Source organism: Giraffa tippelskirchi, chromosome 3 (genome assembly GCF_054371585.1).
Source record: "Giraffa tippelskirchi isolate mGirTip1 chromosome 3, T2T-mGirTip1v1.2.pri, whole genome shotgun sequence".
Taxonomy (NCBI): Eukaryota; Metazoa; Chordata; class Mammalia; order Artiodactyla; family Giraffidae; genus Giraffa; species Giraffa tippelskirchi.
This window is the reverse complement of record NC_137277.1, coordinates 171326265-171398353: the sequence shown is the minus strand read 5'-3', so window position 1 is coordinate 171398353 and position 72089 is coordinate 171326265. Positions and strand designations below refer to the sequence as shown.

At 37.4% G+C, this 72089-nt stretch overlaps 1 non-coding gene across 1 annotated transcript; it reads left to right on the top strand.

Annotated features, from left to right (window-relative positions):
* Nucleotides 1–24058: 24058 nt before the first annotated feature.
* Nucleotides 24059–24152, top strand: LOC145544033 (small nucleolar RNA SNORD91 family). The gene has a single exon (XR_014081258.1). It is a non-coding gene; the product is annotated as a small nucleolar RNA SNORD91 family (small nucleolar RNA).
* The last annotated feature ends 47937 nt before the right edge of the window (nt 24153–72089 follow it).

The following is a 72089-nucleotide window of genomic DNA, read 5'->3' as shown; positions in this document are numbered from 1 at the left end:
ATCTCATAATCCAAGTTCTTTGCAACAGAATTCCAAGACTGACCCGGTCTCTACTGATTCCTAAAAAGAAACAATGTGTCACATTTTCACCACCATAATTTGCTTGCCCCATCTGCAACATATGCAAGCGTGTGTGCTAAGTCACTTCAATTTTGCCTAACTCTTTGCCACCCTATGGACTATAGCCCACCAGGCTCCTCTGTCCATGAGATTCTCTAGGTAAGAATATTGGACTGGGTTGCCATGCCCTCCTCCAGGGGATCTTCCCAATCCAGGGATTAAACCCATCTCTCTTACATCTCCCACATGGGCAGGTGGTTTCTTTACCACTAGAGCCATCTGCTCAGCATTAAAGTTCTATGACTCACCAGTCACATTGAGGAAAGTGGAGTCGCTCAGTCGTGTCCAACTCATTGTGACCATATGGACTGTTGTTGTCCACCAAGCTCCTCTGTCCATGGAATTCTCCAGGCAACAATACTGGAGTGGTTTGCCATTTCCTTCTCCAGGGGATATTCCTGACTCAGGGATTGAACCCGGGTCTCCCACACTGCAAGCAGACTCTTTACCCTCTGAGCCACCAGGGAAGCCCACATTGAGGAAACCCCCTTCAAAACAACTTGCAATGGTACTTCGAAGACTCATCTTACTGCTTAGACCCCCATGTCACCTTGATAGTTGAGACAAAGTTTAATTATAAATCATTAGATATTAGCCTTAAATTGATCTCAGACTAAAATGAATGTTGATGCAATAATTATACCCTTAAATTACTCTATGTCCAGATGTGTTTCTCCCATCCTTAATGTGTTTTGGGCAAGTTATCAATAGGTCAGAATATCTTCCCATTATCACCTTTTCAAACTAATCATGTCAGACTCTTACTTTCTTTTTTATGCAGAATTGGGAGGTGAGATTCTATGCAATAGCATGTACAAAACAGGACTTTATTAGCCTCTTAGTATCTAGCAAATGCCATCTGTGGTTGCTTGCAAATAATTTTTTGATTGGTTGTATGGTTTATTTTCTCTTCTTTTGTTCTCTGACTGTGCTCAGAGAATGTTCTCTATGGAAGTCTGGTAAAAAATACCAAATTCAGAAGTTATTACCTAGCATTTTTTGTCATTTGTTGAAGTAAAGAAATTTATAATACTTTAATTTTATTGTTTAGAAGTGTAAATAAAACATTTCCACCTCTCCTTCTGTATCTCTTCTTTTCATTTCATCTGTATTTTTTTTTGCTGTTGTTATTATTAAATTACTCACTCTCCCTTGCATGCAAACAGTTCAATTTGTCATGAGAAGTTTTCCTTGGAAAGTGATGTGTTTCTTTTAACAATGACCATATCATCATTTACTCCAAGGACTATTGGCTCAAATGGCAGAGTGACCTTAAGAGTAACTTAGGATTGGTCTCATTGCAAATTCTGTTTTCTGTAAAATTTACAACATACGATTGAGGGTATCTATGAAACACACTTCTATTTTAAAATCAAGTATCTTTTCTTAAAAGAATTCTTGAAACAGATTAATGGTGACTTCATAACACTCATGATTGGGGCCAAAATAAAGACAAATGTCTTACTTGAATAAAATTTGAATGGATCTTAAAAAATTACAAAAAGGACCGAGACTCAATCTGGAAAAGATTTAGAAAGACTTGATTTATGTTTAAGAAAAATGATCATTATCAGTGCCTTTCATCTCTCTCTCTCATTTTCTCACTCACTCTCTCTCTTCACTTATGCATTTGGCTTCTTCCACCCCTTCCCAAGAAGACAAAAAACCAAGAAGATATAGGGAAAAATACTAAAGTGTACCACAGATGTTAAAAAAGAAACAGTGTTTTGCATTTTAGGCAAGATTCTATTCAAGCCCTTTGAAAACATGCATTTTAAGTCTGGCTTGTCTCCAAGAAGTGAGGGAAGATTAAAGTAATATATATACTGAGTGTAAAATATGGAGCTAAGGAAAGGGTGACACTTGGATGTGATCAGATACTGGGTTTTGACATCTGACCTTAAATTTCCTGCTTAAAACCAAAAACCTCTGTGTTCTTCATAGAGGAAAAAAAAAAAAGTAAGGGAGTTCCTTCATCTAAATAAAAAATGTTTTGTTAAATGTTTCTTTGGGCTTCAACTTCTCTGGGATATACAGATTTGAGATTTGTTTATTTCCAAAATATATTATTGTGGGTGTTGCATTTTATATAAAATTTCAAAATGTGACAAAGTCATTAGATCTCAAAATTGCACACATTCTATATAATTTGTCCTGATTCCACTAAGCCTTACATTAATAAGAGGTCATTTAAATCTGCCAGTGCAAAAAGGAGGAAGTAGGCAGAAATCGGCTATTTTGAAAGGGTTAGGAAAAGGTATGAAATTGAAGAGGGAGTGGCTTTGCTTCAAGATGGCAGATTGAACATACACATTTAGTTAAACTCTCTCCCCAAACTTTCTAAAATGATACAATAATATATTAACCACAAAAGATATAAAACTACAAGCATAAGAAGAGGGGAAAGGAGATAATAGAAGAGGTTTTTAGGTGCTTGAAAGCAGACAGATGAATGATAAATGCCCAGGGAAAAGGAATACTAAGTCAACAGGAAGAAAAGATTCTAAGGAGTCTTCAAAAGATCAGGTGACTCTGGAACTAGGAAAGAAGTTGTGTTTAAAAATAAGTGGGTCAATTTATATTTAAGAAATAGGATCCCTATTCCTTTGCTGATCCCCTCTCTAACTCTAAGTGTTGACATACATGCCCTTTACTTAGTGACAGAACATTTCTGGAAAAGGGTCTCAGCTTTTAAAAATTTATGAGACTTGATTAGATTCACCTCAAAAATCGAGGATGGTGGTGGTGGTTTAGTTGCTAAGTCATGTCTAGCTAAGTCTTGTGACACCATGGCCTGTAGCCCACCAGTCTCCCCTGTTCGTGGGATTTCCCAGGCAAGAACACTGGGGTGGGTTGCCATTTCCTTCTCCAGGGGATCTTCTCCAACCAGCGATTGAACCCACATCTCCTACATTGAAGGCAGTCTCCTGAATTACAGACAGATTCTTTACTGCTGAGCCACCAGGGAAGCCCTATAATCAAGGATACACTTCCCCAACTCAGGGTCCTTAAATGCACTTACCCAGCTCAAGATCCTTAAAGGCCACATTAGGTAACAAATTCATAGGTTCCAAGAATTAAGAACCTATGATGTCTTCGGGGGGTTGTTATTCTTCCTACCACAAGGGGTAAGAAAAGGATTATTTTTAGAAGGATGTAGTAATCCAAAAAAGGAATCCTATTTGCCTAAAATAATATGTAAAGAGAGGGGCCAAAAGGATGGACTTAGTAAATATTTTAAATGTAGTGTAGACATTATGAGATGATTGACTATAGAAAATATGAGGGCAGAATGTTCAAATATAATGCACAGACTTCCTTGTTGGTTCAGTAATTGGTAGTGCTATTCCTTAATAATTAAGATCAAAGGGAAAAGAACAAGGTTGAGGAAAGATGAATATATTGATAGTTTGGGGCATAAAAATGAGTAAGGGTCCAGGAAAACCTTTTGGTAAAAGCCTTAAGAAAAATCTCAGTTTGTAGATTTTGGAATTTTTAGCCAAGGTATATGAAGTCATGTTATTAGATAAAATCATCCATGAGCAATGTGTAGAGAAAGAATGGAAGTATTTAGAGCATAACTCAAAAATATATTTATATTTAAAAGATAGGCACAGTCAAGGATAGTGTGAAAAAATTAAAGAGATGAAGAATGTTACGATGGAAATTCAGGAAACCAAGAGTGAGGAGGACGGTAAAATCCTGGTGAATGTTCATTCTTGGAGGGCTAATGTTCATGTTCTATAACATCAGGTATGTTATTTATCTTTGAAAGAGAATATGAAATGCAATCAAGTTAAACAATGTAAACATAAATCATATGTTTGCCCACAGACTGGCCCAGAGTTGGGAAATAGCATTTATTAATTGGTCTCAGAAATTGCAAATTTTTTATACCTATTTGTTTGTCTAATATAGAAAGGGCCTTTTCTAGTCTTCCTACTGATTTTCTAAATTGTTTTGTAAAAAGTTTTCTTCTATAGTCATCTCTCATATTTAAAACAGACACAGGAATAGATTTGTGCTAAGGACATAAAAAAAAATGTGCAAATTGTACCAGAAATTTGTCTGTAAGAATTCAAATCTGTAGACTGAAAGACATAGTGGAAAATTTATATCTTCTGGCGTGCATAATTGTCATTTTGTCTCTTCCAAATGAGCCAAATTTTAAATTTCTCTCCATAAATTATGTGCCAAATCACATTAGGATGCATCTACTTACTTCCTCTATTTCTGAAACCAACTGGATAATCTTCCATATAATGATCATTCTTTTGGGCCAAGACTGTGTTGAGAACCATATTGACTACTTCATGAAACTGGGTCTTTTGTGATGCCTAAGGCTGCTGATACCTGTTGGGACTAAACTTGTTGCAGTATTTCTTTTCAACTGACTTACATACATGACCAAATATAGGTAGCAAAACAGTGCTGTCAGAGCCAGCTAGTATCTGGTATCTAATCATATTTTCCCTTATAACAGTGAAAGTTAAATTGAGAAGTTGAACAGACTATGTTGAAACATCTCAAACAATTATTTTTTCCCAAATTATGAATGGCATTATTTCTAAAAATATTCTGATACAGAAGCCCAGCCTTGTAGTAAGTTAATGTATGAGTTCTCATTTTAGCAATTAAACTATTTTAAGTGGCAGACATAAAATGTGTTAGATTTTTGTCAAAAGACTGTTCCTATCTAAAATAGTACTTTACATTCTTTTTTCAATGAAAAAAGAAAATTCTGCTTAGCTGAAACTCTTCTGTAAAGTTACTTGGATTCTCTAGAGAAACTAACAACCCCGATATTTGAAAGTTGTAAACCACATGGTTAATACTGAAATACCTCAGATAAAGTAGTCAGCAATGGCACATTTGCAATTGCCTTGATATAGGTCTAAATGGTAATACACCTATATATGTTTCCATTAGATGTATTCTTGAATTTGTCACTGAATCCAAAAATCTTACTGGGATTTTAATGACTACTCATCGGCTATTATCAAGTGCTTGGTATCTTGTTATGCTACCAACAATTCACAAACATTTGTTATCTTTGACCCGAGTTCCTTATCCACATTTGACAGTTACCAAGATGAAAAGAATGCTTAGATATTACAATGTATAGTTTCTTCTACATTGGGATTACCAACTTCTGCCTGAGGTTGCTGTTGTTGTCCAGTCACTAAGCCATATCCCACCCTTTGCAACTTCATGGACTGTAACACATGAGTCTCCTTTGTCCTTTACTCTCTCTCAGAATTTTCTCAAATTCATATCCACTGAATTGGTGATGCTATCTAATTATCTCATCCTCTGTTGCCCCCTTCTGCTTTAGCCTTCAATCTTTCCCAACATCAGAGTCTTTTCCAATGAGTCAACTCTTCACATCAGGTAGCCAAAGTAGTGGAACTTCAGCTTCATAATCAGTCCTACCAGTGAATATTCAATACTAATTTAGGATTGACTGGTTTGATCTCCTTGCAGTCCAAGGGACTCTCAAGAGTCTTCTCCAGCACCACAGTTTGAAAGCATCTATTCTTCAGTGCTCAGCCTTCTTCAGATGTGGTCCAGCTATCACATAAGTACATGACTACTGGAAAAACCATAGCTTTGACTGTATGGACTTTTACTAGCAAAATAATATCTCTGTTTCTTAATACCCAGTCTAGATTTGTCATAGCATTCCTTCCAAGGAGAAAGCATCTTTTAATTTCATGGATGCAGTCACCATGCATCCAGTGATTTTGGATACCAAGAAAAAGAAAATCTGTCACCGTTTCCCCTTTTTCCACTGCTCCCCCTTCTATTTGCCATGAAGTGGTGGGACCAGATGCCACGATCTTAGTTTTCTACACATTGAATTTTAAGCCAGCTTTTCCCCTCTCCTCTTTCACCTGCATCAAGAGGCCCTTTAGTTCCTCTTCAGTTCTGCCATTAGAGTGATATCATCTGCATATCTGTGGCTGTTGGTATTTCTCCTGGCAATCTTGATTCCAGCTTGTGAGTCTTCCCCCCAGCATTTCAAATGATGTATTCTACATATTAGTTAAATGAACAGAGTGACAATATACAGCCTTGACATGCTTCTTTCCCAATTTTGAACCAGATTGTTGTCTCATGTCCCATTCTAACTGTTGCTTTTTTACTTGCTTATGAGTTTCTCAGGAGACAGGTAAGGTGGTCTGGTACTCCTATCTCTTTAAGAATTTTCCACAGTTTGTTGTGATACACTCAGTCAAAGGCTTCAGCATAGTCATTGAAGGAAAAGTAGATATTTTTTCTGGAACTCCCTTGCTTTCTCCATGATCCAATGAATGTTAGCAATTTGATTTCTCGTTCCTCTGTTTTTTTCTATATCCAGTTTGTACATCTGGAAGTTCTTGGTTCGTATACTGCTTGAACATAGCTTGAAGGATTTTGAGCATAACCTTGCCAGCATGTGAAATAGTGCAACTCTATCATAGTTTGAATATACTTTGCATTACCCTTCTGAGGGATTGGAATGAAAACTGGCTTTTTCTGGTCCTGTGGCCACTGCTGAGTTTTCTAAATTTACTGACATTTTGAATGCAGCACTTTAACAGCATTGTATTTGAGGATTTTCAACAGCTCAGCTGGAATTCTATCACCTCCACTAGCTTTGTTCATAAGGCCCTCTTGACTTCACACTCCAGGATATCTGGCCCTAGGTGAGTTACCACACCATCCTGGTTATCCAGGTCATTAAGATCCTTCTTGTATAGTTCATCTGTGTTTTCTTGCCACCTCTTCTTAATCTCTTCTGCTTCTTTTAGGTCCTTATCATATCTGTCCTTTATCATGCCCACCCTTGCACAAATTCTCTTGATATCTCCACTTTTCTTGAAGAGATCTTGTCATTCCCATTCTATTTTTTTCCTCTATTTCTTTCCATTGTTCATTTAAGAAGGCCTTCTCATCTCTCCTTGCTATTCTCTGGAACCCTACATTCCGTTGGTTATATCTTTTCTTTTCTCCCATGCCTTTCACTTTTCTTCTTTCTTCAGCTATTTGTAAAACCTCCTCAGACAACCACTTTGCCTTCTTGCATGTCTTCTTCTTTGTGATGGTTTTGGTTACTACCTGCTGTACAATGTTGTGAACCTCCATCCTAATTCTTCAGCAACTCTGTCTACTAGATTTAATCCCTTGAATCCATCCATCACCTCTACTTTATAATCGTAAGGGATTTGATTTAGTTCATACCCGAATGGTATAGTGCTCAGCAAAAAAGCAAGTAGGATATTACTATGTATGAAATAGAAACTAGTGAGAACCTAGTGTACAGCACAGGGAACTCTATTCAATGCTCTCTGGTTCCCTAAATGGGAAGGGATTCCAAAAAATCAAGAATATATGTATACATATAGCTGACTCACTGCTGTACAGCAGAAATGAAAACAACATTGTAAAACAACTATATTCCAATAAAGATTTTAAGAAAAAGAAAGTAAGAGTGATGTCGCAAAGGAGATTGAATTTCTACAATAAACTTTATGAAATAAATACCAAAGCATGAAGTCTTTTGTTTTTTTAAAACTTCATTTAGATTTAGTTCACATACCATACACTTAATCCATTGAAAGTTTACAATTCAGTGACTTTTAATGTATCTACAGATATGTGCAAACTCACCATAATTTTAGAACATTTTCATTACCTCCAGAAGAAACCCCATATGTTTTAGCTATCACTTCCCTAATCCTCCAACACTCTTCCTCTCCCTCTTCACAGGCAACCAACACTTTTCTTTCTGTTTTTATAGATTTCTCTTTTCTGAACATTTCCTATGAGTGAATTCATATTATACGTGGCCATTTGTGGCTGGCTTCTTTCACGCTGCCTAATATTTTCAAGGCTCATCCATGTACACCATGTATCAGCACTTCATCACGTTTATAGGTGAATACCATTCCATTGTTTGTATATTTTATACACTCATTCTATAGTTAACTGACTTTTGGGTTGTTTTTTTTTGACTATTGATAATAGTAATAATTCATGTATACTTTCTTATGTGGACTTGTTTTTTCAATTCTCTTGGGTAAACACCCATGAGTGAAATTGCTGGTCATATGATTAATTGTTTAAGAAACTCTCAGATTGTTTTCTAAAGCATCTGTGCCTCACACTGTGAAGTCTTAACACTGTGATTGTGAAGGTTAGGAAGAAGAGGTGGTGCTTGCAAGCGACTTCTTTAATTAAGGTGGAGACAATTTGGTTAAATTTGAAGGTTGGCTCTACTAGCTGCTGGCTATGTAACCCAAGAAAGATTACTAAACCTCTCTAGTCCTAAATTTCCTTGTTTGCTAAATGGAGATGATCATAGTAACTGTCTCAAACAATTGTGAATATTAAAAAAGGTACATGTACAAAAAACTTGCAGTGATCACTGGCACACAGTAGGCACCATATCAATGTAAACCTTGGCTAGGAATTTCTACAATGAAGGACATGTTATTTGTGTATCAGGACTCTTATGGACTGAATTGTGTTCCCCAACTTCATGTATTAAAACCCTAACCTCCAATGGGATGGTATCTGGGGACTTTAGGTGGTCATTAGGTTTAGATGAGTTTATGAGGGTGAGGCCTTCATCATGGAATTAATGCCCTTCTAAGGAGAGATACCAGAGAGCTAAAAAGCTCTTTCCTCCTTGTAAAAACACAGCGAGGTAATGGACATCTGCAAGCCAGGAAGAGAGTCTTCACTGGGGAATCAAACCACCTGGCACCTTTGTCTTGGAGCTTCCCAAACCTTTGATCTGTGAGAAATAAATCCTATTGTTTAAGCACCCAGACCATCACATTTTCTTATGGCTACCTAAGCAAGGACTCAAAGGCAGAGTAGCAGAAGCCAATGGAAAGAATGAGTTTGAAGAGACTTGAGAAAGATGACATATCTAGATGATCTTTTATGGGCTCCCAACTTCTACTTTGCAAATCACAACTTGTACTTTAATTGGTGATATCCTGATCATATATTTACTATATTGCATTAGAATTGAGTTCCTGGGGTCACACATCTCAAATATTTCATAAAGGACAGGCAACTAGTGGAGATAAATAGTCTTGTTTTGCTTTGCATTATTCTGCATTGTTTAGAATGATCCTTTTGTATGTCTAACAAAGCAGCATCTTACTTTTAAAACTGTCAAATTGAATTTCCATTACTTGTTTCTTGTTACAATTATGATTTAGATTGGAGATGATGTCCTGAAAGATGGGAGTTGGTGTCATATATCTTACATTTCTTAATGAACAATAGTTACCACTGTTTATCTAATGCCCAGCATTGTATTAATTTTTCAGGGAGTATGCAAAAAAAAAAGCAGAAAATTATTTTAAATTTGAGGACATTACAATTTACATTGTGAAATAAGCCACAAACTCAGATTAAATTAATGTCTTTACAAAGCAACATTTCAATAGTTTTCAACAGCTATATTAACATAAGAGGAATAGATACTAGAGATTAAAATAATTTAAACTTGTGGATAAATAAAAAGGAGAAAAAAATCTACATTGAAACATGTGAATGAGTTTATTTGCAAATGAGCTGTGGAGTTAATGCATCAGTGGATTGGAGAGAAATACAATTCTAGGCTTTGGCTATACAAAAAACAACATCAGAAAAAAAACAGAGGCAGCAACTCGGATATTACAGACCAACAATAGCACATTGTGCTGTGCATGCCATAGAAATATCAAGCTGGGGTAGCATTCACAAAGATCTGTCATTTGTAGTGATGTGGACAAACCTAGAGTCTGTTATACAGAGTGAAGTAAATCAGAAAAGGAAAAACAAGTATCATATATTAATGCATATATATGAAATCTAGAAAAATGGCACGATGAACATATTAGCAGGGCAGGAATAGAGACGCAGAAGTACAGAATGGACTTGTGAACAAGCAAAGGGAGGAGAGGTGGGAGGAACTGAGACAGTAGCATTGACATATATATACTATCATGTGTAAAACAGCTAGTGGGAAGCTGCTGGACCTCAGCTTGGTGTTCTGTGATTATCTAAATGGGTGGGATGGGGGAGTGGAAGGAGGCTCAAGAGGCAGAGTATTTATATATATATATATATACACACACACATATAGCTGATTCACAGTGTTGTACAGCAGACACTAACACAACACTGTACCACAATAATGTTCTAATTTAAAAATTCCTCGTGACCTGATACTTTGTAGTGTTTTCTCTCATGTCATGCAGATAGAGATGTAGATTTTGAAGAACTCGGTGGCAGGGAGTCATTAACAGAATGGAGATTTTATTCAGACTACTAGAAACACAAGATATTTCTGCATCTTTTATGTCATCATTTAATTATGTGTAAGTGAATACTTCCCTTTTTTCTCAGTGATAGCACTGACAAGACAGAGATCTCAATAGATGGACTGAGCTCTGCTTTTGAAAATATGCTTCTGTTTCATGTCACTTTGAAAATAAAGAGTAGATTTGATCTAAAAGATAGGAAGGCGGAAGGAAAGAAATCAGGAAAGAAAATTAAGGAAAAAAAAGAAGAGAAGGTAGCCAGGAGAATACATGGTTTCTTTACATGATTCCGTTTGGAGTCCTCTTTACTATCTTTATCGCTTCTGTTGTCATCTGCTTAAATAGCTCTGCCTCCCAGCACATGATGAAGTGGGAAGCTGTCAGGCTGGAAAGTCCCAGAGCACAAGTGGCTGCTCTGCATTCACAGGGTATGCTCCCTGCTCGTCATGGCTCAGCTGAAAGTGACAGCAATTCTCAATTGCTACGGCTGCTAGATAAAAGCCCAGAACACGTTCCAATTCACGGTGCTGCTCTCTTTCTCTGGCTCTATCCCCCCAAATGGTTCTGGAAGCGTAAACTTCAGTTGACTTTTAGAAGTAAAGGCTGATCTAGCCTTCATCTTGGTGAGCATCTCCTGCCACCAAGAAGACACCCATATTACAGGCTGAGATTCCGGGGCCGAATCCCATGTTACAGATGGGGAACTGGGTGAAGAGAGTCCAGGCTTCATTAAAGGACCGTGTTTCCATCCAGGAGGAAACAGCTGCAGAGAGAACTGTGACATGTCATGTTAGAGTAATGCAGCATGCTGGAATACACTAAAAGGGCTGGTTATACCAGGACTGCACTTTGGGGACAAAAGAGGTAGCAAAAATCTCCATGTGTTCTCTCTTTCTTCTCCCCCCAACTCCTCATAATTTCTCTGACAGTAAATACAGATCAAAACAAGTATCAAAACCATTCTTAAAGGATAATTATACTACGATGTAAGAATATTGCTAATAACACTATGTAACGACTATTGCTATTTAAGAGTGTTATGAAAACCGATTCAATATGTGAGTATGGACATAATGATTAGTCATTCAGCCTTGAAAACAGGTAGGTGCATAGCAAGTGGGGTAGAATTATGGAGATATATATATATACACATATATATATGTATAAAAAATAGCATTTTCTGTTTGTAAAAAACATAACCTCTTCTCATCAACTGCCTTCTCGAGTCACTGCCAGTTTTGCTTGCTTGCTTCAACCATGAATCCTAGGCCATTATTCTCATTCACCAGACTTTGTAAATGGCACTGAAGTCCAAGATTAGAGCAGGTCTATATATGTGTATGGTATATACATTTATCTGTAATATATATTATCTGTATGACATCTCTATGGGACATGGTAATTAGATTTATTTCTTTAATGTGTATTCTAAGCTGAGAGCTTTCCTTGTCTCAATCTTTTTGAATTATTTTAAAGAAATGGTTTCACTGGCTGGAAATTAAAATTTTGTGTGTTCAAACTGTGTACCCTCTTTTACCTGTTCTCCATCCTGCTGAATCAACACTTGGATGATTGTGAAAGGAAGACTAAGTGAGGATCCAGAATCCTGACAGGCATCAACTTGAGAGGGGTTGGGAAAGTGCAAAGGAGTCAAGGTATCACTTAATCACGGCTAGGAGAGGAGGATCAAGGGCAGAGGGATTCCAGTAAGATTATTTCAATTGCATGTTTTAACCGTCTGAGACTCTAGGGTGGGAAGAATCTCTCAGAGATCAATCAACCCCTCCCTCTGCTCTGGGCAGAACCACACCTAGGTAATTCCAGAGTGATGAGGAGATACTTCGTTTAGAATGACTCCACAACTGAAGGCTGACCAAAAAGTACACCAACTGGAACTACTAATGACTCATGCACTTCAGAGTCTGCCGTTGCCATTTATAGCTTGATTAGCACCTTTTAAACCACACCATATTTTACTGCATTTCTCATTGTCAGATATTACTAATAGCCTGAGCCATAAACAATTTCATTATTTAAGGCATTAAGAAGAATAAGGCAAACACATTATCCTGGCTCTAGAAATTATAGCAGTAGGATTTGTTTCAAATAGAGGCAAAATATCTATAAAAATGAGCAGATATGAAATCTAGCCCAGACTATTTAGAAACAAGAGAGAAATGAATCAATTACTTTTATTAGTAAGCATTCAAAGACCCTAATAAGTAGATTTCTTTTAAAAACAGATGTGGATTAAAAATACAACAAAAATACTGTAACTAAATTTAACCAGGAAAAGCAAGAGTTCCAGTATTATTTATGCTAGAATTTTTTAAATAGGAAAATAAGATAATCAAGCTTTTTTTTAATTGCTATATCTGTATCTATCATCTTTACATTTATGTGCATGTGCTTTTTATTCTAGGATAGCTATTGCTTTTTTTCCTCTATGACTCTGTCAGCATTCATTAGATAATTTATTTATTATATAATTTTAATAAACTATTTTTTATGACCAGAATTAGGTTTACAGGAAATTTGGCAGAAAGTATAGGGTTTTCACTTACTTACTCCTGCTGACACTAACACTGTTAGTGTTTTGGACTGTGGCCATTCTAATAGGTGTGCAATGGTGTCTCATTGTTGCCTTAATTTGCAATTCTTTGATGATATATGATGTTGAGCATGTTTTCGCATGCGTATTTCCTACCTCTTCGGTGAGATGTTTATCTTTTGCCTACTTGTGAATTGGGTTGTTGTTGTTGTTGAGTCCTGTGATATATAAGCCTTTAGTGACATGGTGATAAGGTGTGTTTTGGGGGACATTTCATGGTCCTGTAATTAGGTCCATGTCAGTGGGCTAGATTTCTCTGGGCTATTACCTCACAGTTGCTTTTCATTTCTCTTTCTCCACCCTTCTGTAGGTAAGACAGAACGGCTAGAGGGGGCTGGAGTTAGCTTCTTCTATTCCTCCAGGTCTGTTAAATACCAATAAAACCTTGGTAGGTTCAGTTCAGTTCAGTCGCTCAGTCGTGTCCAACTCTTTGCGACCCCATGAATCGCAGCACACCAGGCCTCCCTGTCCATCACCAACTCTCGGAGTTTACTCAAACCCATGTCCATAGAGTTAGTGATGCCATCCAACCATCTCATCCTCTGTCATCCCCTTCTCCTCCTGCCCCCAATCCTTCCCAGCATCAGGGTCTTTTCCAATGAGTCAACTCTTTGCATGAGGTGGCCAAAGTATTGGAGTTTCAGCTTCAACATCAGTCCTTCCAATCAACACCCAGGACTGGTCTCCTTTAGGATGGACTGGTTGGATCTCCTTGCAGTCCAAGGGACTCTCAAGAGTCTTCTCCAACACCACAGTTCAAAAGCATCAATTCTGCAGTGCTCAGCTTTCTTCACTGTCCAACTCTCGCGTTTGTATATGACCACTGGAAAAACCATAGCCTTGACTAGATGAACCTTTGTTGGCAAAGTAACGTCTCTGCTTTTAAATATGCTATCTAGGTTGGTCATAACCTTCCTTCCAAGAAGTAAGCGTCTTTTAATTTCATGGCTGCACTCACCATCAGCAGTGATTTTGGAGCCCCAAAAAATAAAGTCTGACACTGTTTCCACTGTTTCCCCATCTATTTCCCATGAAGTGATGGGACCAGATGCCATGATCTTAGTTTTCTGAATGTTGAACTTTAAGCCAAGTTTTTCACTCTCCTCTTTCACTTGCATCAAGAGGCTCTTTAGTTCTTCACTTTCTGCCACAGGCTCTAGTAATATAGTTCCTCTTGAGGAAAGGCCCTTTTTATGAGTAGAATACTCTTGACATTTTTCTGTAATGTCCTCTCTCCCTTCCCCCTGCTGAAGCAGAAGGGATTTTTCTCTGATGTTCACCGTGAGAACCTAGTAGGGCTCTTGCAGGTGAAACTCACAAAAGCACGGGGCCCCTTTAAGATGTGGCCTCCATGACCTGTTTAACTCTCAAACTTGTCCACCCTGAGCTTCCAACAGTTTGTCAATTATAGTTCAGGTTTTCCTACCCCCATACTGTTTTCCGCAAAGGCTTCTGCTCCTAGGTTTATACCCAGGTACATTATGACTCTCTGTCTCCTCCTGATTCTCCAATTTTGGGCACAGTGATGTGGTTTGCCATGTGACCTCAAATCTCTGACACATCTAAGGAGAGCTTTTGATTTTCACATTGTTCAGACCTTTTTCTTGTTGTGATGATTGAACTGACAACCTCCAAGCTCCTTACATGCTGGACCAGAAATTGGAGGTATCTGAAATATTTGTTTTTAATGCTCACTCTGAGAAGCTCAATCTGGTCTTCCACTGGCCTCATTAAAAGTTTCCTACTCATACTTGCTGTTTTGTTTTTTTCTCACAAAGCCTTTTGAATCCTATTTCTTTTTGTTTGTTTATTTTTGTTAACAATAATCATTTTGTTCTTAAATTACTTTAAAACTATGACAGAGTTTTAAAATTTTCAGATTTTTATTAAATGTATCCATGCTCTTTCCTGGTGGCTCAGTGGTAAAAGATCTGCCTACAATTCAGGAGACATGGATTTGATCCCTTGGTCAGGAAGATCCACTGGAGGAGTAAATGGTAACCCCTTTCAGTATTCTTGCCTGGGAAATCCCACATACAGATGAGCTTGGCAGGCTACAATCCATGGGGTTGCAAGAGTTGGACAAGACACAGCTACTAAAATAACAACAACAATAGCAATGAGTCCATCAGGGATATGGAAACTCTCACATCACACATAAAACTACTAACTAACCTAAATTAGTGGATTTTTAAGTTTATAGGAATATCATCATCAGTATGCAGTCAAAATAAGGGTGTAAAAATGTGTTCATTTCCTCTTGAGTTGTCATTATCTTCCCTATTGCTATGACTGATCACTTAGATTGTTGTGGCTGCTAATTGAATTGCATTTTAAAATATGTACTTTTTTGGTTTAGTGGAAACCGTGAACTATGCAGTTGATGACAAAATTATGTATCTAGTTTTCATTGTTTACAAATAATCTTTAAATTTCATCAGTCACATTTTTATAAACTGTAGTCTCACTGTCAGCACTTTCTGCTCAAGCAGCATGTTTTTCTCAATTGGAATTTCACACCTCTACACTCACTTACTTACTTCACCAGTGAGGATAATAAATATGATATAGAGCTCGAGGTTATTCCCTCACTTGGTTTGTCTTTTCATTTTTCACCAAAAAAGAAATAACAATAACTTTACCTGATATGTACTAAGTAAAAAACCCTACTAATTAGTTGACAATGAATTAATTAGGCCAAAAATATAGCAGTTCTCTGCTCCTTGCCTCCCACTTATGGCATTAGTAATCCACTTTGAAACATTTGATGAAGAGAAAGGCATCTTTTATCTATAAGACTAATTTAGAAAACATTTTTGAGAATGCTTGCAAAATGCTGTGTACATATTTAATCACTGACATTTCTGAAAGTTGCTATTTGTAAAGCTAGAGAACAAGACATTACAGAAGTTCTTCAAATGTATTTCCAAGTTAGGACAAAATATTTAAATCATGTATTTTAAAAGTTGATGATGCTATCTCCCAACTTCTTTTTTTAATTCATTTTTAATTGGAGGATAATTGCTTTATAATATTGTGCTAATTTCTGCTATATATCAACATGAATCAGCCATAGGCATACATATGTATCCTCTCTTTTGGACCTCCCTTCCACCTCCCACCACATCACACCTGTCTAGGTAGTCACAGAGCACCGGATTTGAGCTCCTTATATGGAATCTAAAAAGATGAATCTATTTGCAGGGCAGCAGTGTAGATGCAGACATATCTTCCAACTTCTCTCAATAATTGTCATGTGGGATAAATTAACCAAAAGCTGAATATATGGAACAACTAAAATTGCAGAAACATTAATACAATGCTATAAATATCCTCTCTTCTCATGCAAAAGTCCTTGAGACTCAATGGCAATAGCTTCAGTTGAAAACAAAATCATGTCCTAGCATTGATGTGGATATATGTTTTTACAATGCTATGAATAGTTAATAGCTATGATTTTATTATTGGTAAAAGTAAGACTACCTTTATGTGTGTGTGTGTGTGTGTGTGTGTGTGTGTGTGTGTGTGTGTAATATCAACACCTATGAGACAGAAAACCAATAAAGAAACTAGAGATGATGAAGATTTATAGTTTGTACCATAGAGTTTTGCCGTAGAGGGCAGTGACATAACAGAACTATTAATTGCTGAATATAACCTTCATGCCCATATCACTTTGGTCTGTGGGAATTCGAAGGGCTCACTTTAAATGAAACCTTCATTTCTGGAACAAGTAAATAGGTCTTGATATTGAGACAGACTCAGCCAAAGGCATTCAGCTCTGCTAATCTTTAAGCCATGTGGTTCAGCATTGAATAAATTGCAGGTCAAATCTCGCCAGGAGCTATGCTTTGGACTTTTAGAAAAACAAAACTAAATTATTCTGTCCACCTTGCTGATGGCACTTCATGTCTGCCTGACCCAGGCACATGCCAAACACTCAGTGGTCCATAAAGGTGAGTCCAAAGTCCCCTCTACTCCCCCATTACCATGTCAATTACCTGGTTTTCCTAGCCATATGCTTATGTCTGAACTGCTCCTGTGTCAATCTCATTTTTTATTATTTCATAATAATAGCAATCAGAATGAATGTTTACTTAATGTTTACCATAGGCCAGTCTCCTAGGTATTGTGTATGTATTAACTCCTAGTCTTCAGTGTAACCCTTTGAGGGAGGTCCTACTATTTTCAACCTTTTGAAGGTGAGCGATCTTCTGAGGTAAATTATATTATTATACCCACTCCACAGATGTCGGTACTATTAATATCTCCATTTTACAGATTAGCATACCTGTTGGGTGTCCTGCCAGCCTTGTAATAGCAGAGCTGTGAGACCAAAGAAAGAGCCCGGAGACAGCAACAGACATCAACAACTTATTGGATAGGGAATCTTACAAGTGTGAAGGAAAAGGTCTGGGAGTGACACCCTACCACATATGGCATGCGGCAGGCAGAACATGGCAACAATCTTTGCTACCTGGGGGAGGAGGAGGCTATCATCTACAGGTGGAACTGATGTCAGGTTGACTCATCACTTACCAGAGAAACCAGTGTCTCTGGCAGGGGGCAAGCACATAATCAGTTACTAATTAAGGGTTGGTTAATCATGTGAGTGAGCCAGGGGTTAACTGAGCAGAGATGTACAGAGAACAAGACAAGAGCCATCTTGAATGGCCTGACCATGCAGTACTTTAGTATAGAGAGGGTAACCTTCTCAAATGTCACACAGGTTGATAAGTGACAAAAGAAGGGTTTGAACCCAGGCATTCTCTTCCCTGAGTCCCTGCTTTTAACTCCTTCACTGTACAGCCTCAGTCTTGCTGCAGACCCTTGGATGTTGTTGATTCAGGATCTTCATGAGTTTGAATTTCAGCTATTTTAATCAATCTGAGGATATGGAAAAACAGACTGGTTCCAAATAGGAAAAGGAGTATGTCAAGGATGTATATTGTCACCCTGCTTATTTAACTTATATGCAGAGTACATCCTGAGAAACACTGGGCTGGAAGAAGCACAAGCTGGAATCAAGATTGCTGGCAGAAATATCAATAACCTCAGATATGCAGATGACACCACCCTTATGGCAGAAAGTGAAGAGGGACTAAAGGGCCTCTTGATGAAAGTGAAAGAGGAGAGTGAAAAAGTTGGCTTAAAGCTCAACATTCAGAAAACTAAGATCATAGCATCTGGTCCCATCACTTCATGGTAAATAGATGGGGAAACAGTGGAAACAGTGAGAGAATTTATTTTTTTTTGGCTCCAAAATCACTGCAGATGGTGATTTCAGCCATGAAATTAAACAATGCTTACTCTTTGGAAGGAAACTTATTACCAACCTAGATGGCATATTAAAAAGCAGAGACATTACTTTGCTGACAAAGGTCCGTCTAGTCAAGGCTATGGTTTTTCCAGTAGTCATGAATGGATGTGAGAGTTGGACTATAAACCAAGCTGAGTGCCAAAGAATTGATGCTTTTGAACTGTGTTTTTGGAGAAGACTCTCGAGAGTCCCTTGGACTGCAAGGAGATCCAACCAGTCCATCCTAAAGGATATCAGTCCTGGGTGTTGATTGGAAGGACTGATGTTGAAGCTGAGGCTCCAATACTTTGGCCACCTGATGGGAAGAGCTGACTCATTTGAAAAGACCCTGATGCTGGGAAGGATTGGGGGCAGGAGAAGAAGGGGACGACAGAGGATGAGATGGTTGGATGGCATCACCCACTCAACGGACATGAGTTTGGGTGGGCTCTGGGAATTGGTGTTGGACAAGGAGGCCTGGTGTGCTGCAGCTCATGGGGTCGCAAAGTCGAACGTGACTGTGCGACTGAACTGAACTGAACTGAATCAATCTGACTTGACTTTTAGTGTTCTGTTGCTATTTGAAATACAGTTAAAATCATTCTTTGGAAAAGCACAGGTCTGTTTTCTCTTCATACATTTTAGTAGCTTAGTCATGTCCGACTCTTTGTGACCCAATGGACTGTAGCCCGCCAGGCTCCTCTATCCATGAACTTCTCCAGGCAAAAATTCTGGAGTGGGTTGCCATTCCCTTCTCCAGGTGATCCTCCTGATGCAGGGATTGAACCTGGGTCTCTTGCACTACAGACAGATTCTTTACCATTTGAGCTACTAGGGAAGTAGAGCTTTCTCCTCACGGATACGATCAATTGTCAGAACTGTCAATGTGGATGAATGTGTGTGTTTGTATGTTCATGTGCATGTGTGCATGCATATACAGGAATGTGCATAGGAGCCAAAGGAAGGATTTTAAAACTTAGTGCAATTTTGCCGTAGTGTTCATGTTATTGAGCACACTCATTCTTCTGGATCAGGCATTCCTGGCATTAGAGTAGTAAAATAAAATATTTGTGTGTGGCTTTAGGAGTAAGGTGCAAAGCTCATTGGGCCTGTGATCTCTAGCTCAGGTAGGATTCCTGAATGATTCAGCTGAGCTCAACAGAGCTCTCCATGGGACTGCCAGCACTGATGATATTCAAGTGGTCATTTTCTAGGAGAATTCTTGCCTTTAAAGTCCTTAAAGGCTTTGTCTACTATACACCTCCTAACTCCCGGGATCCATCTCAAGCTCTCTGAATGGCTTCACTGAAGCTTATGTTTTAGGATGAGGGGCAGATGTTTGCATGGAGAGTAAACTTGTAGCACTCCACTAACTGCCCAAGATTTTTTTTAGAAAGGAAAACAAAACAATCTTTTCTGACCATCACAAAATTGGTCATCATATACATTTGATATGGGTAACATCCTGTATATTTGATAGTCTCACTGTTTCTCAACCACCTGAGAAAGTTTGAATTAAGTGTGAAAATATGTGTTCTTGTCGCTTTCCTTTTTGACCTCTTGTTGATGAAAACATTCAAGTTAATAGCCAGATTCATGAACTTGCTGATGAATTGCAAACACTTGCTTCCAGACTCCTCTCTGTAGGGGAAAAAAGCAAACCCTCATTTGTTTAAGTCAGTGCCTGTTTAAGTCAGTCAGGCTGTATTACAGCCAAATCTGATCCCTAAATTCTGTACTAGCTATGAGATTTGGGGCAGATTTAGTAATCCCTCTAAACTTGTTTCCTTATTTGTAAAATAGAGATCTTACCAGTACTATCTCAGAAATATTTTAAAGATTGAAAGTATCATGCATAGAGTATATTTAGTACAGTTCCTGGTATAATGTGGTAAGTGTTAAAAAATGCAAGTTATCATTACTTATCTTCATATAAGTATGAGCATTCCTTAAACCCGGCTTACACTTTAAATCAGGAAAATATAGACTATGGTGGAGGGAAGTGGCATGTTGTAAGAAATTCCTGCAGCTACTTCAAGGTTTTCCTTGATACTCTGATTTCTAAAATGTGGAAGAAATGAAGATGTATCCAGGTAATAAACTTTAAAGTCAGCCAAATCCATGTTAGATGGATAATTCTGTACAATAAGAGTTGGTGATTCGGATGAAAGGGGCTCATATCTTAAGTAAAAAAAAATATTGTAGGGGTCATTTGTATTCATTCTGATTCAAGGGGATTTTGTCATTTTTATATTTACTTTCGTGATTGCAGATGTGATGTTCCAAAACTTTATTTATAACCCCAAATTTCACCTTCCAACAAATGTACACCTCAACAGATGGTAACTGCCTTGGCTGTGGCCACTTAAATTATAATACATGCATGTGTATGCATGTGTGTTGATGAATATATGCCTATGGAATTTTACTTTGAAATGAGGTCACTTGTCTATTAAAACTTAACCCCTTATGAAAATGACTTAAATACCAGGTAGTACAGTGATTTTTTATTAACTCTTCACAGTCAGATTTGACAATTTCTTTCATGTTTTTTAAAAACATTCTTTGAATCTCTGATTTCAAATTCTACCTAGAGTTCTACCATGGACACTTTGGGTCCAATATTTATATGTTATATCATCTTGCAGTCAAAGCTTTGTAAGACTTGTTTCTGCAGAGCTCTCTCTTCCTAAGTACTTCTTTTATATATGACCTGGGCTCGACTTAGGAAAGTGTTGTTTTTAGTTGGAAAATTTTACATATTGCTGCCAAGAACTCATGAATATTCCCATAATGTCTTCTGTTTTACTTCTAGGCCACCTAAATATATGTGTGTAGATGCATGATTCTCCCATAACACACATACAAACAGATTATACCTCAGTTATTAAATCTTTAATTAAAATAGTTGTTTGTTGTTGTTTAGTCGCTAAGTCATGTTGGACTCTGCGACACTGTGGACTGTAGCCTGCCAGACTCTTCTGTCCATTAAATTCTACAGGCAAGAATATTGGAGTGGGTTGTCATTTCCATCTCCAGGGGATCTTCTCAACCCAGGGATTGAACCCAGATCTCTGACATCAGCAGGAGGATTCTTTACCACTGAGTCCCTTGGGAAGCCCCCATCAAAGTAGTACTTAAGTTCTTTTATAATGAAAATTTGAATTTTCCTTTGATGCCTAAAATACCATATAAAGGATCATGTTATCTGATTCTAGATAACTCTGACTAGGTTTATGAAGATGGTCCACAGCAGGACCCACTTCATAGTCATGCAGCCTACCCAGTCACAGTGCCCTGAATTAGGTTTATTAATATTCTGTTGTCTCCAACTCAAAATTCATAATAATTTTTGAACAAGGGGCTCCGTATTTTCATTTTACACTAGGCCTTGAAAATTATGTAGTTGGTTCTGGGCTCAGTTGGGCTTCCCCTGTAGCTCAGGCAGTAAAGAATCTGCCTACAATGCAGAAAACCTGGGTTCGATTCCTGGAGATCTGCTGGAGGAGGAAAGGGCAACCCATTCCAGTATTCTTGCCTGAAGAATCCCATGGACAGAGGAGACTGACAGGCTATAGTCCATGGCGTCACAAAGAGTCGGACAGGACTGAGTAAGTAACACTTCACTTCACTTCTGGGCTCAGTGTTCGACTTCTATCCCGCTGGAACTATAATTCCTGATATAAGTTGATTTTCCAGAGGCAAAGCATTTGGCAGCAATGTTTCTCAATGGACTTTCCTTTTGATTTCGGGAATCCAATATTACATTAGCAAAGAAGTCCCTAAGGTTTTGGATTTATAACACTGTTTTATAATTGATTTTGACTTATACAGTAAAAATAAAGTTTGTACATCTTCATATCTTTTAAAACTACTACATTTGTAGAAACACTATTTTATAGACAGACTCACCATACTGCTCTTGTTCTACACATTTAAGAGTTATGATTAATTGCAACTGATATTTAACAAATAGCAATTTAATCAGTGTTTCCAAAGAGATAATTGAGCAATTTTCATGAGATTTAATTAAATCTCTTTGATTCAAACTAAAAATACATTGTGAAAATTGATATTGGATTTTGATCTTATAAGCTTTATGTACTCTTGAATTATCTTAAGTGAAACATGATATTTGAAAGATAAGAATGGCTGCAATGCTGAAACTTTCTTTTTTGTGTATGGAAAACTGATATATGATTGCTAGATATTGAGATTAATTTTAAGGTTCTATTTTTCTCTCAACCAATTCCTGAGTGAGATAGATTTGTTTCTTGGGAAATATGTGGTATAAGTCAATATCGCTAATATTGTGCAAACCCACAGTGACTTTGTGTTTCCAATATTCTAAAGAATTCTAAGGGGTTCACACAACTTAGTTTGATGGAGTTATAATTCTTTTAAAGTTTCAGTAAATAGTGATCGATGTGAACAGAAGTTAAGGTCATGTCAGTTATTTTAAATGACTACATTTATTCACAGATCCTTCCTATAAAACCCATCCCAAGCTAACAGGTAAAGGAAGTAATATGAGTAATGCTTTATAAGAATGTGTTAATAGCATTATATTTCATTGGAGTATAATTGCTTTGCAAAGTTGTGTTTGTTTCTGTTGTACAACAATATGAATCAACTAAATGTGTACATATATCCCCTCCCTCTTGAAACTTCCTCCCACCCACTCCACCCCACCCCTCTAGGTCACTGCAGAGCACCAAGCTGAGCTCCTTGTGCTATACAGCTGGTTCCCACTAGCTGTATACACATGGGAGTATGTCTTTCACATGGAAGTGTATATATGTCAGTGCTACTGTCTCAATTTGTCCCACTACCCCTTCCCCAACCCTGTGTCCACATGTTCATTCTCTGTCTGCACCTCTCTTCCTACCCTACAAACAGTTTCATCTTTCTAGATCCCATACATATGTGTAAACAGTAGTTTCATCTTTCTAGATTCTATACATATGTGTAAATCTATATGATAATTTTGAGTCAGTGTTTTATTTTATCCCTATAAGGTGTTTATTTGATTTTTGTTTGTTTTCATGTCAAAGTTTTTAACATACGTTTTAAGGTCTATTTTCTATTCTCTATCAACAGCGTGTTAATTTCTCTCGTATACAACAATTTTTCATTTTTGTTCTTCCACATATTTGTTTTCCTTTTGTTCCAGTGAGCTTCAGTCTTTTAGCTAATTCATCTCCTGATGACTTTCCACACTTCCCGGTTAATAATTTTTGCTCTCCCAGAAGAGAGGTAAAAGGCAGATGTTTTTCATTCATAAGACCATGATTCCCTTTGTTTTCTGTTTAGGAGGTTCATATTAGCTATCACTCAGAGTTGATGTTAAACATTCCAAACAACACCCCTACATTAAGCAGAATTTTATTATCTTATTCTGTGTGACCTCTAATTGACCTTTCTGATATGCTCATTCTTGAGAAAGAGTTCCTCTTTAGAGCCATAAATCCTTTTGAGAATCTGATGAAAATAAAGTCTTCTTTCCCATTTACAAATACTGCACATGATTTCCGGAGGTGCATAGACTCTGCAGGCCCATGCATGAACCAAATATTATGAACACCTGCTCTAACTGATCAATTTCTCTGTTAAGGACATTTCATTGTGGATAGTTTTTCTAGAATTGTTCACTTTTTGTCACCTATCTTTACTCTCTACTCTGCAACCTTCTTTACTGCGTCTTTGCTTTTTAAGAATGTCCCTTTCAGCCAATAATGTTTCTACTAAAATTGTCTGAACCTGTCTGAAGCATCGCAGTGATGCATCATTTTCAAGTTCCATTTCTCTGATGTCATCCAAAAGGCCCTTAATTCTGAGCAAACTCTTGTCCTATTGATTTTTATAAATGAAACAAAGTAGATAAATCCATATTCAGCCAATATGACCTGAGTATATTGTATAGTACCTTATATCAGTTCAGTTCAATTGTTCAGTCGTGTCCGACTCTTTGTTACCCCATGAACCACAGCACGCCAGGCCTCCCTGTCCATCACCAACTCCCAGAGTTTACTCAAACTCATGTCCATTGAGTCAGTGATGCCATCCAACCATCTCATCCTCTGTTGTCCCCTTCTCCTCCTGCTTTCAATCTTTCCCAGCATCAGGGTCTTTTCAAATGAGTCAGCTCTTCACATCCGGTGGCCAAATATTGGAGTTTCAGCTTCGACATCAGTCCTTCCAATGAACACCCAGGACTGATTTCCTTTAGGATGGACTGGTTGAATCTCCTCAAGGGACTGCTGGGACTGCTCAAGGGACTCTGAAGAGTCTTCTCCAACACCACAGTTCAAAAGCATCAATTCTCTGGCACTCAGCTTGCTTTATAGTCCAAGTCTCACATCCATACATGACTACTGGAAAAACCATAGCCTTGACTAGACGGACCTTTGTTGACAAAGTAATGTCTCTGCTCTTTAATATTCTTTTTACTTGTAACCTTATATCAAGGGGAGTGTAAAACTCAATCTGAAATGCTTCATTTCTAATAGTCACATTTATACTAATTAATAATGCTGATATTGTTCATGACTGATATTAACTTAAGGGTTTCCCAGGTGGCACAGATTATACACCTGCCAATGCAGGAGATGCAGATTTGATCCCTGAGTGGGGAAGATCTCCTGGAGAAAGAAATGGCAACCTGCTCCAGTATTCTTGCCTGGGAAATCCCATGGATAGAGGAGCTTGGTGGACTATAGTCCATGGTGTTCCAGAAGAGTCGGACACAACTGAGAACATCCTCAGAATATTAATTTATTATTTTCCCAATAACAATGCTAAATATGTTATTACTATCTTTTTTCTTTACTGCCTCCTCCTCCTTCTATAACAGGTGACATAAATTCAAAGAGCCTTACTCAGTCACTACTAGAAAACTAATAAACTTGCTTCAAACACAGATTTCTGTGACTTCAGAGGCACTTCACATCGTCTTTACCTCTTATTTACAATAGTAGGAGGGGAATGTTAGGATCTATGAATTTACCCATCCACCCACATACACATACAATTAGTAAGGGCAGAAGAGAGAAAATGTATGAGATACATATGAGATTATGTGGGAATTAGGGGGAGCCAGGAAACACTTGGACTTTTCTTCATGGAAAAAAAGGGCATTAGAAACATGCCATGAATGATACCTAAAACTGAACAGGAAATAGTAGAGAAGAGTGGTGAAGGCTGAGGAACATGTAGAAATGTATACATAGGGCATGATTGGCAGTTAGGCTTGGCTAGAGTAGAAAATGTGGAAAGTAGAATTAGGAGAGAAAATAAATGTTGGAAGGAGTTGTAGGCCAGATACCAGAGAACTTTGAATTCCAGGAATAGGGGTATGAACTTGTTTTAGCAGGAGTGAACAATGGAAGATTTTAAACATAAAAAGGTCATCAACAGGACAATGTTTGTACATGGCTCTCATTGATAGGGAGTGGGGAGATTTGCCTTGTGTAGAGATGGAGATATGTGGTCATTCTTTTGGCCATATTTATCAAATTAAGACATAAATGATGGCCTTCTCTCTGGAAAGAAGTCCTGTTATTGGAAAAATTATATAACTAATACAAAGAGAAATCTGACACTTCTCAGACTGCTCCCTGAGTTCTAGTCTTTTGTATAATGGCAGCTTCCACATTCATTTCTGTTCCCTGTTTCTCTCATCTTTGTTTTTGATTCATTTTTGTAGGAATTGCATTCAGAAGACTTTTTTTTTTTTAATATATAGGACCCTCTTCTGCTGTTGTGCTTTTGACACTGTTTTTCTTCCACTCGCTTTACCACCCGCTGCTCTGCTTCTCTTCTCATGGCCCTGGATTTAAGAGTGTTGATCCACCTGTTAACTTCCCTTGGAAACAATAATATGCTTCATCATTGATTATTCTTACTTCTCTGTACTCCTCTCTTCCTTCCTGATATCAGCCCACTTTCTACCATATATTTTCACCATCATATTCCATTTCTTCTCTGTGTGTTTCAGATTTCTTTATGAACTATGGCACAACATGGGTGCCCTGATCTCTGTTGAGCCTTTCTGTTTAAGGGATAGAATCCTGTGTAAGGGATAGAATCCCTGATCTCTGTTGAGCCTCAAGGGACAGAGACTATGTGGGTAGGTGCAAGGGTTTAGGTCTACTGATGATTGTGTTGGTGTAAAGAAAGTACCTGACCTGGCCAGAGATGGAAAGAGTTGATGGGTCCAAAAGTAGGATGCTCAAATTCTGTCAAAAATCAGGCAGATCTCGACTACAGAATGAGCAAGATCTTTAGGATCTTTATTGAGCATGGGTGCACAGAGAAGGCAATGGCACCCCACTCTAGTACTCTTGCCTGGAAAATCCCATGGATGGAGGAGCCTGGTAGGCTACAGTCCATGGGGTCGCTAAGAGTCAGACATGACTAAGCGACTTCACTTTTACTTTTCCCTTTCATGCACTGGAGAAGGAAATGGCAACCCACTCCAGTATTCTTGCCTGGAGAATCCTAGGGATGGCGGAGCCTGGTGGGCTGCCGTCTACAGGGTCGCAAAGAGTCGGACACGACTGAAGCGACTTAGCAGCAGCAGCAGCAGCACAGGTAGTGATACAGAAGAAAATTTTAAAAAAATTTAAAAAGGGTAACAATAACCAACAAGCATAACTAGATGCTGAATTGTTTCCCAAGAGAGCTATAATTTATGTAGGGCTTCTTACTTGTTGATGGGTCAGAGCTGCTTAAAGTTAAGTTTTGGGGTTATCAGTCTTATTTATCTTGCTAAATTTCCCCATCTTTTTCTTCTCTAGCTAGACTCAGGCATATAGTTCATCATTTGGATAAAACACCACACTGGCATTATTTGCAGATCTTGAAACATTTTCAGGTGCTTCCTAGGAAATACATCTCCTTGGCAGATCCAGAAGAAAAAATTGTGTTTTCTCTCATCTAGATTTTCTGTAGCCAGTTGTAACATGGTAACGTAGATATCGCCATGATTCCTAGAAGAGTAGGCTATTACTTTCCTGATCAAACTTGATTTTAATAAAGAGGCTTATTTTATCAATGTGATTCACTATACCTTCTCACATGTTCTTTCCCTTTCAAATTGTTTTTTTGGACTATAGGGTTTAACACCTGGACAATCATCTGAAAACTCTCATTCATGTAGTGAGAATTCATTGAATGGTTTAAAAGAGTGAACGTCATGAAATGGTATTGTATTATAAGGGGACAAAGAATCCAATAAGATGTTTCATCCCTTACTTGTTCACTCTGTCCCAGTATCTTAAGTCTCATTTCAGGCAGGAAGGGAAAATGCAGATATGCCAGGAAGAACTTGAAGTCTCTGTGGTGGGAAACAGGTGTTAATAAAAACCGTGATACCTTCTTAGACTTTATCGGATCCTTTATCAGAAATTATAAGAAACACTCAGAAACTGGATGATTTACCTATTTTACTTGTAAATGAGTCAATAAACTAGGTGCATGCATCAAATAAGCAATAAATTACATGAACGGCATTAGCTAGTAGCTTTGGGACCAAATGTACCTAACTTCTCCCTCCACATGTGTTCTTTTCTTCTTTGGCTTCCTTTAAGATGGCATCCTTCCTAATTCAGCAGCCTGACTGTGACACTAATGAAAATATTTGGGGCCTCACTGGATGAGGCAATGAGGTCTACTTTTCCAAACAGATAAGATGGTGGAACCATTGTCTGTTATCTTTATGTGTGAACAAAAGTCACATTTCCTGTGTTAACAGGCCTGATTAGGCCTAAAGGTATAAAACAGGAAGTTAAGGATTATGGTATATTTAGTTCAGTTCAGTTCAGTCACTCGGTCATGTCCGACACTTTGCGACCCCATCGACTGCAACGCACCAGGCCTCCCTGTCCATCACCAAATCCCAGAGTTTACTCAAACTCACGTCCATTGTGTCAGTGATGCCATCCAACCATCTCATCCTCTGCTGTCACCTTCTCCTCCTGCCTGCAATCTTTCTCAGCATCACTGTCTTTTCCAATGGGTCAGTTCTTCGCATCAGGTGGCTAAATTATAGGAGTTTCAGCTTCAGCATCAGTCCTTCCAATGAATATTCAGGATTGATTTCCTTTAGAATGGATTGGTTGGAACTCCTTGCAGTCCAAGGGACTCTCAAGAGTCTTCTCCAACAGCACAGTTCAAAGGCATCAATTCTTCAGCACTCAGCTTTCTTTATAGTCCAACTCTCACATCCATACATGACTACTGGAAAAACAATAGCCTTGACTAGATGGATCTTTGATGGCAAAGTAAAGTCTCTACTTTTTAATATGCTGTCTAGGTTGGTCATAACTTTTCTTCCAAGGAGTAAGTGTCTTTTTTTTTCATGGCTGCAGTCACCATCTGCAGTGGTTTTGAAGCTCCAAAGATAAAGTCTCTCACTGTTTCCATTCTTTCCCCATCTATTTGCCATGAAGTGATGCGACCAGATGCCATGATCTTAGTTTTCTGAACGTTGAGCTTTAAGCCAACATTTTCACTCTCCTCTTTCACTTTCATCAAGAGGCTCTTTAGTTCTTCTTCACTTTCTGCCATCAGGGTGGTATCATCTGCATATCTGAGGTTATTGATATTTCTCCCAGAAATCTTGATTCCAGCTTGTGGTTCATCCCGTCCAGCATTTCTCATGATGTACTCTGCATATAAGTTAAATAAGCAGGGTGACAATATACAGTCTTCATGTACTCCTTTTCCTATTTGGAACCAGTCTGTTGTTCCATGTCCAGTTCTAACTGTTGCTTCCTGACCTGCATACAGATTTCTCAAGAGGCAGGTAAGGTGGTCTGGTATTCCCATCTCACAAAATTTTCTACAGTTTGTTGTGATCCACACATTCGAAGGCTTTGGCGTAGTCAATAAAGCAGAAGTAGATGCTTTTCTGGAACTCTCTTGCTTTTCAATGATCCATCGAATGTTGGCAACTTGATCTCTGGTTCCTCTGCCTTTTCTAAAACCAGCTTGAACATCTGGAAGCTCACAGTTCATGTATTGTTGAAGCCTGGCTTGGAGAAATTTGAGCATTACTTTACTAGCATGTGAGGTTTGTGCAATTGTGTGGTAGTTTGAGCATTCTTTGGTATATATAGAGTGTCTATATCTTTCAATTTTTATGTGTTCATAGTTAAAATAGTACAATATTTGTATGTTCTGATAATATAGATCATATAGTCTATCAATATCTTTTAATAATCTGAAAACTGTTTCATTAAAAATGTAAGTTTCTTTTTGAGTAGTTTAGAGATATAGAAAAATTTGCTGATATTAAGAATTGTTAGTTATTATTATTAATAATACCATTAGCAGTCTAATCTCATGGGAACCACAAGTGTTATGATTTTGTAACTCCTTCCAAATAATTACTTATAAATTATATATTTTAAACTCAAATAATTTGAACTCAGTTACTTCTAAAATTCTTTAAATCAAAATTATATTTGATATAATTTTTTGATTCTTCTGATTATAAAATATCAGCTATTCAATATAGAGAAGGATTTTAAAATTAAATTTATGATATTTAATTATATAGATTATATAATGATGAATAAAGATATTAGTCTTAGATGAAAGAATTAACAATTATATTTTTGAGTAGTATGCTTCTTAATTTACTTCAGCTCCACAGTATTCCTTAATAGTAATAATCTAATAAAAATCTAATTCATGTTTCTAGATCCAATCGCATTTTTAATGAAGGATCCAAATAAGAAAAAGTCTCACTAATGATATTTCATTGGTAAGTTTGAATACCTTATATTAGGAGGAAACATATTTCTTCTATTTCTTCCTTGTTTTCTTATTGTTATTATGCTTATAGTTGTTACTGTCATTATTAGTTATCATAATATAATCATTTTATTTAGTACATACCAAATAATTAAACTTTTTAGTAATCTTGTTCCTTATAGAACACTTCAAAAGTTTTAATGACTACAATATGCTTGTATATTTTTTCCCATCCCAACCTTTGCTAAGTGCATAATTTTCTCAGCTAATTGAATGAGATGATTGCTCTGAATTATCTCCTTTGGGTTATAAGTTAGATAAAATTGGCCCAATAAAAATTTCATAAACACTTCTTTCATTGTGAATTCACCTGATTCAAGGCCTTTTAGCTATTTTCTGTCACTTTAGGTAATGTGATTGTATACAACTCTTTGGTTTAGGATTTTCCCCATTACTAAATACATTTTATGGGCATTTCCACAGGTAATTTAGTTTTTTGTTTGTTGTATTTATTACTTTTCCACACAAGTCACCTCTAAACAGTCCCAATGCATGCAATTTTTTTCTGAAGTAAATTCTCAGGAAAGTCAAGTTGGAATGCGTACATTCCTTTCTCTTCTTGCTTCACTGCCCTCCTACACTGGCCCCCACACCTTAGGCTATGGGAAGAGGTCAGAGGGACACACATTATTGAGAGTAATTTATTCCAGTCCACCTAGTCAGTTGAAATATTTCCTGAAGGAAGTTTTCCTTCAGTTGATGCCCTGAAGGGTTAAGAAAACAGAAACCCATGGTATTACAGAGTTGCTGTTATGGATGTTTCCAAGGAAACCATACCAAGAATGTTTAAGTGTCTTGTTTCTCCCCAAACCCACCAGAGTGTAGCTTGTTTGAGGTTTTGATGTCCTCTTAATTCTTGCCATAGCTGCTCTGTGGTAGGGTTTCCAGCAGAGCAGGGATCTTGTGGCTGCCAGAAGCCCTGGCTCACAAGCCAACCACACTCTAGCTAAACTCAGTTCTGTGTCTTCCTCCTGAAGAAGTTAAGGACAATTCAAAATCAAATGGAGGTTGATTTTATTTTTTTTAAGTTTCTTTAATTAAAAAGAAGCCCCAATTATACATTATTTTTCTCCAACATGCACAGAAGCAGATCATTTAAATATTTCATCAAAAATTAATAATAAATGAATTTGAGTTGCCAAGACCATTAGGAGACTGAATGTGTGTGATAGATCAGATCATGCTGTTTTACAAGGTAGTTTAAGGAGCATGGGAGATGGGAGGGACTTATTGTTCTGAGATTTCCTCTGCTTTAAGTGGCTATAAACAATTTCTGAGGTCATTGCATTTTTTTGGAAATTGTATACATCTAAGTGCTCCAAAGTAGCAATTTGATCGAACTTGACTTAAAATATTTTCATAATTAAATTCTACAAAATATTTAAGACATTCTTTCAAAATATTTTCTCAAATAACATGAAGCCAAAAGAAACTTGAGTCATTTTCATTCAAAATGTATAGGGACAGAAAAATCTCTCTCACTCTCTCATAATGCATGCTAGCATGCGTATGTATATGTGTATGATAGTTCTTTTTTATACATATTCAAAATACTTAAAATTATGCAAATATACGCAGTGAGGTGAGTACTTGTATTTTTATTTGGATATCAAAATCCGTTAACCAAGTGATATCGCATACATACTTCTATCATTCTTAAATATTTGCAAAGATAGAAAGGCAAATTAAAAATAATGTTTAACCCTCTATTCTTAGAAGTATGATAATATATAGTTCTATATTTGCAACTGCAATTATATATTTTATCCTATTTCATTTTAGCATCATTTATTCTATATTATGTATAATGTAAAGGTATATATTCTATGTACATATATATTTTTGCATGTTTTATTCTATATTATGTTTTATTCTATATACATGTTTTATTCTATATTATGTATTACATGAATATATATGTTCTATGTACAGAGGGCTTCCCTGGTGGCTCAGACGATAAAAGAATCTGCCTGCAATGCAGGAGACTCAGGTTCAATCCCTGGGTTGGGAAGATCCCCTGGAGAAAGGAATGGCAACCCACTCCAGTGTTCTTGTCTGTAGAATTCCATAGACAGAGGAGCCTGGTGGGCTACAGTTCATGGGGTCACAAAGAGTCCCACATGACTGAGCGACTAACACTTTCACTTTCTTGCCTATATTCTATATAGGATACATTTTAAATATATAACTGCACAATTGCTTTGTCTTCCATTTAATTTCTGTCTAATAAGGTTGGTTTATCATTTGTCACATTTTCCTTCATTCCAGGTCTGATAAAAATTGCTGAAGAAACACAAAAGTGTTAAATTTTGCTAGGTGTTTGTTGTATGTTTATCTAAATCACTGTGGCTGAAACATTGTCACTAGTGTGTTTGGGGTAAACATTGATAGTGTCCAGTAATAAGAGGTAGTGAGCATTATAGGAATCTTTTTTATTCATATCTGATCTATTCTTAAAATGTGTTGGATAGAAAAAATTCAGAGCACTACAGCTTGTATTCCATTCTTTTTAATTGGAAAAATAACTTGCCCTTAGCCCACCTAGAATCTCTGGTAAATATCACTAAACATTCAAACAAATATACAAACTACCCACTGAAGATATTATTTAAATGTCAATTTTCCTATTATTTAACTCAGTGAACTCAGCACATAAGTTTGTATGCAGTACACTGTGATTGTTGTCACTACTTGATACTAATTATATTTCCTCTGCTTTTTAATGGAGCTTCTCTCTTGGCTCAGACAGGAAAGAATCTGCCTGCAGTGTGGGAGACCTGGGCTCAATCGCTGGGTCGGGAAGATCGCCTGGAGGAGGGCATGGCTACCTACTCCAGTATTCTTGCCTAGAGAATCCCATGGACAGAGAAGCCTGGAAGCCTACAGTCTTGTAGGGTCACAAAGAGTCAGGCACGACTGAGTGACTGACACTGTTCTTCAACGTTTGAAGCACATGTAAACCAGCAATGAAGCAAGATGCAAAAGTTGTACATTGAATGCAAATAATGTGAAGACGCTGAAATAATCAGTGTTAAGGAAATAAACAAGAAGCTTTGGAGGTTTTTTGAAATACCTTTTGCCTTTTCCTAGAACAATTTTCATGCAGATTGAAATGAGGCAAATTGGCCGCCAGCCAAAAGCCAACAACCATTACATCTGTCTTTTCCTTATTTTTATGGAATCACTGAAATGAGGTGCAGTAAAGAGCTATGTCTCTTGGTTTGGGTTCCCCAGAAAGCAAACCCTGAGATGAGGACTTGGGTGAAGGTAGTTTATCTGAGAGCTGATCCCAGGAAGAGGAAGTAAGGAAGCAGAGAAAATCAAAGAGGGAAGCCAATAGAAGACTGTGCTCTAGACATTACTGCTGTGGGCAAAATGATTCAGTTCTCTAGAGAAGTTTGCAAGAATTGAATGCAGAATAATGGGAAGCAAGAGACTCCTCTCCACCACCTGTCAGGCTCCCTTGGTTGAGAGTGGGCTGTCCTGAGGTTATTTATTCCTCTGCATTTCCAACTGAAGGCCTGCAGTGGGCCAATGGGCTTTTGCAGCTGCTAAGAAACTCTTGGACGGAAAACCAGAATGATAATGCAGTCAAGGCTGTGAGCATAAGTGTCTGAATCGATGGTCAATGTCTGGGCCAGCTACAGCTGAGATCAAAAGTGGCTATGGGTACAGAGGTAGGGTATCTCAAGTGGTGATTACAACTGCATTCTACCAAGGTTTGCACTCAAATCATGCTGCTCTGCAGACATTCACACTGTCTCACCTAATGCATGAGTTTGATTTCAGTTGACTTAATTTGCAATCACAAGCATTCTCACAGCACCAAGATCTAAAGTTTCTGGAAAACTTTCAATTGTTGGTAACAAAAAAGAGGAGAGTGACAGTGCTTCTCAAGTTTGATTTTATGGAAAATCTTGGAAGGCTCACTTTCAAAATTATCTAAAATAGTTTCATTTCACCAATATTTCCTTTAACTACAATGAATTAAGAAATAATTGGGTTTTTTTAATGTCATATGATTTTTTTAATGTCAAATAACTTTGGCTTAACTAAACCATTAAAGAGAAACTTATGTACTTAAAGTTAGCAATAATTTTTATAGTTTTATATTTTTAATCACTTTTTGAAATCTAAGAAGAATTTATCACAAAATTCCCAAGCGTATTACTTACGGTTAGATTGAAAAATGAATCTTTTACTGAAGAAGATATCATTTTCTCCTTAGACCTTTGCCTAAGCTGTATTTTAGGAACTTTCCTTTCCTTGGTTCTACATTTCTTAAAGACTCCTTAGCCTGTATCTTTTTATTACAACAGGTATACTCTGCTGTTTGAAAATTTGCTTTATGCCACTGCATTTTTATGAAAGAACTATATTAGTACCTGTTTTGGCTAATTGAAAGAAATCTAAAGAGTTGTTTCATTTTTACAAAAAAAAAAAAAAGGAAAAAGCAAAAATAGCATTCAGGATCTGTAACTGCTTGATTTAAGCCATTCTGGTTTATGAAATGTTTCATAGAACACTCTACTTTCAGATAGCAAGGGAATCCTGTATCCCAAAGCTAAACTTTTCTTGAGACTACAAAGTGCTATTAAAAAAATTAAAATGTACAGGCAAACCTTGGAGATATCACAAGTTCAATCCCAGGCTACCACAGTAAAATGTTGCAATAAAGTGAATCACATGAAGTTCTTAGTTTCCCAGTACACGTAAAAGTCATGTTTGTATTATACTGTAGTCTACTAAGTGTGCAATACTATTATGTCTAAAAATGTACATTCTTTATTTTAAAAATATTTTTTTGTTAAAATATGCTAGCCACCATCTGAGCCTTCAGCAAGTTGCAGTAGTAACATCAAAGAGTACTGGTCACAGACCACCATAACAAATGTAAAAGCAATGAATAAGTCTGAAATACTGGGAGAGTTACCAGAACCTGACAGAGACACAAAGTGGGCAAATAGTGTTGAAAAATGGCATCAATAGATCTGCTTGATGCAGAGTTGCCACAGACCTTCAATTTGTAAAAAATACAGTACCTGTGAAGCACAACAAGCAAATCACAATAACACAAAGATGCCAGTACTGGTTTTAAGTTTAGTTTATATAATTTTTAGTTTCAAACACAGACATGAATAGTGTCATTCTCTTTTAACCAAATCATATTTAATCAAAATTTTAAGCACTAAATCATGAAATTTACCAAGCTCTTATGTCTAACTATCAGTCTGTACATATATACAGGGCTTCCCAAGTGGCTCAGTGGTAAAGAATCCACGTGCTAATACAGGACACGTGGATTTAATCCCTGGGTCAGAAATATCCCCTGGAGTAGGAAATGGTAACCCCCTTTAGTATTCTTGCTGGGAGAACCCCATGGACAGAGGAGTCTGGCGGGCTACAGTCCATGGGGGTCACAAAAAAGTCAGATATGACTTAATGACTAAACAGTAACAATACATATATACAAGATATATATAATATTGCATATAAAATAAGATATTAATATATATGTATATATTATATTTAAATTATCTAAAATACAATATATACATCTATAACATACATGTATTTTAAATAATTTTAACACATTAAAATTATAGGGACTTCCCTATAATTCCCTAGCTCAGATGGTAAAGAATCTGCCTGCAATGCAGGAAACCTGGGTTCAAACCCTTGGTCAGAAAGATCCCCTAGAGAAGGAAATGGCAATCCACGCCAGTATTCTTGACTGAAGAATCCCATGGAAGAGGATCCTGGTGGGCTACAGTCCATGGGGTCACAAAGAGTCAGACACAACCAAGTGACTAACACACAACACATTAATAATACTACAAGTGTTTTTCACTTTGACAAATTCTCTTATTGGTGAAATCGAAATTTCCTTACCATTTAAGAACATGAGTTTGTATGGTAATAACAATTATACTTAATATATTACAGCTTTTAAAAATCTAAATTCATGATACAGTAGCTTTAATTCTTCTTCCGTCTACCCCTTCATGATCAGATTTAATATAGGGAGATTTATTATCACCTCTGTTAGTTACAGCACATAAAGTCAAATGTTGGAAAGTGAAGTACTTTCATTTAAGAAGATTTTTGCTGACGAGAAAGCACTGGAGCATTTAATTCACCACAGTCATATGTCTAGGGAGTCTCCACCTCAGGACTCAGACACTGGAGTGGCAATGCCCTGGGGCTAGACATTGCACTGAAGAATTCTGGTGGCTTCTCACTACCCTCAAGGGCAGGGGTAAAACAGACAAGTGAGTTCTTGTTACACGGAGGGTTTAAAACTTATATAAGGAATAATTGGGTTTATTTCTTCTCAACTTCCCAAATGCCAAGCTTTGTGCTTTTATTTGTTTGTTTTTAATGATAGCTATAATTTTCCCAAAGTACTGATGGAGAGATTGAAGTCGACATCAACTCTGAGGAGTAAGTGTTTGGTCTTAAGCTTTTGGGAGTTTTTTACAGAAACCAGAGAATTCCCCCATTCTCCACCCCAAAGGTTCTTATTGAGTCATAGGTGTCTGATATTGGCAATAAAGGATTTTGTTTTACTTGTATAAATCTCATCAACACAGTGACATCAAATCCCCCTTTGTCGAAGATGGGATTTTCATAGATAACTTAAGATATCTCCCAGAGCCATAAAGAAAAACTATAATTAACATTCCAGCACAAAGGCTATGATTGATTAACCCTAGCTCAATGAATAGATCTGTAAAGGCTGTGAGAAGAATTGATTATGTCATAGAACAGAGTGTATGTAATAAAAATATTTTACAGTTGATTTCACATAGAAAAGCAGTTCTTGGTATCACACATTGAGGAAAATACTTGTCCATCCATCAGAGAAGATGTTGTTATATATGTCAGGGTCACAGTCATACTTTGACCTATGCTATAATCATATCCATTGTTTTGTGTGTCATGTAAAATGCCCAATCTATTTACAAAACAATACAGCGTTTGTCATTCTGCTGAAATTTTAGCTGTTTTGTCCAAATAAATAAACTTTAGACCCTTGAGACTTAACAATTTTAATATGAATTTGTACAATTGTTTCCTGATTTAATGTCATATAAAAGCAGTTCAGTCTTCTGTGCGTTCGTGTGTGTGTGTGTGTGTGTGTGTGTGTGTGTGTGTGTGTGTATGTGTACTAAGTCACTTCAGTTGTGTCTGACTCTGTGCGACCCTATGGACTGTAGCCTGTGAGGCTCCTCTCCGTCCATGGGATTCTCCAGGCAAGAATGTTGCAGTAGGTCTACCTGCCCTCCTACATCCCCAGGGGATCTTCCTGACCGAAGGATCGAACCCATGTATATTATGTCTCCTGCACTGGCAGGTAGGTTCTTTACCACTAACACCACCTGGGAAGCCCTCAGTCTTCTGGCGAATTGTAAAACTTTATAATATCTAGTAGAAGAGAGCGGGGAATTCCCTGCTCATTCAGTGGTTAGGACTGTGCTTCCCCTACACAGAGCCCAAGATTCATCTCTGGTCAGGGAATGGAACTAAGATCCAGCATGCAGCCCAGCACAGCCAAAAACAAAATAGATGTTTCTGATGGATGGATAAGCACTTTCCTCAAAGTGTGATTCCAAAATAGAAAACAAAGTAAAACAAACAAATAAAACCAACAAAACAACACAAAGCAAAAACAGATTAAAGCAGAGCCCTTTTGGACACAGATCCAATACTATGCTTGGTAGTCTAAAATGTGTTGGTGGTTTATTCCCTAAATTGTGTCTGACTCTTTATGAAGACTTAAATCTGAGGAGTTCAGTTCAGTTCAGTCGCTCAGTCGTGTCCGACTCTTTGCGACTCCATGAATTGCAGCACGCCAGGCCTCTCTGTCCATCACCAACTCCCGGAGTCTACCCAAACCCATGTCCATCGAGTCGGTGATGCCATCCAACCATCTCCTCCTCTGTCGTCCCCTTCTCCTCCTGCCCCCAATCCTACCCAGCATTAGAGTCTTTTCCAATGAGTCAACTCTTTGCATGAGGTGGCCAAAGCATTGGAGTTTCAGCTTCAGCATCAGTCCCTCCAATGCACACCCAGGATTGAGTTAATGGTGGTCTATATTTTGAATCATTGCATTCAGTGCCTTTAAAAGCAACCCTTTCTTAATCAAACATTTTTACACCACAAGTTATGGTGCTGCCAACCAGAAGCTTGGTCTGCATATCTTATAAGGAACTCTGTAGCGTCAGATACCCAAAGGAAACATTCTTAGAAATACTTTCAAGTTGGAGTCTTTCCACAGAACAAATGATTGACTCTCTGTGTCTTGTTCTTGTAGCTAGCTGCTTTCTTCTCAACCCAACCAACTCAAATTAACTGGAAACTTAGTTCCTATCTATGCTTCCCTGGTGGCTCAGAGGTAAAGAATCCACCTTCAATGCAGGAGACATGGGTTTGATCCCTGCATCTCAAAGATCCCCTAGGGAAGGAAACGGCAACTAACTCCAGTATCCTTGCCTGGAAATCCCATTGACAGAGGAGCCTGGTGGACTACAGTCCATGGGGGTGGCAAAAGAGTCGGACATGACACAGTGACTAAACAACAACAATAAGCTTCCACTGGCGTTACTCAGAATCAATCTGAATTCTCCTTCTGCTTCCACCCTCCAGCAGAAAAAGTTTTGTTTGAGCTTTCTTTTTCTTTTTTGTTCTTTTTTTTCCACTCTCTGCTAACCCCGAATCTGCAATGTGTTTTTTGTTTTTGGAAGCACAAATGGCTTCATCCATCCAAGCCCAGCAATGTAAAATACAGCAGCTGTTTATTTACTCCATACTATTGTACAAGCTTCTAGGAGTCAGTCTGGAGAAGTTTTGAGCTACAGAGGGGACCCTGTCTATTCTAAACAGGAATTGAAGGCAACTAGATCTTGCTAAACATCAGGGCCTCCTTTTATCAACCCTGCTGCCCAATGGGGTCAACCATTATTCAGCAGGCCCCCAAATAGGTATGGGGCACCTCTCAAACTCCCAGATAGCTCAGTCTCCCAGAGATCAAAATATGGAAAGAAGAAAAACTATAATGATTTTGGAATCCTCCCATAAACCTGCTCCCAACTTGTCTGGGTTTTACTAAAGTCACTGTCTTCTTTAGATTTGTCCCTATCAAGCAATTAGAGGGTTGTTGAGGGTAGGAGTAGAACCGTATGCTTCTTTCTTCCAATCCCCAGGTGCTGGAAAGGATGAGCTTCCCCCTGCTATTCTTCCTATCTGGAACTCCCTTAAGTAAACTCCATGGTCTAGCTAAGTCTGACATCATCTTTCATCCAGACCTTCCCTGTACAGAACCCATTTTCCTGTTAAGTCTCTTAACAACCCTTTCAGACTCTCAGGTTATAATCCACAAGGGTGTCTCTGGGAAGCAGAAGGATATAGATGTTCAATGATTTAAAGGAGAAATAAAACTTCATTAACATAGTATAAGATTGCAGCAATATCTTCACTATCGCCTACTACAAGTGACATGGATTCTGGTGTACAATATCATCTACTATCAATGTTGTAACTTTCATTCCAGGTGGAGAAAAGATCAGCCTCCCCTTAGAGTCATATCAGAACATGGGCACCCACACAAGTGGCAGTATTTAATGGAAAAGATGAGGACAATCTTCTGACAAAGTGTATTTTCAGATGGGGCAAGGGAATGGTAAATGAGTTCAAATTTAGACTTTTGACGTTGACTTCAAATAAAGCTTTACACATTTCTAGACTTTCTCCCAGTTTGAAATATGTTCATCATCACCTTAAAGCTTTTGTCTCTAAAGCTAAGTAAAATACACTAAATGTTCAGTTCAGTTCAGTCCCTCAGTCATGTCTGACTCTTTGCAACCCCATGGACTGCAGCATGCCAGGCTTCACTGTCCACCACCAACTCCCCGAGCTTGCTCAAACTCATGTCCATCAAGTCAGTAATACCATCTAACCATCTCATCCTCTGTCATCCCCTTCTCCTCCCACCTTCAATCTTTCCCAGCATCAGGGTCTTTTTCAGTGAGTCAGTTCTTCGCATCAGGTGGCCAAAGTATTGGAGTTTCAGCTTCAGCATCAGTCCTTTCAATGAATATTCAGAACTGATTTGCTTTAGGATGGACTGGTTGGATCTCCTTGCAGTCCAAGGGACTCTCAAGAGTCTTCTCCAACACCACAGTTCAAAGGTATCAATTCTTCAGCGCTCAGCTTTCTTTATAGTCCAACTCTCACATCCATACATGACTACTGGAAAAAACTTTAACATAACTTTGACTAGACGGACCTTTGTTGGTAAAGAAAAGTCTCTGCTTTTTTAATATGCTACCTAGGTTGATCATAGCTTTTCTTACAAAGAGCAAGAGTCTTTAAGTTTCATAGCTGCAGTCACGATCTGCAGTGATTTTGGGGCCCCCCCTCAAAATAAAGTCTGTCACTATTTCCATCGTTTCCCCATCTATTTCCCATGAAGTGATGGTACCTAATGCCATGATCTTAGATTTCTGAATGCTGAGTTTTAAGCCTACTTTTACACTCTCCTCTTTCACTTTCATCAAGAGGCTCTTTAGTTCTTCTTCACTTTCTGCCATAAGGGTGGCATCATCTGCATATCTGAGGTTATTGATATTTCTCCTGGCAATCTTTATTCCAGCTTGTGCTTCATCCAGCCCAGCATTTCGCATGATGTACTCTGCATATAAGTTAAATTTGCAGGGTGACAATATACAGCCTTGATGAACTCCTTGTGACACCCCATAAATGCAGCACACCATAAGGTAATAATTTTTATAATACTGAAATTTATCCTATGACTGAATATGCATATTACATTATATGTGTTAAAAAGTGTTAATGTATATTTTATATATACTACAATTTCACAGCTCTGTCACTTTTAAAATATACTTGGAACTTCAAAAACTGTTAAGTGACTCAGGCGTTCTGGAACTCAAAGAGGACCCATTATCAGAAATCTTCAGATTGTAAAGGTGGGTCAGTGACTTTGCCCTCAAATCCAAGTCACTTATATTTGAATTTGCAAAATGTTTTAAAGGATAAATCATCAGGACCAATGTAGCTGAGTTATCTATTTTGGTAGAGTGATAGGCACATAGGAGGTTATTAAAAAATGCATATTGCGTAGATAACGTTAGGTTCATTTGCTTCTGCAGACAATTTGTCTGGAACAACACTGAAGAGTGGATTTTATTTTATATAATTTGCTTGTTTTTAAAGGCTTAATTGAACTTGTTACAATATTGCTTCTGTTTTAAGTTTGGGAGAAGTTTTTTTGGCCTCAAGGCATGTGGAATCTTAGCTCCATGATCAGGGATTGAACACACACCCCTGCATTGGAAGGGGAGGACTGTCAGAGAAGTCCCAAGAATGAATATTAAAACATAAAGAGACACTTTTTCATTCTAATAATGCAAATGTGACTTGAAATTGAGAAAAACATTAAATTTAAAATAAACTGCATTAGTTTAGTAAATTAAAAATTTCCATTTTTATCTTTAAAAAAGGATTAAAGAGTGCCTTATAATTTTACTTCTCTGTTTCTATTAAATCCAAGAAATCCACTTTCAAATACAGAGAAGTAAATGAAAGAATAAAAGTGGGTGCATTGCTGAAATTTTTTAAAATTTTTAAAATTTTAGATATTTGCCTCTTTGTCTTGGACACTAAATAATTCAGCTGTGACCTTACTTAATGTTGACTAAAGAAATGCATATAAGGCTTATCAAGGTCAAGCAATCAGGTAGTCTTAAAATCTTGCAACATCAAGTTCATTTTATATGTTCAGTTGAATCTAAAATATTGAAAGATCTCAGGTCTTTCTTCCCTAAAAAGATAGGAATAGTAAAATAGTAAGAACATTAGGTATGACAACAAAAGCACAAGTGGTAAAACAAAAACAATTGGAAAATTGAATTTAATCAGAATAAAAATGTTTGTGCTTCAAAAGACACCATTAAGAAAGTGACAAAACAACCTACAGACTGGGAAAAGTACTCTCAACTCATAATTCTAATAAGAGGCTCATTGCAGAATATAAGAAAAACTGCTACAAGTCAATAATAAAAAGAAAATAATCCAATTAAAAAATGAACAAATGATTTAAACCACATTTCTTCCAAAAAGATGCACAAGAGTCTAAAAACAGATGTAAAGACATACATCACTGGTCATTAGGAAATACTAACCAAAACCATGATACAATTCTATTTTTCACCCATCAGAATGGCTCCAATAAAAAGGATAGACAATGAAAAGTGTTGGTTAAGATTTGGAGCAATTGAAACTCTCATACGTTATTGGTAAGAAAGTAAAATTATACAGCCATTTAAAAAAAAAAAAAACAACTGTTTGGCTACTCTTTCAAAGTTAAGCATAGATTTACTAGATGATCCAATAATATCACACTTAGGTATCTACCAAAAAGAAAAAAAAGCATATGTACACACAGAGACTTGTATATAAAGATGCACGGTAGCACTATTCACGGTAGCCCAGAAGTGTAATCAACTCTTATGTCCATTACTGATGGATAAACAAAGTGTGGTATATTTGTACAATGAAATACTAGGTCACTAAAAAGGAACTACATGATGGACCTCAAAAATATTATGCTCAGTGAGAGCACACACACACTGTACAATCCATCCCATTTATATAATATGTCCCTAAATGGTAAACGTACAAAGGCAGAAACTAGACCGCATTCATTTACGGCAGAAGTGGGAATGAACAATGATTGTAAATGATTGCAATATTTCTTTTTAGAGTGATGGAAGTGTTTTTAAAATAAAATTGTAAACAACAGTTGTACAACTCTAAATATATTAAGAACCATTGAATGAATAGTTAAAAAGTGAATTTTATGGCCTATGCATTATATCTCAATAGAGCTCTTTGAACTTTCTTAAAGACAAATTGGACTGTTTGAAAGGACAAGAACACCTACATTTAATTGTATTAACTAACATATCATTTTTGTCCATCAATTATCAGCATTACTTTAGCAATCAGATATAGCTTAATAACTGCCCCTGAATTAAATGGTACTTGCCATTTACATACCCAAGTAAACTTGAAATGCAAGGAGATACAGTACTTGAATTATACAAGAAATACTGATTTATTCTTTAGGTTTGTCAGCAGGTAAAATTTGACCATATACATTTAGTAATCTGTGATTTTTAATTAAAATAACTTAAGGACTTCTTTGGTGGTACAGTGGATAAGAATCTGCCTGCCAATGCAGGGGACATGGGTTCTATCTCTGCTCAAGAAGATTCCACATGCTATGGGTAATAATTAAAATAAATAAGTAAATTAGCTTAAAAATCACAGAGTTGTCATCAATATTTTTCAATATAATTCAAAAGTCAGTTAATTCTCAGATTATTATGGTCGGGGATTGTATTAAAAGTATCACCCAACACCCCCCTCCCACAACATATCCCACAGCCATAAAAGCAAAACAAGTTTTTTCAGGCTGTCAGTATGTTGTAAGTCTGATAGAGCAAGGATCAGCATAGCAAATGAAGATCATTTGGACTGCTTTGTGTGTGTGCACATAGAACTTTCCATGCATTTCTTTCCCCTTTCATTCTAACAGAAGCTGTGCAAAACAATCGAAATGATGACTTCTGACTTGCCTCCGTTTTCCTCTACCAGGATAGGTTTAGATGAGACAAAATATAATTCTAGTGACAGGTATAGGAAGATGCCTTCACATCACTTCTTAAATGTGTTCCCTCTTGCCTCTGCTCCCTTAACTACCAGCGCTTCCTGATCCAATCCAAGTTATCCTTTGAAGAAACCCCATTAACTTCTTACAGAGACCAGCCCTGACTAGTAAAATTCAATGGACTCCCCTTGGGTGCTGAGATTCTCTCTGTTGGAAAAAAGAAATGGAACCTAAACTGAAATCCTCAAGATGCCACCATCATTTTAGTATTCAGCCTGCAAAGTGAGCATGTGCCTGAGCACACATGTCCTCACATACAGGCTCCTCAGTCCTGCACCTCTACCCTCACCAGTACCCAAAATATCATCTCTTTCCTCTCAGGAGGCCTGGGGGACCAGGCAGGGAGAGTTGGGATTCAGCCTCTAAGTGAACGTGTAACTCAGCCTTGTTATTCAAGGACAGGCACTATAAGAACGTGGTATGTTGGCTGAAACAATCTGTTTGCTTAATTTCTCAGAGTTCAGTGAGGTCATTTTGTCATCTTCCCTGTGTTTTCTGTATTTTCCAAAGAATTGCCAGCTTCCAACAACACCCTCTTTCTTCCCATTGGAAATGGAAACACGTCCTCCGCAGGAATTTTCCACTTAGCAGATCCAACTTCCCTCACTGGGGCCTCAGCACACCAGTCTGCAATGCTGTATTTCTTTCCACTGCAGTTTGACGTTTTTTGAGCCAGCACAATGAGTTGTATTCAGTCACTCCGAGTCCTCCCTCCCCTTTCTACATCATCTTTTTTTTTTTTAAATAATGCATACTTTCGAGCAATTTCAGAAACAGAGCAAAAGCTTTTAAGCAACATTAAGTTTAATTAGTTATGTCACTGTCGCAAAATCTGAATCCCTCGGAGTCCCCCTCCCCTCATAATTTCCCCCACGTTCCAGCCGCCTTTCTTCCCCTGGTAAACACAGTAGGACAAACCTCACGGTCCATATACTCTGTGCTTGTAATTCTTTGCCTTCGCAAATTATTTCCTTTGAATAATATTTACAAACGACATATCACTGCCTGACACGATGATAAGAGGGGGCCCAGATTGCTTATAATCGCAGCTGTAAACAAGAGATGGGAACACGCGCAGGAAAGTGTTCACTGCGCCGTCTGGAAGCTGCCGGCTTAGCAAATGCTCGCAGCTGAGCGCAAGCTGGGGCACAGCCTCCCCAACACGCCGCCGGGGACCCGAAAGCCGGCCGGGGGCGTCCGCGGGGCCATCCCAAGTCCCGGGCGGGGGAAGGAAAAGGGAGGAATTTCGGAGGTCAGAGAAAGGCCGCCTCCATCGAAAACAATGCGTGCCTTCCAGAAAGCAAAAAAAAAGGCAGTGCACGCGAACGCAGCTGCCTGCGGGAGCCTGTTCCGCACGGGCGGGGCAGGGCGGGGCGGAGCCTCCCCCGTCTGGCCGGGTGGTAGCGTCTCAGACAACCGGGGTCCCCGGGGGTCACCCCTGGCGCAGGGGAGGGTGTCTCCAAAGGAACCGGGCTTCTGCTGAGAGGGGAAGGAGGGAGGAAGAGGGGGATTTGTTCGAGCTGGGAGGGTGGGCCTCAGGAAGAAAGAAGCAAAAGCAGAAATAGATTGATGCTTTGCAGGACACCTAGGGTATTTCTTTCAGGGGGTATTACTTCCACTTTTAGGCAGGAACAAGAGCTGGGAGGAAAACAGCGGCACGGGCTGACAGCTCCGAGGTGATCAAAGGAGAGAGCGTGAATGGCTTGCTCTGCCAGCCTTTTATTAAAGAAAAGAGGGTGCTCTCGTGGGCCACTTGAGGCGGGGGAGAGGGGATTAGGATCAAATGGAGAGAGATCGGCTTCACTTCCTTTATTCAGAAGGGAAAAATGCATATATATATATATATTTTCTTTTTTTTAAGAATGCCATCCATTACAGGAACCATTCCTTCCCAGAGACAAAATACACATCTCTCTCTTTCCCCTCCCAACCCGCCCCCGCCACCCCCACCCCCCCAAACACCCACACACATAAAGAAAGAAAATTCCACTCTTTCTCTTTCCAAATGTCTCTACCTCTGACTTGTATTATCAACGCTGGATGGTCCATTGGAGGGTATTTTTATGCGGAGACGCCCCCCTTTGGGGAAGGTAGCAAACTTTGTGTGAGTTTAATTAACCTCGGAAATAAAGTTTACAGCTCTCCTGGGATTTGGGTAGACCTTCCCTTTCCAGGGATAACAGGGCAAACGGTTAAAATCAGCTTCACTGATGCAAGCGATCTCCTGTAGTAAAAGTCATGACCCCCAGCAGCTTAGGAGAGGATTGCAGGGGGTTTCTAACGTGGAAAGGACCACAGATGCTTAATTAGCATTAATGTGGCTGTTGATCTCACAGCAAAGATGAGGATGGTAGGCTTCAACCCAGTATAGAAAGTGCACTCTCTTCAGTTAGAGAGATGCAGTGAAGCTGGGGGGCACCCATGAAATGGGAAATACCTTCTTATAGGATAATGATTTTATTTTGCCTGAGAATCAGTTACACATATACTCAAACTTACAACAGCTTTTATCAGCTAATGCTTTGGGAGATGGGGGAATTGAGCATGCAAACTAGTTTTTACCAAAATTCCCTTTTTGACATATCCACACCTTAAACCCTTTATTTGATCATAGATTAGTTATATTTTAATATTTTTTAAGAGAAAGAGGCTTTCGAATTGTGATACCGGATAAGACTCTTGCGAGTCCCTTGGACATTAAGATCAAACCAGTCAATCCTGAAGGAAATCAACCCTGAATACTCATTGGAAGGACTGATGCTGAAGCTGAAGCTCCAGTACTTTGACCCCCTGATTGCTATTCACTGGAAAAGACCCTGTTGCTGGGAAAGATTGAAGGTAAAGGAGAAGAGGGTGGCAGAGGATGAGATGGTTGGACAGCATCAGGGATTCAATGGACATGAACTTGGGCAAACTTTGGGAGATAGTGAGGGAAGGGAGGGCTGGCGTGCTGCAGTCCATGGGGTGGCAGAGTCAGACACGACTTAGCAAATGAACAACAGCAACATCATGTGCTTTTTATTTTAATTTATTTTTAATTGGGGAAAAATTTCTTGACAAGGCTGTGTTGGTTTCTGCCCTACAGTGTTAATCAGTCATAATTAGACATGTATCACCTCTCTCTTGAGCCTCCCTCCACTCCCCGCAACCTACCCCTCTAGGTCATCACAGAGCAGACTGCACTCCCTGCATTATATTCCAACTTTTCACTAGCTATCTTTCTCACCAGTGTCTTTGTCCATTAGACCCATTCTCTCCTTCCCCTTCTATGTCCACAAGTCCATTCTCTATATCTGAGTCTCCATTCCATCCCTGCAAATAGGTTCAACATACCATTTCTCTAGATTCTATATTTATGCACTAATATGTGATATTTGTTTTTCTCTTCTGACTTCACTCTGTATAACAGGCTTTAGGTTCATCCACCTCACTAGAACTGGCTCATTCTTTTTTAATGGCTGAGTAATATTCCATTGCATATTTGTACCACATCTTCTTTATCCATTCATCTGCCTATGGACATCGAGGTTGCTTCCATGTCCTAGCTATTGTAAATACTGCTGCTACGAACATTAAGATAACATGTGTCTTCTTCAGTTATGGTTTTCTCAGGGTATATGCCCCGGAGTGGGATTTCTGGGTCATATGGTGGTTCCTTTCCTTGTTTTTTTTTAAGGAATCCTCATATTGTTCTCCACAGTGGCTGTATCAGTTTACATTCCCACCACCAGTGCAACGGGGTTCCCTTCTCTCCACATCCTCTCCAGCATTTATTGTTCGCAGATTTTTTGATGATGGCCATTCTGATGGGTGTGAACTAATGTCTCATTGTAGTTTTAATTTGCATTTCTCTACTAAGTAGTGATGTTGAATATCTTTTCACGTGCTTATTGGCCATTTGTAAATAGTTACATTTTAATACGCTTTTTTAAACATAATACTAGGATTCAATCAAAGATAAGCACAGCAGGGCAGTTCAGGGGTTTTTTTTTAGTACTAGAATAGTGATAGTCAAGATGAGCTTTTTGTTTAAGAGTTCTTTAACTTAATAGCTTTGCTCCAATATTAGGAAGATTAATAAATTTTTTTTTTATTTTTCAGTTATATAAGGATATGTTTATATTATAAAAAAATTTATACAGTGAAGTGCTATACGGATTAAATTATGAAAACTTTCCATGAACTCCCACTTATTCCCTTCCTCTGAAGTAGCCACTGTTATATTTTATGTAAATATTTAGAATATGTAAAATATTTTTCCATGCATATATACATATATGCAACCATATAAATTTAAAAATAAAGTCAATCATACTATATGTATTATTGTGTGAATTTATTTATTTTTCACTTAATATACCAAAGAGATCTTTCTTAATTAGGACCTATACATCTATCTCATTCTTTGAACTACTGGAAAGCATTTCATGGTTTATTATTACTCTGTTGATACATAATTAGGCTATTTCCAATTTTTTTAGTATTATAAATAAACCTGAAACTGACAATCTCAGAAATCTTTGATCATATACACTAGCATTTTTGTAGGCTGGATTGTATTGGAATTGTGAGGCCAAAGGATATGGCAATTTGAAATTTAGAGGTACTAACATATTATATTCAAAAAGGAGACAAAACAATTTATATTCCCACAAGGTGACTACCATTTTCACACATTCTCAGTCACTGTTTATCATGATTTTTAAAAAAAGTTGTACCAAGAACTTAAACAAAAATAATGTCAAATTGATTCTTCATTTGCCTTCTGTGATTACTTATGAGTCAGGACAAGTCTTACTTTCCTTGGTTATTTGTATTATTTCTTGTTACTTGTCTGTTTAGATCCTTTGCCATCTCTCTTTGGATCTTTTTCTTTATGATTCCTAGAAATTCTTTTTAATGAGAGGCTTTGTTTCTTTTATGCAATGTAGTAAGTGCTTCTCCCAGACTTCTGTTTATCTTTTAACTTTAATTATGGAGACTTAATCCTAAAGATGTCTGAAGTCTTCTGTAGCCAAATCTGTCAGCCAATCCTTTTATGAACTCCAGGTGGTATCCCGATTAAAACTGAATAAAGAATATCTACCTGTGTGTTGTATATTAGATGGCAGACTAACTTTCTAAAATAGCTTATATTTCTTTAGGACCATGCTAGATTGAAATAAGTGTACACTGTATCAACAAATCAAAAGGGCTCTGCATTCATTTTTTCCCTCTACCAAAGCACTGTGTGTATTTTCTAGTGTATTTAAATGAAGACCTTTCCAGTAGATGGGTCCACAGAGCTCTCTGGCATAAATGGAGGGTAAGGAAAAAACATCAGAATAATTAGTTATTAAATAAAATTCATCAAGCCTCATTGGGGTTTTTGGAAAAGTTAATGTATACAAGATTGGTTTTCTCATAGGATTCTATGAGATAAGCTATTTGTTTTGGTGAATAAATTATAGTGTTCTTTTTCTTTCTCCCAATGTAGCACACATCTTCTCTATCAAATGAAGAAAAGAGGTGCCCTTTGGTGGATTGGGGCTTCCCTGGTGGCTCAGATAGTAAAGAATATGCCTGCAATGCAGGAGAGGAGGGCTCAGTCCCTGGATTGGGAAGATCCCCTGGAGAAGGGAATGGAAAACCCACTCCAGTATTCTTGCCTGGAAAATTCCTTGGACAGAGGAACCTGGTGGGCTACAGTCATGGGGTCACAAAGAATTGGACATGACTGCGTGACTAACAAACTTTGATGGAATACGTTAGTGTCAACAACATCACTTGACATTTACTAGACCTACTGCAGGGGTTGAAACAGGGAGGAATTACCCAAAATAAATAATACATATATAAATAAACATTCTGTTATCACCCCAGATATCCTGAATAACAATTGTGGAAACTGAGGCTCTGGAATTTCTGTTTTGGGGATCTTGCCAGAGTGATTCTAATGCCCACAGAAAAACACTGGAAACTAGATTCTCCAATTAATCTGGAGAATGTAGACTTTTTTGGTTTCTCTCTGCCATAATGGTCTTCTAAATTATTTTCTAAATCTTTATTGCTCCCTATATTATTCTATTTTCTCAGATTTAATAATTCCACCACTACCTGAAAATCATCATCTGAATATCCACACTCTCATGAATTGTGTGACCATGTTTTGATCTCAGCCTAAAGGCTTTCCTTGTGGCTCAGACAGTAAAGAATCTGCCTGCAATGTGTATGACCCTAATTCGATCCCTGGGTCAGGAAGATCCCCTGGAGAAGGAAATGGCAACCCACTCCAGTATTCTTGCCTGGGGAATTCCATGGACAGAGGATCCTGGTGGGCAACAGTCCATGGGGTCACAAAGAGTTGGACACAACTGGTTGGCTAACAGTTTCACACTTTCACTTTTTCTTTACCGAAACATCATCCACTCTAACCTCCTTTTCCTCTGATTTGTTAGCCCCAGCTTATAGTTCAAGATCTCCATTCTAGTTTCCTATTACAGAAACTGTTATAGTTTTCCCATTGACTAAAATTTGCCTTTTTCATATGTCTTCTTGCCCTTCACAATCGTTTCTGTGGGGCTCTGAGTTTCCGAATTTCTACAAAACTCTCAGGTCGTGCCAGTGTTGCTGGCCAATGGACCATACTTTCTGAGTATGATGATGCTAGGATGTTTCACAAGTTTTTCAGGTGAATAGGAAGTCACCAGAGAGAGTGCCAAGATGCAGGGTATAGAATTATACCATAAAGCAGGGTCAGCATCTTTGAAAAATATGAGAGAGTGACCAAGACATCGTTAGTTGTTAGAAAGGAGGAAGAGTTTCAAAAGGAGTCCAGAAGGAAAATTTGGGCAGTGGGGATGGAGGAGCATGTAAATCCATCTGCACTAACACATTCTGGCTGAGTGAAGGAAGATAAGTGGTTGTCACTAGAGAAGAAAGCCGCAACTTAGAGTTGGATCAGGTTTCAACGAAACCAAGAAAAAGACAAAATGTTTATGGGAAGTTTCAAGGATATTGGTAAGCTTGTGGAGGGAAGGTAGGGGCAGTGGTAGCTGAGTCTTGGAAACAGAAGCATACAGCAGAATGTTGATGAAAGTATGGAAGAGATGGAGAATTTAGAGGTTTACATATACAAGAAGTCACCTAACAAGGTCAGTGTAGTGGATACTGTGGTGTGTCTCCCAGATGTACTCTACCTCTTAGGACCTAGGCCCCGTATCTTCTCTGCCTATCATCTATATTTTTGCTCATTGCAGGGAGAGGATGAAGCCTCCAATACAGTGAATATAAAGAGATTTCAAGGTACGCATAGGTCTTCTTTGCAAGGGAAAAAAAGGGAAGAACTGTACACTTCTTAAAGATTCAGATGAGAAAGCGATGTAACAATAGAGACTGGGGACTAATAGCAATACTTAATATTTATTAACCCTTTATCAAATGTGAGATATTATTGACAAGTGCTTTAGGTTCTTTAGTCTGTGTGATAACCATTTGTAGTATGCTCTGTTTTCCTAATACTTACTTCCAGATGAAGCTACATAAAGAGATTAAGTAAATTAAAACCTAGTAAATAGGATAGCCAGGATTAAGCCTAGATTATCTTGCTTCCTGAGTTTGCATTCTTGATCTGGAGAGTACAGTCTCTGAAGGCCTTTGCCTAAAAGTCAACATCAGAGAGGTGATTCTGGCACCAATTTTGCCCCAATCAAGATGCTTGTGATATTGCCAAAGTTCTTAATATTTCCCAGTCCCCCATTTCTCTGTTCAGAAAGAAAATGAAGTTTGTTTGCTTGCTTTTTTGTATATGCCTTTTGTTTTAGAATAGTGAGCCCAGAGTTGTATGTATTGCTATAGAAAGTGCTAGAGAAATTGAGAGGCTGCATAAACTGGGATTAGACAATGTTTTTAACCAGTATATTTTTATAATTTTTGTAATTTTTAATATAGTCTGTTTCTCACTTATAGTTTAACAATACTAGCTCAATCAGAGAAGTGAACTTGGTATTATTCATTTATAAACTTAGTTTAAAGTAGGCAAGTGAAGTTAATCAGATTATTGTTCAGATGTACATTTTCTGAAAGTAAACATAGTTATGAATCAAATGATAATGTAACTAATTCAGTAGGGAAAAAAAAGAGTTTGTACTGGTTTTAATTTAACTGGGGATCCATATCTGAAAGTAAAGCATATAGACAGGATGAAAAAAGTTCATGTATATTACTCTTACAGTTGCAAACCTGAAAAATCTGATGGCAGTATTAAATAATGCTCACTTACTAATGTTATACTTGATAAATTTGGAGGAATTATGTAGTTCCTCTTCCTTAGATTATATATCCAAATCTATATCTATCTATGTATTTTTTTACTATGAGGTGTGTATTGTATCTGAGTGTATCAAAAATGAAAAAATAAACATATGTTCATATCTAGATTTTAATAATTTTGAAAGAATATAAGCAGATATTTAAAAATGTGAATTATTAAAAATTCTGAGTCATTAGAAAAGATGTTCAAAACTAATTGTTCTTTAATCAACTGTGCATGAAAAATTATAAAATCTATTTTATAAAGATTTTAAGAGCTTCCACTTTACAGTTTCAATTATTTCAGGGAGTCCAGACAACAGATTGTATAAAAGTCAAAACCAAGTCACGAAGACATTTACTGAACAATGTAGTTTACATTTGGGATATATTAAAAGTATCCGGATCCAGAAAAAGTAAAAAAGAATAGGCAGATATTTTACAATAAGAAAGATGATAAAAAGACATAAAGAAGAACTGACAAAACAGAGACAGATAATCACAAGCCAAGTGGCTTCAGTTGAATAAATTCCTACCTTAACCAATTGTAAAAATAATAAATGTCATTTAAAGAGTTAAGTTATAGTGAGAACAAAGAATCATAAGAGAAATAGACATAAAGAAAAACAAACAAATGTTGGGGAGAGGGGTTGCAACATATAATCAAATGAAAGAATAATGTATAAATAAACACCAAGAACAGCAATGAAGTTGACATAAGGGATATTCATGATGGATGAGGCACTATTTGGGGGTATCAGGTATGTTCTATGTGACACCAGGAGATATTGATAGGACTTGTCATTTTATTCTCATGAACTGGAAAACAACTGGAGGGCTTTCAGGAGTGAAAAGACATTATCTGAAGTAGGTTTTAAAAGAATATTCTAGTTCTAATGTGGAAAATGAAACTTAGGGGATGAGGTCAAAGGCAGGGTGGGTAGGGATCAACAAGTTAATGGAATTATCCAGACAAGAGATGATAGTGATGTGGCTGGGGTAGTAGTTGCAGAGGTGGTGGGAAGTAGTTAGATTAGGATGTACATTTGCAAGTAGAATGGTCAAGTTTGGCTACTGGTTGTTTGAGTTGGACACGACTGAATGACTAACATTTTCACTTTCACCGTATGTCTCTTGGACCAGATTGTTCACTTCATGAGGGTATGGATTTCTTTATTGCTCACTGCTGAATCAAAGCACCTAGACCAGTGTCTGGTATACAGTAGATTTTCAATAAATACCTTAAATATAAGAATTGAATCCACGATGGATCCACCTGAATTGCATGCAGGTTATTTACAGTCTGAGCCAACAGGGAAGCTCATGTATATATACATACACGTTTTTTTCTCCCTCACTCACAACTGATATACAGGTATAATTTTCTGGTAAATCCATATTAATGGCTATAGTTTCTTCTAATAGCTATCAGCACAGTTTTCTAATCTTATTCATTCTGAATTAAGATCTTGCCCTTTGATTTTCCTATTACTAATTCTGTTGTTTTTGCACACCTGTTTGCAGGTCTCAGACTGATTTGTATCATAATGATGAAAAGGATATTTGTCTATATAGCTACAATTACTTAAATGTCAATTGTTAGATTAGAGATTTTTCTTCTGTTCCAATTGCAAGTTTCCATTAATGGTTATGTTTTGTTTTTAACATTGCTTGACATTTTAAAGAACATCTATTACTTTTACAACATGTCTAGGTAAGAATTTATTTAACTGAAGGCACTTGGCTTATGAATATCTGTATCTAAGGATATAGGGACACAACTTAGTTCATCTCTTGATTCATAAATAAGAGGGGTTTTAAAGCACTGTTATATTTTAGGTGAAGAAAAAGCATGTAGGATTTTCTGGAAGTTTTGTTTCCTGTTTCTCTGACACCTTTGATTTACAGTGTGCCTTAGTTTCCAGTATCTACAGCTTCCTCATCACTAATAGCTATTTTGCTTACGTCTGTGCTAGGCCTTTGTTTGGTACTTTGTTTCATACTTGTCTGATGTATATCCTTGAAAGATTCTTTTTTTTTTTCTGTAACTAGAGTCATAACAATTCAGGAAAAATTAATGAAAGAATCCTATTTTTCTTTAAATGAAGATTATAAAGAACTGGATAATAAGGTTTGGGGCTTTGAGGATCATACAGCTGCTATCAAAACTACTAAACTCTGCCGTTCCATCAGGAAAGCAGACAAACAAAATAGAAATGAATGGCGTGATGGTGTTCCAGTAGGAGGACCAGATTTGGTTCACGAGCCATAGATTGTTGACCAGTTATGGTTATAGGTTAATAACTTTGGCATAGGTATTTGCACTTATTTAAATCATGTTCTATACTGTGAAATATGTTTTTGTAATCTATACTTCACTCCTTTAATAAAAACTTTTTCAATGCATAACTTGATAAGAAAATTGTGATTTTTCTCTTTGAATCAACGAATCTCATGTGACATGTAGAACACCTTTTGGATCTGAAAGTTGTAAGTTACAACTGCACCCCTGGTGGCAGACAATATCCTTATAGAGACAGAATACTCAAGAGGAAGTCATTAATCCCTGCGCTACTGACCCTCACAAGTCCCAGCAGTGAAAGCCGTGAGGTATTTTGAAAGACATCTGCAAGGTGAGCTTCTGTTCCAGTTAGGGATTCTTTTGTGTCAGTTATCCTAGTAATTGGTTTGGAACATCTCAGGAAGGTCATGCTGACAGTGAAAAAGGTCCCTACTGTTCTGCATTTTTGTTTGTTATATTTCTTCCTGTTTCCTAGGAGATCAATTGCCCCATGGATATCTTCATTCAAATTTAGCCTTCCTTCATATTTGGATATATTTTATTAAAAATATCAGTGGTGAAAAATGGTTGAATATTGGCGACTTCATATAGTTAATTTACAAAAAATAATGATCAGTGTTAGATTTAAGTTGCATGTGTTATAATTTCTCTAATGCTGAGAACATCCTCAGTTGTATTATTGAAATAAAGTAGAAATTCTCTCTTCACTTTGCCCAAAGCAGAGTCAAGGAAAATAAAATAAGAGGGGAAAAAAAAGGAAGTTTTAGAGGATGTGGTATAGATGTGATGAGATACTTACCCTGAGCTCTCAATACCTTAAGAGACTTAAGAACAAGGCTGGTTAGCCATGCAGAAGCTGTAGCAACATCCCCTTAGCCAACTCCTGCCTCCAGCTCAAGTCTCTTTTGACCCCTTTACACTCATATTTTCTGGTACAATGATGGCTACTCATTTTGTAAGTGCTACTGCTAATTGAAACCACGTCATGGTCAGATCAAAAATAAGCCAGTTGGGCATCCCTGCTGAAAATGTACCCAGCAGGACAATTTCTTTGTTCGCCTTAAAAATTCAAGAAAGGCACTGCCTCCAGATTCCTATTCATTAATGTATGCACCATTCCCTCTGGCTCACTCCTTCTTTCTCCCTTCACCCTTCACTATAATTTTCTTGTGGAAAAATAAAAGAAAGCCAATTCTCTCGTAAACTGCATAATTGGCTTTAATATACAGACTTGCCATTTCTAGGCATGTACATTTTCTCCATTAATGGGAGTTACAAGGCGGTGTTTAGAGATCACCTGTGGATAGGCTTGTTAATTAACAGAGTTAGAGCCCTATTTTATTCCATTTAAACCAGAGTAATTGAAATCAGGGTAATCACCACTGCAGTATTCAGTGCTTTCATCCCTTTTCAAGGTTATTTTAGCAATTATATTCTTGGCTGAGCGTATTAGTAAATGCTGAGATTATGCGCTGTACAAACTGACTTTTCTCAATCCTGTGATCTATAGCGTATCTTTTTCATGATTACACTAGTTGAAAAAGCTTGAAATAACCTATGTCATCCTTTAGTCTTTCAAAGAAATGATTAAATCTAGTCGAATCTACTAGTTTTCCAGGAAAAAGAAATCAGAAAATTAGGCTACACTTAATCCCAAGATAGATCATATGTCACCTTGTTACGGACTAAAAGAAAACATATATGCTATCCAATTCAATATTAGTTGGATGTTAGTACATCTTCTGAGGCTCCTGAATAACCACGATTCTATGATATATAATCAGGGTACAAACTTTTTGCTTTTTTTATATCTGAAAATTAGCAGAAATATCATCAGTTTTATCAGAAGCAAGAAACTAAACCACTTCAACCTACAGCAAAATAACAAAAAAGAAAATCACCTGAAATTATTTTTTAGAACAGAGTTAGGTTCTTATATTATATATTTTTCACTACTGCTGGGGAAAAAAAAAAGATCATTCCTATTGCTGTTTTGCATCATCCTAGGAAATTCAAGCTATTATTATGAGGATTCTGTACCACTGACTTAGTAATAAATAAGTTGTTTTATCCAAAGTGACAATGCTTAGTAGCCCAAAGACTTTCCCCCCTCTTATCCATTTTCCTGGGTAAAATTAAGGCCGCCATAACATTTCCCTGTAATAGCAGATTAATATTAGAAGCTTGTAATGTGTGTATAGTAATTTATCTTCACAAATTTAGTCCCTTCCCATTTATGCTTGGCACAATGCAAAACACTAATATTCACTGATGTTTTCTATTTGCATATCTGTATAGACCTCTTCTCTGAAGACTGGTGACACTAGTAGTATATTTATTTAGTGAATAATTTTGCCACTTGAACATGTTCACACTCTCACAGTTTCATCATAAAACTGGTATATGTGTTATGCTGCCAAGTGTGTTTAAGGGATAAAAGAATGTTGTGTACTTAGCTCTTTAAGATGGCAATGCGAATGTGTGCATGTTCTATTCAGTGTTGTTGTTTGAATTGTCTTTTTATGACAAGCATATAAAAGCTACTAGAAATACAATTATCTTCAGATGTTCATATATTCTGGCCAAAGGTATTTGAAGAAAATGCTGACATTTACATACACATTGAAACATTTTCCAATAGGTTAGCAAAACTTATAATTTCTATGTGCATTTTCTATCTATATTTAAGTAAATTTTCCTTTGGGGAATTCCTCAATGAGCTACTTTCTAATTAAAATTGTCTTTATCAACAGTTAAGAACATTTTGAATCAGCTCAAGTCTATGAATTGCTGAAATTAATACATTAATGAGAGACAGACAGAGAGAGTAGAGAGAGAAATCTTCAGTATTAAAGATAATTTAAATCCACTGCGTTTCTCAGTATAAATAAATTAAAATCAACCATCAGAAATGAGACACCCTTGGTATCTTCTGTGCAATTCTACACAGAAATGCTCAGCAATAAGCTACTTCAGCAATTCTAGCTCATCCTGCCTTGCAAATTTACCCAAACACATTTCTGTTTCATAGTCTATCCTGATTTGGTAATATGCAATTAGAGAAAATGACCATTTTAATATAGAACAATTTTCTTGTAAATTATACAGTAAAAATATTTGAAACATATTAAAATCAAATGGATTTAGAATGATTATAGTTATGAATTACTGTAATTTGGTCTTACACAGCTAATTCCAAAGACTGCACAGCCGTCTAGCAATTTCCATTCTGTAAATTTCTCATAATGAGATTTAAGGAAAAAAAGGGGAATCATCATCTTTTCCTCACGTCTCCTCTTTCTTCTTTTATATCCTATTTCAATAAATGAGCCACCGCCCTTCCAGTCACCCCAGTCAAGGAGACCCAGGAATCACCCCAGCCTTTTTACTCGTTACTTCAACAGTATGGCCATGGCATCCTATCCCTTGTAGATGTCTAGGTGACTCAGTGCAGGGCCACCCATTTCCTCTGCCATCTGATCTTAATTAAGAGCCTTACTACTCAAACATCTCTAAGCTTTCTTGGCTAGGCAGGCAGCCCACTAAGCACTCATCCTTAAATTCTTGCTCAGCAAAGCTGCCACCATGATCTTTCTAGAATGAAAATCCATCAGTGTCACAGTTATACTCAAAATCCTTTACTTCATAAAATAAAAATGTCATTTAGGGTAAATACAAGTTCCTTGGCTGGATAGACAAGCTCCTTCATGCAAACACAGTCCTTGGCCAACTCCAGCCTCAACTCACAGCACAAGGTCAGTTACACCCTCTTCTCCAGCCACACCCAAATCCATGTCACTCTAAATCTATCAGATTCTCAAAGTAGTCTGCTCTTACACATGCCTTTCTTCTGCTTGTGAAGAAGAAAGAGTAAGGAATGTTCTTCAACGCTTCTTTCCCCTGGTCTGCTCTTTCTTGTCCTTCACGGTTTAGGTCTACTGTAACCTCTTCCGCAAAGCCTTCTGTTAAAGAAAAAGTATTCTATCACATGTTAGAATGGTAAGGTTTTATTCAAAACTACTGCAAGAGATGTATTGCAATAGGAGAGAGAGATTAGGCTCAACTCTGACTACAACAAGGGCAAATGGAGATTTATAGTTAATGAGCAGGATGAGGAGGTCAGTGGATAGATAATTACTAATAATAGGGGACATCAAGGATCGGGGGACTTTTGCTAAGATTCTTGCTAAAGAGTAGTCAAGGACTTAGGCATCAAAGATGGGAGATGAGGAACTTGATCAGGTATCAAATGTAAGCTTTTAGCAAGATTCTTTGCCAAGACTGGGCTGCGCAGACAAACAACCACATGGAACCAAGGTCAGGGTTAATGGAGAAGAGAGCTCAGAGGAACCTAAATAAAGGGAGAGTCTTTGTCCTTCCCTAAGTCCAAAAGAGGTTTAGATCTCCATTCCCTGCCTCCCCTCACCACCCGCAATTTTCAAGGCTCCTAGAGCACCCTGAGTATCTAGGTAAGCCACTTGTCACTTTGTATTGATTTAGGAATGTTTGCCTTTCCCTGGATCGAATGTGAGGATTCTCTGAAAGGAAGAACTCTTACTCTCATCTCTAGTTTCTCTGGTGCATTACCTGTCACCTAGATGTTCAATAGTGCTTGCTAAGAGCTTTGAAATAAAGCGAAAATTTTTTGTTATCACCTAACTACGTATATTCTCTTTTCTTTCTCCCTTTTCCTCCAGAGATCAGTTTGCTCTTGATAAAGTATTTTGATACTCAGCACAGGTTCATTGGACATGAGACTCACTAAACTGGATTCAATATTATTCATTCTCAATATTCTGTTTATATTCCTAGATGTATTGTCTCATAGAGAGCTCTAGACAGGTCAAATCTTATTACCGCAAATCCCATTAAGATGAAGTCTCTGGGGACATTCCTGGTTGTAGAGTGGTTAAGACTCTGCCCTTCCAATGGATGAGGTGCAGATTCAATGCTTGGTTGGGAAATAAGATCCCACATGTTGTTTGATATGGCCAAAAAATAAATAACTGTTCTTTAAAAAATGAAATCTCTGAATCCCATATATATATTTAAAACTCTTTAAATGATCTGTTTACTGTAATAGTTTATATAATTGTGACAATAGAGTCTCAGTTTCTTAGAGATCTGCAGGAGTGAATAATGAATTACATCCTGAATAATACATCTAGAACAGTTTCTTTGTTCTTTACTTTTCTTATGATTTGATAGCACTATTAAAAATTAAGCACATCTTAAGGCAAAGTCTGTGATAGAACACTATTCTGCAGAAACTAAGCAATTATTCTATAACAATAATCATATCTCCCTGTGTGTGAAAATGAGTAAAGCACCCACATTTTATTAAGCCTTCAAGTATGTGTGTTAAATCATTTATACTTTTCCTTGAAAAATATATCTCAGATTTGAAGGAGTGGTGAATTTAATTTACATATTCTAAACTGATAGTTAGTTTATTTCTTTGGAAAAATGATAACAGTTATTGTGGTTGGCAGAGTTATCATAATCACACAGGTAATATGTCCTCATTATACAAATAATTTTAAATGAACGTAAAGAAAGCCATTCATAATCTTATCAATCAGAAATACTTCCTATAGATGGATAAGAAATTGTTATAAAATCACAATTGTTAATTTCAGTATTTTATGAGAAAATAATTATTTTACATTTCATGTATAAGCACTGTAAATAATTTTTGAGGAAAAGAATTGTCTTTACTTGGTAAAATACTCTTGTAGACCACTTTGAATGAAAAAAGGGAGGCTCAGAAGACATGATATCAAGAAAGCAGACAAAGAAACTAAGTATCTCTGTTTAAATAATAGCAGGAAGATAAATAAGGTCAAGTCTAGTGATAAGAGAAACTGGAAGCGAGAAGCCACAGAGCTATTAGATTCTAGAAATCAGCAGAAAATTCAGGGAGCACACTCCTCTTCCCAGGGTGTAAACAAAGTTACTTAAGCCAAATTTATTTAAATATTCCAGGCCAGGGTAAATTCACTTGATGGAGAAATTTAGCATGAGATTCGAGAGAGTGGGTTCTAGAATAAGTCTACCTAGAAGCCAGCAGAGGTATCAGCACTTTCTCTGTGTGTCTGTATGTGTGAAGGTGTATTTCCACTAAGCAGCTCCCATCACACTATAGGCATGCTTAGGAAATAAAACCAGAGTAGCTGAATGTTGTTTCCACTGGTGATGGAAGAATCCCAAAGCCAAATAGGAAATAATATGACAACCAGATGAAGCTATTACCAAACTTAGGCTAAAAGAACAAAGGAAGGAGAAAGAATTTGCAGGGCCCAAGGATGAGAGTCTGTGTCAGAAGCTAGAATCAAGCCAAGGAAAAATGGGATTATGTTGGGCCTCTCTGATGGAAACTGGGGCTATCGAAAAGCAGAACAGCTGTCAGAAACCCTGTCCCATGAGAACATCAGAAACTCTGCCTGGAAAAGAGAGTTTGTCCATACACATTTGTAAACTAGATGAAAGAGGAAGAAAATAATTCAGGAAATATGAGTCAAGAATCTGAGAACAAAGAGACTCAAATCTGCTTATATATATATGTATGAATGTATATTGTCAAATATACATGTATATGCATAGGTATATACATAAATACATATCACACAAGCAAATGAAACCATCATGCACACATGTTTTATAATCTGATTTAATACTAAATATGACATGGATATTTTCTCGTGGCACTAAGCATAAATATTAATCCCTATATGTAGCTTCATGGCTACCTCGTAGTCTGCTACTTAGCTACAAAATTTATTTATTTGGTGCCATCTTGCCCTTTCACATTTGTTTTAAGTTGTCTATTTTACATTTCTATTGAGAAAAGTAGAAATGCTTTTAAAAACCTCAGTGCTTGGGTGTTGGAAATTGTGTGTAATATGCTTGCGAATGTGGCTTTTTTATTGAAACCTTATTGCTGTATTGCTTTCTTTCATCAAAACCTCTTAAAAAACAGATTGTGTAATGTGTGTCAATAGCTTCAAAATAAATAATTAGCATCAGAGTTGGGATTTCATCACTTAGCATCTTTCATAGGCATCCAGAACCCTATTTTCTTTGAAGTTTCTTTTTTTTTTTTTTTGCTGAAAATGATATATGCCATCTTGCTAAATCAAGAGTAGTTAGTAATCAGAGCATGGCTGAGGTCACTTGAAGGTTTCTTTGATGTAGGCATTCCTCAATTCAGAGGTAAAATAATCCTGACCTTCCTAAGTGTGCTTTACCTTACTGACAAGTAGAGGAAGCTGCATAATTGACTTATTTAGGTTTGCAGAATTGTTAGCACAAATAGGAAATTTAGACACTAAATAATGTGAACTGCAAACCAAATGCAAGTGGAGCATATTGAAGTGTGATAGATGTCATTGCACAATAGTTTAAACTGTTTCTCTTTTTTAATTTGTATTTTTTACTCTGTCACTATTTATTTTTTTAGTTGGTAGATAATTGCTTAACAATAGTGAGGTAGTTTCTGCCTTACAACAATGCGAACCCGCCATAATGTGAAACAGTTCAGTTCAGTTCAGTCGCTCAGTCGTGTCCGACTCTGTGACCCCATGAATCACAGCACACCAGGCCTCCCTGTCCATCACCAACTCCCGGAGTGTACCCAAACCCATGTCCATCGAGTTGGTGATGCCATCCAACCATCATCTCATCCTCTGTTGTCCCCTTTTCCTCCTGCCCCCAATCCTTCCCAGCATTAGGGTCTTTTCCAATGAGTCAACTCTTCGCATAAGGTGGCCAAAGTATTGGAGTTTCAGCCTCAACATCAGTCCTTCCAATGAACAACCAGGACTGATCTTCTTTAGGATGGACTGGTTGTGAACCAACCACATATATATTTGTGTATATGTATATGTATATGTATATATATATATATATATATATATATCCCCTCCGTTTTGAGCCACCTTCTTACCTCCTATGCTACCTCTCTAACTCTTCACAAAGCCCCAGGCTGGGGTCCCGTGTTATATAGCAGCTTCTTGGTGGCTATCTGTTTTTCACATGACTGTCTACATATGTCAATGCTACTTCCTCAATTCATCCTATCCTTTCCTCTCTTGCTTATGGTGATCCAAGACAAAGCTCTGATAATATACACACCAGAAATTTAACATTTATTAACTTAGGAGCTGGGAATAATGTAAAGGAACTAATATGATTAGGTTTTCTTTTTTGGGTAATACTTCATTTGCTTAAAAAATACTCAAATGTCTGGAAAATTTTTAAAAAATCAAATATAGAAAGTTTGAAATAAGTGAAACAGCTCAGTTAAAAATATTAAGTACACAGTTATGAGGAAAAACTCACTTTCCTGGTGGCTGAGACAGTATAGAATCTGCTTGCAACATGGGAGACCCAGATTCGATCCCTGGGTCAGAAAAATCCCTTGGAGAAGGAACTGGCAACTCACTCCAGTATTCTTGCCTGGATAATGCCATGGAGAGAGGAGCCTGGCGGGCTACAGTCCATGGGGTCACAAAGAGTTGAACACAACTGAGCGACTAACACACACACCCCCAAGAGGAAAATTTATGTGAAGAAATATCACATGAGTCTTCATAAATTATGTATACTTATTGATATTTTAGTTTAGTTGACTTTAGTGAAAACTTTTTGAAGATCTTTTGGAAAATGGGTACCAATAAAAAACACAGGTATGCAGAAACCTCTCTCAGAATATGCTTTTAGAAACAAGAACTATATTTTTATAGAAATATATATCTTTGTCTCAGATATTCGTTATTTAGAAATATATATTTTTTCAAATATCCATGAGTATTACCAAAATTGGCCTAAGTCTTGGGCTACAAAGATGATCTCAAGCAATTCTCTAAATTACACATTCAACAGGGCACATTATCCAGAAAGCTAAAAATACACTCTTATATAACCTTTGGTTTAAAGCAAAAGTCAAAACCAAAATTAGAGATTATTTATAAATAAATGACCATTAAAATGTAATACTATGAAACCAGTGGAAAGTAAAAAAGATGGTACAAAGTGGAACATTTATAGCTCTAATATATTTGTTTAAAAACAAAAAATAAAAGGAAGTGGTGAAGGCAAAAAATAAACAACAAAGTAAACTTCAGGTTGGTAGAAGAAAGGAATTAGTGAAGATAAAAGCAGAAATTAATCAATACAAACATGAGCATGTGACAGTCACTCAGTCATGTATGAATCTTTCCGACCGCATGGACTATACAGTCCATGGAATTCTCAAGGCAAGAATACTGGAGTGGGTAGCCTTTCCCTTCTCCAGGGGATCTTTCCACTCTAGGGATCGAACCCAAGACTCCCACATTGCAGCTGGATTCTTTACCAGCTGAGCTATGAGGGAAGCCCTAAAATATGAGCATAAGAACTTATTAATAAATCTTTATGGGACTAACAGGTAAACTACGTATATAAAATAGATAAGCAACAAGGACTTACTGCATAGCACGGGGAACTATATTCAATATCTTACAACCACAGTAGAAAATAATCTGAAATATATATAACAATCACTTTACGCCTGAAACTAACACAATAGTGTAAATGAAGTACACTTAGATAAAAAATTTTTTTAATTTATTAATGAACTCAAAAGTAGTTCTTTAAAAACTTCAGTGAATAGGAAAATCTTTGAAAAGTCTGATCAAACAATAAAGGAAAGAAGAAAGAAACAATATTATTGATGAGAAAGAAGTCTTAGCTAAAGCTATTACTACAATACACAAAAGTTATAAGAAATCAATTCTACACATTTATATAGATCTGTTTAGACATCTAAGGTTAAGCTGATACTTCTAAGAAAATACAAATTATCAAACGTGACTCAAGAAGACATTTGAAAGAAAAGAAGAATTAAAAAGCTAGTTTAAATCAAGCCTTATCAAAGAAGCACCAGACACCAGCAAGGAGAATTAAAGAAAAAACACACTGAAAACAGAGAAATTTTTAGAAAAGTTTGGAAGAGGAGAGGAGATAGAAAGAATGGTGGCTGTGGAACAAGCAGAGACTTCCAGAATGAATGTCGTGTGTGTTTTATTTAAGAAATGTGAGCATGTTTTAGGCTAATGGGAAGGCTACTGTGAAAAGGTAAATGTGCACGTGAAGTGCAGTGATAATTAGTAGTATGCACGTGTGCATGCTCAGTCACTCAGCCATGTGCAGACCACCAGCCTCCTCTGTCCATGAAATTTTCCAAGCAAGAATACTGGAGTGGGTTGACATTTCCTTCTCCAGAGGATCTTTTTGGTCCAGGGATCCAACCCGCATCTCCTGTGTCTCCTGCAATGGCAGGCAGATTCTTTACCACTGAGTCACCTGGGAAGCCCAATTAGTAGTATGCTGCTGCTGCTGCTAAGTCACTTCAGTCATGTCTGGCTATGTGTGACCCCATGGATGGCAGCCCACCAGGCTCCCCCTTCCCTGGGATTCTCCAGGCAAGAACACTGGAGTGGGTTGCCATTTCCTTCTCCCATGCATGAAAGCGAAAAGTGAAAGTGAAGTTGCTCAGTCGTGTCTGACTTAGCGACCCCATGGACTGCAGTCTACCAGGCTCTTCCATCCATGGGATTTTCCAGGCAAGAGTACTGGAGTGGGTTGCCATTACCTTCTCCAAATTAGTAGTATAAGGTGTCTAAAAAGGTGAGGGTAGAGACCCAAAGAATGGCTATTGGATTGGCTTCAAGTGGGAGGCAGTTCTATTCTTCATCGCAATAAAAGGGAAGAAAGAAAAGATTCATACAAATTGTAGGTAGATTTGTATGCATTTTCATGGGAAGATGAGAACATTTCCTCTGAATGCTTCCATTTTCTCTATGGAGAGAAATCAAGAGGAGATGGGGACATTGGAGATCTGACAGCAACAGAAAAGATTCAGAAAAGTCACTGTGGAGTATTGGTGTCTGAGTGCAAGGAAAAATTATGTTATCTAGGGAGTATGGAGGTCCTACTTGAGTTTGTAATCATAAACTAAGCAATTATTTTGAGACATTCTCCACCAGAATTCAGCAGTTCCAGTTGGGAAGAAGGGAATGGCAACTCACTGCAATATCTTTGCCTGGAGAATCTCCATGGACAGAGGAGTCTGCGGGCTACAGTCCATGGGGTCGCAAAGAGTCCAACATGACTGAGCAACTAAACACACACAAGTAGAAATGTAGTTAAAATTCATCCGGAGTGGTGACTTAATCCTGTGAATAACAAGAAGTGTACCAAGGGAGTTTAGAATGCTGACAAGTGGCAAACCAAAATTCTGGAATCATTCATGAACTCTAAGTTGGATGAGGAGCAAAGCAAAGAAAGAAAAAGATTGAGAGATTGGAAGAACGGATGTTTCTGTGAAGTCAAAGCACAGGGTGGTAGTGGCTTTGTTGACTGAATCAGCATATTCCCTCCTTGCAGGCAAATCTGCGCTGGAAGTCAAACTATAATAGAAGAAGATTGCTGTGTAAGCAGAGAGTCAAGATCGTAGGAGATAATTGAATGACTCAGAAAGAATAATCTTCCCAAAACTGCCGTGATCAGAGTTTGAGCAGCAGGTTACTGTTTCCTTAGGCAGTATTTGAATGAGCTTTGCTAATCTGCCTTGGGTGGTTTCTTTTTCTTACGTACTAGGTTGCTGCTGCTGCTGCTAAGTCGCTTCAGTCGTGTCCGACTCTGTGCGACCCCATAGCCGGCAGCCCACCAGGGTCCGCCGTCCCTGGGATTCTCCAGGCAAGAACACTGGAGTGGGGTGCCATTGCCTTCTCCACGTACTAGGTTACCTTCTCCCTATGTCTGTTCTTCATAATTTTCTTAGATGCTCTGCAGAAAAGGATTTTTGTGAAATAAGTGTGGGGAAAAATATACACACTGTATCCTTTTCTGAGATTACATTTCGGGGTTTCTCTTCAAGCATAATGTAGCAGTGATTGTGTGGTGGATCAAAGGCAAGAGTGTGCCCTCTGAGGGGCTTGCTATTGATTGGCTTTAACAAGATGGTGCTAAAACACCAACAAAATTTGCCAATTTATTTTTTATGAATTACTCATTTGACAAAATTATTTTTGAACTGATTTTTCATCATATTGGTCTGCTTCTGATAGAAGTGTGAGACAGATCTGATTCTGATAAAATAAATCTGCTAAATCTGATGAATAAATCTGTTTTCAGACATAACTGTTCCTACAGTTTTAGCCAAAATTTTAGAAGTCTACTCTAAGCCATATTCTCACATCAAGCTTTGTAAGTGTGTCCTGCACTTTAGACTTATATGGGTAGTTGTCTGATCTACTCAGTAAGCTGGTCCTCAGTTCTCAGGGACTCCTTCCATAGCTCAGTACTCTGATATGGAGAAAGGGCAAATGGTCAACATCACAAATCTCAGTAGAACTATTTTATCATATAATCTTACCCATAACTGATTTTTCAATCACACATTTGCAGGCAACTCCTTCAATTACTTCCACAGATGGCTAATGGTCTATTATATCAAATGGCAAAAGATATGTTCATCAATTTGAAAGTCTCTGAGAAGGAGTACTTCACTTATGAACTAAAAAGGAAGAAAATATAGAATTTTAATCGACTTGGATCTCATTTTATTTTGTTTCCAAGAAAGCAATTTTCTTTAAAGAAAAGGTTACCAGTATTACTACATGTATTCTTTTCAGGAATCTCTCTGGTGGCTCATAGACTGTGCCACATTTGCTAAAATTTCTATTCTAAAATTGCATGCTATCCAAATTTTGCAGGCATTTGAACTTTCACTTGTCCCTGCTTTAGATAAGGGGAAAGATATTTAAAATGTATCCATAATTTTTACTAATATGTGTATTTGTGAAAATTAAAATTAAAGAAAGAAAACAACAGTTAGCACTTTTAGTAATTTCATCCTAAGTTAAATTAAGTGACAAATAAAATGCAATGTAACAAATAACGTAAAAACCAATATTATATATATGTGTGTACATATACAATATAAAAGCCAATATAGCCAATATAATATATATGTGTGTGCATTTATATCCTAGGTTTCAAATGCAGTTCTTCTGGTTAGAACTGAAGCTTTAATGAAGTGAAAAAATTTCACATTTTTTACAAAAAATTCATGTTTTAATGTACACAGACATATCTCTCTTTATATATGTATGTGTATGTGTGTATGTATATCTTGTACATGTGTGTATATAGTATATATATATATGTATATATGAGTGTATATATATAGTATATGTATATATGTTTGTATTAATATATATTTATGTGTATATATATATATATATATATATATATATATATATATATGGAGAGAGAGATGTCTGTGTACAGAATTTATCTTTAATTTTGTTAAAGCTGTAGTTCTAACCAGAAGAGTTGCATTTGAAACTCAGAAACAAGTTTTTTCCAAATGATTACTTGCAGGGACCATTTCAGCTCCTACTCTTCCTAAAATTCACTCACTTAGTAACACATGTGGTAAATGTAAAAATGACCCCACAAAAGCAGTTTGTTGAGGCAATGCACAATAGACTTGCAAGCTATGCACTTAACCAATGAGGCTTTTTTCTCAGAGACCTCAACCGTCTGCTTTCTGGAAGCCAGACTGCTTAGAGTAACTTCAGACGTAGTGAAGGAAACCAGCAAATGGAAATCTAGACAGAACAGATTTGTCTAAACAGAACAGATTTCTAAAACAGGTCATTAGGTATCCACAGAACCTCTACAAACAAGGAATTAAGTCCAAGGAATTGTGATGATAGTGTAGCCAAGAAGATCAGTGATGCCCTTTGAAGTATTTCATAAGGGCTTCTAGATATCCAAGGGATTCTCCAGCAGCTTAACCCCCAGTGGGTAAAGAATCTGCCTGCAATGCAGGAGACGTGGGTTCCTTCTCAGGGTGGAGAAGATGCCCTGGTAGAGGGAATGGCAACCCAGTCCAGTATTCTTACCTGGAGAATCCCACGGACAGAGGAGCCTGGTGGGCTACTGTCCACGGGGTTGCAAAGAGTCGGACGCGTCTGAGAGACTGAACATTCATGCCTAGGTATCCAAAACATATTTTACTGAATCTGTGCATTGAGAGCTCTTATTTTCCATTTAGGGAGAATAAATAATAGATAAAATCTTAACTGTTTTGTTCTGTTTTGAATCAGCAAATCTAAATGTAGCACTGCATAATCATTGTATTCCCAAATAGTCTTTTCCTGATTATTAATGAAAAAGAGTACTACATGAGTTGTAAAATCCATAATAATGTTTAGCCCATTTTGTCTATCTTCCTTTCACACTCTTACCAGATGTGCATGCTTTTCTGTGGGCCTATGTCCATGAAAACTCACCTCTGTTGATCTTCCATGGAAACACCAAGTCTGATAATATGACAACCTATGATGGGTGATAAAAAATCATCCTAAATAAGCTGACAAATCCCAAATGCTAATTCAGTATAACAGTATCACTGTACAATATTTGTATTTTTATATAATGTCTTAAGTCAAAGGAGGGACAAGTTCAAGGTTTTCAAGCACCATCTCAGAGAAAATGATGAAAACATTTGTAGTCTTCCCTCTCCTTTTTTGAAAGAGCTCAACTAGAATTCCATCACCTCCACTAGCTTTGTTCGTAATGATGCTTCCTAAGGCCCACTTGACTTCACATTCCAGGATGTCTGGCTCTAGGTGAGTGATCACACCATCGTGATTGCCTGGGTCATGAAGAAATTTTTGTATAGTTCTTCTGTGTATTCTTGCCACCTCTTCTTAATATCTTCCACTTCTGTTAGGTCCATACCATTTCTGTCCTTTATTGAGCCCATCTTTGCATGAAATGTTCCATTGGTATCTCTAATATTCTTGAAGAGATCTCTAGTCTTTCCCATTCTATTGTTTTCCTCTATTTCTTTGCACTGATCACTGAGGAAGGCTTTCTTATCTCTCCTTGCTATTCTTTCGAACTCTGCATTCAAATGGGAATATCTTTCCTTTTCTCCTTTGCTTTTTGCTTCTCTTCTTTTCACAGAAATTTGAAAGGCATCCTCATACAGCCATTTTGCTTTTTTGCATTTATTTTTCTTGGGGATGGTCTTGATTCCTGCCTCTTGTACAATGTCACAAACTTCTGTCCATAGTTCATCAGGCACTCTGTTCATCTGATAGAGAGTGCCTAGTCCCTTAAATCTATTTCTCACTTTCACTGTATAATCTTAAAGGATTTGATTTATGTCATACCTGAATGGTCTAGTGGTTTTCTCCACTTGCTTCAATTTAAGTCTGAATTTGGCAAAAAGATTTCATGATCTGAGCCACAGTCAGTTTCCGGTATTGTTTTTGCTGACTGTATAGAGCTTCTCCATCTTTGGCTGCAAAGAATATAATCAATCTGATTTCGGTGTTGACCATCTGGTGATGTCCATGTGTAGAGTCTTCTCTTGTGTTGTTGGAAGAGGGTGTTTGCTATGACCAGTGCATTCTCTTGGCAGAACTCTATTAGCCTTTGCCCAACTTCATTCTGTACTCCAAGGCCAAATTTGCCTGTTACTCCAGGATTCTCTTGACTTCCTACTTTTGCATTCCAGTCCCTTATAATGAAAATGACATCTTTTTTTGGGTGTTAATTCTAGAAGGTATTGTAGGTCTTCATAGAACCCTTCAACCTCAGCTTCTTCAGCATTACTGGTAGGGGCATAGACTTGGATTACCATGATATTCAATGGTTTGCTTTAGAGACTAACAAAGATGATTCTGTCGTTTTTGAGACTGTATCCAAGTATTGCATTTTGGAATCTTTTGTTGACTATGATGGCTACTCCATTTCTTCTAAGGGATTCTTGCCCACAGTAGTAGATATAATGGTCATCTGAGTTAAATTCACCCATTCCAGTTCATTTTAGTTCACTGATTCCTAAAATGTCGACGTTTACTCTTGCCATTTCCTGTTTGGTCACTTCCAATTTGCCTTGATTCATGGACCTAACATTCCAAGTTCCTATGCAATATTGCTGTTTACAACGTCAGACTTTACTTCCATCACCAGTCACATCCACAACTGGGAGTTGTTTTTGCTTTGGCTCCATCTCTTCATTCTTTCTGGAGTTATTTCTCCACTGATCTCCAGTAGCATATTGGGCACCTACCGACCGGGGGAGTTCATCTTTCAGTGTCGTATTTTTTGCCTTTTCATACTGTTCATGGGGTTCTCAAGGCAGGAAAACTGAAGTGGTTTGCCATTCCCTTCTCCAGTGGACCACATTTTGCACGCCCTGCAGCAGGGCCAAAAGAATAAACAAACAAATAAACAAATGAAAACCCATTGACTACCCAGGCTGTTTGTTGTTTTGTTTTTGTTTTCTTTCTTCTCAACAATCATAAAGGAGCAATATAGTAAATGATTTTAAGAGTCCAGGTTCCAGAGCCAGTCTGTTTTCATTTGAAAACTGCTTCTTGTCTTTTTTCAACAGTATGATCCTGAGAAAGTTACTGAAACTGTTTCTTACTTTTATCATTTGCAAAATATGGATAATAATAGCACCTTTCTCATAGCTTTTGGGAAGAGTACATGAATTAAATGAGTTCACATATGTGAAATGCTTATAATAAGGCCGGATACAATATGTATATATGCCATGTTAACTCTAATTATTTTGTTATTCATTTACTACAGTCTTTGTGATTTGTGGTATAACAACACAACAGAAGACTCTACACATGGACATCACCAGATGGTCAACACCAAAATCAGACTGATTATATTCTTTGCAGCCAAAGATGGAGAAGCTCTATACAGTCAGCAAAAACAAGACCGGGAGCTGACTGTGGATCAGATCATGAACTCCTTATTGTCAAATTCAGACTGAAATTGAAGAATGTGGAGAAAACCACTAGACCATTCAGGTATGACCTAAATCAAATCCCTTATGACTATACAGTAGAAGTGAGAAATAGATTTAAAGGACTAGATCTGATAGAATACCTGATGAACTATGGATGGAGATTCATGGCAATGTACGGGAGACAGGAATCAAGACCATCCCCAAGAAACAGAAATGCAAAAAAGCAAAATGGCTGTCTGAGGAGGCCTTTCAAACAGCTGTGAAGAGATGGGAAGCAAAAAGCAAAGGAGAAAAGGAAAGATATTCCCATTTGAATGCAGAGTTTCAAAGAACAGCAAGGAGAGATAAGAAAACCTTCCTCAGCAATCAGTGCAAAGAAATAGAGGAAAACAACAGAATGAGAAAGACTAGAGATTTCTTCAAAAAAAATTAGAGATACCAATGGAACATTTCATGCAAAGATGGGCTCAATAAAGGACAGAAATGGTAGGGATATAACAGAAGCAGAAGATATTAAGAAGAGGTGGCAAGAATACACAGAAGAATTGTACAAAAAATTCTTCACGACCCAGATGATCACGATGGTGTGATCACTCACTGAGAGCCAGACATCCTGGAATGTGAAGTCAAGTGGGCCTTAAGAAGCATCACTACGATCAAAGCTAGTGGAGGTGATGGAATTCCAGTTGAGCTATTTCAAATCCTGAAAGATGACGCTGTGAATGTGCTGCATTCAATGTGCCAGCAAATA